Source organism: Dendrobates tinctorius, unplaced genomic scaffold (assembly GCF_039654945.1).
Source record: "Dendrobates tinctorius isolate UK_male_01 unplaced genomic scaffold, ASM3965494v1 ptg000334l, whole genome shotgun sequence".
In the NCBI taxonomy this organism is placed as follows: Eukaryota; Metazoa; Chordata; class Amphibia; order Anura; family Dendrobatidae; genus Dendrobates; species Dendrobates tinctorius.
Window position 1 is genome coordinate 3,906,647 of NW_027362000.1, and position 72,089 is coordinate 3,978,735.

Sequence of the window (72,089 nt, forward strand, 5' to 3'; positions counted from 1 at the left end):
TTGGACCCTGAGGTGCCCCGGCCACAAAATTGGACCCTGAGGGGCCCCACCCACAAAATCGGACCCTGAGGGGATCCGGCCACAACATTGGACCCTGAGTGTCACCACTCACAAAATCGGACCCTGAGGGGCCCTACCCACAAAATCGGACCCTGAGGGGCCCCAACCACAAAATGGGACCCCGACGGGCCCCGGCCACAAAATTGGACCCCGACGGGCCCCGGCCACAAAATTGGACCCTGACGGGCCCCGGCCACAAAATCGGACCCTGACGGGCCCCGGCCACAAAATCGGACCCTGAGGGACCCCACCTACAAAATTGAACCCTGAGGGGCCCCAACCACAAAATCGGATCCTGAGGGGCCCCACCCACAAAATCGGACCCTGAGGGGCCCCACCCACAAAATTGGACCCTCATGGGGCCCCGGCCACAAAATCGAACCCTGAGGGACCCCGGCCACAAAATCAGATCCTGAGGGGCCCCAACCACAAAATCGGACCCTGAGAGGCTCCGGCCGCAAAATCGGACCCTGAGGGGCCCCAACCACAAAATCGGAGCCTGAGAGGCACCGGCCACAAAATCGGACCCTGAGGGGCCTCACCCACAAATCCAGACCCTGAGGGGACCCGGCCACAAAATCGGACCCTGACGGGCCCCACCCTCCAAATCTGACCCTGAGGGGCCCCGCCCACCAAATCGGACCCTGAGGGGCCCCGCTCGCCAAATCGGACCCTGAGGGGCCCCACTCACCAAATCGGATTCTGAAAGGCCCCAACCACAAAGAGGGACCCTGATGGGCCCCGGACACAAAATCAGACCCTGAGGGGCCCCACTCATAAAATCGGACCCTGAGGGGCCCCAACCACAAAATCGAACCCACAGTGGCCCCACCCACAAAATCGGACCCTGATTGGCCCCGGCCACAAAATCAGACCATGAGGGGCCCCGCCCACCAAATCAGACCCTGAGGGGCCCTGCCCTCTAAATCGGACCCTGAGTGGCCCCGCCCACCAAATCGGACCCTGAGGGGCCACGCTCACCAAATCGGGCCCTGAGGGGCCCCGCTCACCAAATCGGACCCTGAGGGACCCCGCCCACCAAATCGGATTCTGAAAGGCCCCAACCACGAAATCGGACCCTGAGGGGTCCCGCCCACCAAATCTGACCCTGAGGGGCCCCGCCCACCAAATAGGACCCTGAGGTGCCCCACCCAGCAAATCAGACCATGAGGGGCCCCACCCACAAAATCGGACCCTGAGGGGCCCCACCCACAAAATCAGACCCTGAGGGGACCCACCCACAAAATCGGACCCTGAGGGGCCACACCCACAAAATCGGACCCTGAGGGGCCACACCCACAAAATCAGACCCTGAGTGGCCACACCAACAAAATTGGACCCTGAGGGATCCCGGCCACCAATTCAAACCCTGAGGAGCCCAGGCCACCGAATCTGATCCTATGGGGCCCCACCCACCAAATCAGACCCTGAGGCCAAAGTGGCCCCTGAGAGGCACCCACACTTAAAACGGATCCTGAGTTGAAAGTCTTGCTGGGGCCGCAGGCAAGTCTCTCTTAAAGGGGCAGCCCGGGCACCATTTCAAACCACTATCTGTACTTCCTTCAGGAAATACACATCTAGTTCTTCTTCTTCTTATTATTATTATTATTATTAAGTTGATTTCCGCAATTAATACAGCCCGAACCGCTACACGCACAGACTCCGTTGAGGTGTCGTTTCGAAGCCAGCGTCCATGAGAGGTGTGCTAACTATTTTTCGTGTCGATCGGATTTGTAGTTTTTGCGCAATTTGCGTTTGAAAATTTTTTTTCCCGTCATTGGAATGCACTGTCTCAATGCATTTGAATGGGGAAATGTTGCTATAGACAAAACATGCCCTGAGGCGATTGAAATGGCAGTTGAGCTCATTGATATGCGCAGGCAGACCCAGTTACTATGCCAACGCCTACGAACGTCACATGACCTCTCCAAGACAGAGCTTCTGCCACATAATATCAGCTCTTAAAGCAAAACCCACAGAACAAATGCAAATCTAGCTTCAGCACATGACGTATGCCCCTGAGAGAGAATGTGCGCCAAAGTGTATTTAGAAGCCCAGTGAGTCACCCTGGCTCTTAAAAGGCCGACGCGCCAAAGTGATTCTTAAAGAGCCGGCGCACTAAAATGAGTCTTAAAGGGCCGGCGCACCAAATCGAAAGCTGAGTGACCCAAGGCTCCAAATCGGAGGCTGATAGACCCTGGCCTACAAAAAGGAGGCTGTGCCACCCTGGCATCCAAATTGGACCCAGGGTGGCCCCGCCCACCAAATCGGACCCAGAGTGGCCCAGCCCACCAAATCAGACCCAGAGTGGCCCCACCCACCAAATTGGACCCTGAGGGGCCGCACCCACAAAATCGGACCCTGAGGGGCCCCACCCACAAAATCGGACCCTGAGGGGATCCGGCCACAAAATCAGACCCTGAGGGGCCCCGGCCACAACATCGGACCCTGAGGGGCCCCACTCACAAAATCGGACCCTGAGGGGCCCCACCCACAAAATCGGACCCTGAGGGGCCCCGCCCACCAAATTAGACCCTGAGGGGCCCCACCCTCAAAATCAGACCCTGAGGGGCCACAGCCACAAAATCAGACCCTGAGGGTCCCCAGCCACAAAATCGGACCCTGAGGGGCCCCACCCACAAAATCGGACCCTAAGGGGCCCCACCCACAAATCCAGACCCTGAGGGGCCCCAGCCACAAAATCGGACACTGAGAGACCCCGGCCACAAAATCGGACCCTGAGGGGCCCCAACCACAAAATCGAACCCTGAGGGGCCCCACCCACAAAATCAGACCCTGAGGGACCCCAGCCACAAAATCAGACCCTGAGGGGCCCCAGCCACAAAATCGGACCCTGAGGGGCCCCACCCACAAAATCGGACCCTGAGGGGCCCCGCCCACCAAATTAGACCCTGAGGGGCCCCACCCTCAAAATCGGTCCCTGAGGGGCCCCGGCCACAAAATCGGACCCTGAGGGTCCCCGGCCAAAAAATCGGACCCTGAGGGGCCCCAACCACAAAATCGGACCCTGAGGGGCCCCAACCACAAAATCGGACCCTGAGAGACCCCGGCCACAAAATCGAACCCAGAAGGGCCCCACCCACAAAATTGGACCCTGAGGGGCCCCGCCCACAAAATCAGACCCTGAGGGGCCCCGCCCACAAAATCGGACCCTGAGGGGCCCCGCCCTCAAAATCGGACCCTGAGAGGCCCCGCCCACCAAATCGGACCCTGAGGGGCCCCGCCAACCAAATCGGACTTGGAGGGGCCCCACCCACAAAATCGGACCCTGAGGGCCCCCAACCACAAAATCGGACCCTAAGAGGCCCCGGCCACAAAATCGGACCCTGAGAGACCCCGGCCACAAAATCGAACCCAGAGGGGCCCCGCCCACAAAATCGGACCCTCAGGGGCCCCGCCCTCAAAATCGGACCCTGAGGGGCCCCGCCCTCAAAATCGGACCCTGAGGGGCCCTGCCTACCAAATCGGACCCTGAGGGGCCCCGCCAACCAAATCGGACTCTGAGGGGCCCCACCCACAAAATCGGACCCTGAGGGGCCCCACCCTCAAAATCGGACCCTGAGGTGCCCCGCCCTCAAAATCGGACCCTGAGGGGCCCCGCCTACCAAATCGGACCCTGAGGGGCCCCGCCAACCAAATCGGACTCTGAGGGGCCCCACCCTCAAAATCGGAACCTGAGGGGCCCAACCAACAAAATCGGACCCTGAGCGGCCCCAGCCACAAAATCGGGCCCTGAGGGGCCCCGGCCACAAAATCGGACCCTGAGGGGCCCCGGCCACAAAATCGGACCCTGAGGGGCCCAGACCACAAAATCGGACCCTGAGGGGTCCCGGCCACAAAGTCGGACCCTGAGGGGTGCCACTCACAAAATCAGACCCTGAGGGGCCCCGGCCATAAAATCAGACCCTGAGGGGCCCCGGCCATAAAATCGGACCCTGAGGGGCCCCACCCACAAAATCGTACCCTGAGGGGCCCCACCCACAAAATCAGCCATGAGGGGCCCCACCCACAAAATCGGACCCTGAGGAGCCCCACCCACAAAATCGGACCCTGAGGGGACCCACCCACAAAATCGGACCCTGAGGGGCCCCACCCACAAAATTGGACCCTGAGGAATCCCGGCCACTAATTCAAATCCTTATTAGCCCAGGCCACCGAATCGGATCCTGAGGGGCCCCACCCACCAAATCAGACCCTGAGGCCAAAGTGGCCCCTGAGAGGCACCCACATTTAAAACAGATCCTGAGTTGAAAGTCTTGCAGGGGCAGCAGGCAAGTCTCTCTTAAAGGGGCAGCCCAGGCACCATTTCAAACCACTATCTGTACTTCCTTCAGGAAATACACATCTAGTATTAATGTTGTAATCCGACCGCTGCTAACTCATTCTTATTATTCAGTTGATTTCCGCAATTAATACAGCCCGAACCGCTACACGCACAGACTCCGTTGAGGTGTCGTTTCGAAGGCAGCGTCCACGAGAGGTGTGCTAAGTAATTTTCGTGTCGATTGGATTTGTAGTTTTTGTGCAATTTGCATTAGAAAATTTTTTTCCCCGTCATTTGAATGTATTGTCTCAATGCTTTTCCATGGGGAAATTTTGCCTTAGAGAAAATATGCCCTGAGGCGATTCAAATGGCAGTTTAGCTCATTGATATGCGCAGGCAGACCCAGTTACTATGCCAACGCCAAAGAACTTCACATGACGCCCTCAGGACACAGTTTCTGGCGATAATATCAGCTCTTAAATCGAAACCCACAGCACAAATGCAAATCTAGCTTCATCACATGATGCGTGCCCCTGAGAGAGAATGTACGCCAAAGTGAATTTAGAAGCCCAGTGTGCCAAACTAGCTCTTAAACAGCCAACGCGCCTAAGTGAATCTTAAAGGGCCGGCGCACCAAAATGAGCCTTAAAGGGCCGGCGCGCCAAATCGAATGCTGAGTGACCCCAGGCTCCAAATCGGAGGCTGATCAACCCTGGCCTACAAATCGGAGGCTGAGCTACCCAGGCCAACAAATCGGCCCCGGAGTGGCCCCGCCCACCAAATTGGACCCAGAGAGGCCCCGCCCACCAAATTGGACCTGAGGGGCCCCGCTCACCAAATCAGACCCGTAGTGGCCCCGCCCTCCAAATCGGACCCAGAGTGGCCTGCCCACCAAATCGAACCCTGAGGGGCCCCTCCCACCAAATCAGACTCAGAGTGGTCCTGCCTACCAAATTGTACCCTGAAGGGCACCGCCCATCAAATTGGACCCAGAGTGGCCCCGCCCACCAAATCAGACCCTGAGGGGTCCCACCCACCAAATCTGACCCTAAGGGGCCCCACCCACCTAATCAGACCCAGAGTGGCCCCGCCCACCAAATCAGGCCATGAGGGGCGCCGCCCACCAAATCAGACCCTCATGGACCCCGCCTGTCAAATCATACCCTGAAGAGCCCTGCCCACCAAATCAGACCCTGAGAGGCCCCATCTACCAAATCGGAACCAGAGGAGCCCCGCCCACGAAATTGGATATGTGGGGTCCCACTCACCAAATCGGACCCTGTGGGCCCCGCCCACCAAATTGGACCCAGAGTGGCCCCTCCCACCAAATCAGACCCTGTGAGGCCCCGCCCATCAATCGGACCCTGTGGTGCCCCACCCACCAAATCAAACTCTTAGGGGCCCCTCCCACCAAATCGGACCCAGAGGGGTTCCACCCACCAAATCAGACCCTGAGGGGCTGTGCCCACCAAACTGAACCCTGAGAGGCCTCGCCCACCAAATCGGCCCACCAATTAAAGCCCTGAGGAGCCCAGTCCACTGAATCAGATCCTGAGGACCACACCCACCAAATCAGACCCTGAGGGGCCCCACAGGCCAAAGTGGCCCCTGAGAGGCACCCACAGGTAAAACGGATACTGAGTTGAAAGTCGTGCAGGGGCAGCAGGCAAGTCTCTCTTAAAGTGGCAGCCCGGGCACCATTTCAAACCACTATCTGTACTTCCTTCAGGAAATACACATCTAGTATTATTATTATTATTCAGTTGATTTTCCGCAATTAATGTGACCCGAACCGCTACACGCATAGACTCCGTTGACGTGTTGTTTCGAAGCCAGCGTCCACGAGTGGTGTGCTAAGTATTTTTCGTGTCGATGAGATTTGTAGTTTTTGCGCAATTTGCGTTTTAAAAAACATTTTCCTGTCATTGGAATGCACTGTCTCCAATGCATTTTAACGGGAAAATGTTGCCATAGTGAAAACACGGTGCAGTCGTGAGGTGGCAGTTATGCTCATTGATATGCGTAGGCCAGGGCCGGCGTCAGCACCCGGGCAAATGCCAGGGCCCTGGCGAAATGGGAGGGCCCACTCACGCTGTCTGGGATACCCGCCGGCCGCCGCCATGCCCCCATGTACTGACCCCAACCTGCGCCCTCCGCGAGGGACCCACGCAGTGACGCAGCCCCTTAGGCTGAGTGCAGACGACTTTTTGGCCCTGCGGATTTTTCCGCTCAGAATGGAATAAATCCACTGGTCAAATGACCTGCATTTTTCCTGCGGATTTCTTCCATTTTTCCTGCGGTTTTATTGCGGTTTTTGTACGGTTTTCCCCCTGCGGTTTTGGAGACAGGGGAGATGGAAAACAGCACAAAAGAAGTAACATGCTGCGGATTTTGAACCGCAGGAAAACCGCGCGGAAAAATCCGCAGCGTCTGCACAGCGTTTTTTTTTCATTGATTTTAAGGCTACTGTACATCACAATGCGGATATGCAACGTTTCTGCGCAGTAAAATCCGCTGCGGATCCACTGGATATCTGCATCGTGTGCACACAGCCTTACTGCCAGCAATGGTCATCGCTTCCTTCGGCTGTAATCTTGTGTGCGGTGTTGACACAGGACCTGTGATGAGGTCACAGGAGGGGAGGAGTCAGGGGTCACATGATCAGGGCGGCTGCAGCACTCTGTTGTGCTGGTCGCTTGTCATTATGGTGCTGGTCTGGATGGATGAGGTAACGTTTATGTGTGGGACAGTGGGCTCAGGGAGGGGTTTAACAAGGTGGATGTAGTAGAGCCATGTGTGTACTTTGTGTGGGGTCAGGAGGTGTTTTACAAGGTGGATGTAGCAGAGCCGTGTGTGTACTTTGTGTGGGGTCAGGAGGTGTTTTACAAGGTGGATGTAGCAGAGCCGTGTGTGTACTTGTGTGGGGTCAGGGAGGGGTTTAACAAGGTGGATGTAGTAGAGCCATGTGTGTACTTTGTGTGGGGTCAGGAGGTGTTTTACAAGGTGGATGTAGCAGAGCCGTGTGTGTACTTTGTGTGGGGTCAGGAGGTGTTTTACAAGGTGGATGTAGCAGAGCCGTGTGTGTACTTGTGTGGGGTCAGAAGGGGTTTACAAGGTGGATGTAGCAGTGCCGTGTGTGTACTTGTGTGGGGTCAGGGAGGGGTTTTACAAGGTGGATGTAGCAGAGCCGTGTGTGTACTTGTGTGGGGTCAGGGAGGGGTTTAACAAGGTGGATGTAGCAGAGCCGTGTGTGTACTTGTGTGGGGTCAGGAGGGGTTTTACATGGTGGATGTAGCAGAGCCGTGTGTGTACTTGTGTGGGGTCAGGAGGTGTTTTACATGGTGGATGTAGCAGAGCCGTGTGTGTACTTGTGTGGGGTCAGGAGGGGTTTACAAGGTGGATGTAGCAGAGCCGTGTGTGTACTTGTGTGGGGTCAGGAGGTGTTTTACAAGGTGATGTAGCAGAGCCGTGTGTGTACTTGTGTGGGGTCAGGGAGGGGTTTTACAAGGTGGATGTAGCAGTGCCGTGTGTGTACTTGTGTGGGGTCAGGAGGGGTTTTACATGGTTGATGTAGCAGAGCCATGTGTGTACTTGTGTGGGGTCAGGAGGGGTTTACAAGGTGATGTAGCAGAGCCATGTGTGTACTTGTGTGGGGTCAGGAGGGGTTTACAAGGTGGATGTAGCAGAGCCGTGTGTGTACTTGTGTGGGGTCAGGAGGGGTTTACAAGGTGGATGTAGCAGAGCCGTGTGTGTACTTGTGTGGGGTCAGGAGGTGTTTTACAAGGTGATATAGCAGAGCCGTGTGTGTACTTGTGTGGGGTCAGGGAGGGGTTTTACAAGGTGGATGTAGCAGTGCCGTGTGTGTACTTGTGTGGGGTCAGGAGGGGTTTTACATGGTGGATGTAGCAGAGCCATGTGTGTACTTGTGTGGGGTCAGGAGGGGTTTACAAGGTGGATGTAGCAGAGCCGTGTGTGTACTTGTGTGGGGTCAGGAGGGGTTTACAAGGTGATGTAGCAGAGCCATGTGTGTACTTGTGTGGGGTCAGGAGGGGTTTACAAGGTGGATGTAGCAGAGCCGTGTGTGTACTTGTGTGGGGTCAGGAGGGGTTTACAAGGTGGATGTAGCAGAGCCGTGTGTGTACTTGTGTGGGGTCAGGAGGTGTTTTACAAGGTGATGTAGCAGAGCCGTGTGTGTACTTGTGTGGGGTCAGGGAGGGGTTTTACAAGGTGGATGTAGCAGTGCCGTGTGTGTACTTGTGTGGGGTCAGGAGGGGTTTTACATGGTGGATGTAGCAGAGCCATGTGTGTACTTGTGTGGGGTCAGGAGGGGTTTACAAGGTGGATGTAGCAGAGCCGTGTGTGTACTTGTGTGGGGTCAGAAGGGGTTTACAAGGTGATGTAGCAGAGCCATGTGTGTACTTTGTGTGGGGTCAAGAGGTGTTTTACAAGGTGGATGTAGCAGTGCCATGTGTGTACTTGTGTGGGGTTAGGAGGGGTTTACAAGGTGATGTAGCAGAGCTGTTTGTGTACTTTGTGTGGGGTCAGGAGGTGTTTTACAAGGTGGATGTAGCAGAGCCGTGTATGTACTTTGTGTGGGGTCAGGAGGTGTTTTACAAGGTGGATGTAGCAGAGCCGTGTGTGTACTTGTGTGGGGTCAGGAGGGGTTTTACATGGTGGATGTAGCAGTGCCGTGTGTGTACTTTGTGTGGGGTCAAGAGGTGTTTTACAAGGTGGATGTAGCAGTGCCATGTGTGTACTTGTGTGGGGTTAGGAGGGGTTTACAAGGTGATGTAGCAGAGCTGTTTGTGTACTTTGTGTGGGGTCAGGAGGTGTTTTACAAGGTGGATGTAGCAGAGCCGTGTATGTACTTTGTGTGGGGTCAGGAGGTGTTTTACAAGGTGGATGTAGCAGAGCCGTGTGTGTACTTGTGTGGGGTCAGGAGGGGTTTTACATGGTGGATGTAGCAGTGCCGTGTGTGTACTTGTGTGGGGTCAGGAGGGGTTTACAAGGTGATGTAGCAGAGCTGTTTGTGTACTTTGTGTGGGGTCAGGAGGTGTTTTACAAGGTGGATGTAGCAGAGCCGTGTGTGTAATTTGTGTGGGGTCAGGAGGTGTTTTACAAGGTGGATGTAGCAGAGCCATGTGTGTACTTGTGTGGGGTCAGGAGGGGTTTACAAGGTGATGTAGCAGAGCCGTGTGTGTACTTGTGTGGGGTCAGGAGGGGTTTACAAGGTGGATGTAGCAGTGCCGTTTGTGTACTTGTGTGGGGTCAGGAGCGGTTTACAAGGTGATGTAGCAGAGCTGTTTGTGTACTTTGTGTGGGGTCAGGAGGTGTTTTACAAGGTGGATATAGCAGTGCCGTGTGTGTACTTGTGTGGGGTCAGGAGGTGTTTTTCAAGGTGGATGTAGCAGAGCCGTGTGTGTACTTGTGTGGGGTCAGGAGGTGTTTTTCAAGGTGGATGTAGCAGAGCCGTGTGTGTACTTGTGTGAGGTCAGGAGGAGGGGGTTTTACAAGGTGGATGTAGCAGAGCTGTGTTTGTACTTGTGTGGGGTCAGGAGGGGTTTAACAAGGTGTATGTAGCAGAGCCGTGTGTGTACTTCTGTGGGGTCAGGAGGGGTTTACAAGGTGGATGTAGCAGAGCCGTGTGTGTACTTGTGTGGGGTCAGGAGGGGTTTACAAGGTGGATGTAGCAGAGCCGTGTGTGTACTTGTGTGGGGTCAGGAGAGGTTTTACAAGGTGGATGTAGCAGAGCCGTGTGTGTACTTGTGTGGGGTCAGGAGGGGTTTACAAGGTGGATGTAGCAGAGCCGTGTGTGTACTTGTGTGGGGTCAGGAGGGGTTTACAAGGTGGATGTAGCAGAGCCGTGTGTGTACTTGTGTGGGGTCAGGAGGGGTTTACAAGGTGGATGTAGCAGAGCCGTGTGTGTACTTGTGTGGGGTCAGAAGGGGTTTACAAGGTGATGTAGCAGAGCCATGTGTGTACTTTGTGTGGGGTCAAGAGGTGTTTTACAAGGTGGATGTAGCAGTGCCATGTGTGTACTTGTGTGGGGTTAGAAGGGGTTTACAAGGTGATGTAGCAGAGCTGTTTGTGTACTTTGTGTGGGGTCAGGAGGTGTTTTACAAGGTGGATGTAGCAGAGCCGTGTATGTACTTTGTGTGGGGTCAGGAGGTGTTTTACAAGGTGGATGTAGCAGAGCCGTGTGTGTACTTGTGTGGGGTCAGGAGGGGTTTTACATGGTGGATGTAGCAGTGCCGTGTGTGTACTTGTGTGGGGTCAGGAGGGGTTTACAAGGTGATGTAGCAGAGCTGTTTGTGTACTTTGTGTGGGGTCAGGAGGTGTTTTACAAGGTGGATGTAGCAGAGCCGTGTGTGTAATTTGTGTGGGGTCAGGAGGTGTTTTACAAGGTGGATGTAGCAGAGCCATGTGTGTACTTGTGTGGGGTCAGGAGGGGTTTACATGGTGATGTAGCAGAGCCGTGTGTGTACTAGTGTGGGGTCAGGAGGGGTTTTACATGGTGGATGGTGCAGTGCCGTGTGTGTACTTGTGTGGGGTCAGGAGGGGTTTACAAGGTGGATGTAGCAGTGCCGTTTGTGTACTTGTGTGGGGTCAGGAGCGGTTTACAAAGTGATGTAGCAGAGCTGTTTGTGTACTTTGTGTGGGGTCAGGAGGTGTTTTACAAGGTGGATATAGCAGTGCCATGTGTGTACTTGTGTAGGGTCACTCAGGAGGTGTTTTTCAAGGTGGATGTAGCAGAGCCGTGTGTGTGTACTTGTGTGGGGTCAGGAGGTGTTTTTCAAGGTGGATGTAGCAGAGCCGTGTGTGTACTTGTGTGAGGTCAGGAGGAGGGGGTTTTACAAGGTGGATGTAGCAGAGCTGTGTTTGTACTTGTGTGGGGTCAGGAGGGGTTTAACAAGGTGTATGTAGCAGATCCGTGTGTGTACTTGTGTGGGGTCAGGAGGGGTTTTACATGGTGGATGTAGCAGAGCCGTGTGTGTACTTCTGTGGGGTCAGGAGGGGTTTACAAGGTGGACGTAGCAGAGCCGTGTGTGTACTTGTGTGGGGTCAGGAGGGGGTTTTACAAGGTGGATGTAGCAGAGCCGTGTGTGTACTTGTGTGGGGTCAGGAGGGGTTTTGCAAGGTGGATGTAGCAGAGCCGTGTGTGTACTTGTGTGGGGTCAGGAGGGGTTTACAAGGTGGATGTAGCAGAGCCGTGTGTGTACTTGTGTGGGGTCAGGAGAGGTTTTACAAGGTGGATGTAGCAGAGCCGTGTGTGTACTTGTGTGGGGTCAGGAGGGGTTTACAAGGTGGATGTAGCAGAGCCGTGTGTGTACTTGTGTGGGGTCAGGAGGGGTTTACAAGGTGGATGTAGCAGAGCCGTGTGTGTACTTGTGTGGGGTCAGGAGGTGTTTTGCAAGGTAGATGTAGCAGAGCCGTGTGTGTACTTGTGTGGGGTCAGGAGAGGTTTTACAAGGTGGATGTAGCAGAGCCGTGTGTGTTGTTTGGTGGGGTCAGGAGGGGTTTACAAGGTGTACGGAGCAGAGCCGTGTGTGTGCGATGTTTTCGGAGCAGAGCCGTGTGTGTACGATGTGTACGGAGCGAAGCCGTGTGTGTACGAGATGTACGGAACGGAGCCCTGTGTGTACGGAGCTGAGCCGTGTGTTTATGGAGCGGAGCAGAGCCGGGGGTGTACGGAGCGGAGCCGTGTGTGTACGAGGTGTATGGTGGGGAGCATTTATACCTCCCGAGTCCCAACCGTCCCGGATCCAGCGAGACAGTTCTGATTTTGAGAGAGAGACTGCCCCAGCCGGGAGCATACTTTCCCCGCGGGACACAGGAGTACACAGTGGAGCCCCAAGGAGCAATTTAAAACTTGCACGTAACGTTCTGCCGGAAGTGACGTGCTGGAAGCTGACCAGAAATTAGGTCATTTCAGTAGGAGATTGTGACGGAACCATGGAGGCACTTCAGGGAATGCTTCAGATCCATCACCGTGTCCTCCTCTGACAGAGCGGACAGCGGGATCGCCTTGGAATCGGGCATGTCGGGCATGTGAGCGGATCATGATATGTCCTGCACCAGGAGGCTCAGGTGGGCACTACAATGGGAGCTGGGCTGCTATAGTATCTTTATAGAATTTTTCTTTCTCTGTTTCTTTCTCTCTCTGTTCTTTCTCTCTAATCTTTTTTTCTCTCTCTCTGTTCTCTTTCTTTCTTTCCTTCTTTCTTTCTCTGTTCTTTCTCTCTCTCTCTCTCTCTCTCTCTGTTCTCTCTTTCCTCTTTTTCTTTCTCTCTCTCTGATCTTTCTTTCCCCTCTTTCTTTCTATCTGTTCTTTCCCCTCTTTCATTTTCTCTCTACCTCTCTGTTCTTTCTTTCTTTCCCCTCCTTCTTTCTCTCTCTCCGTTCTTTTTTTCTGTTGACGCTTTTTCTCTGTGTTCTTTCTCTCTCCGTTCTTTCTTCCCCTCTTTTTTACTCTCTCCCTCTCTGTTCTTTTTTCCCCTCTTACTTTCTTTCTTTCTTTCTTTCTTTCTTTCTCTCTCTGTTCTTTTTTTCCGTCCACTCTTTCTTTCTCTTTGTTCTTTTTCTTTCTTTTTTCCTTCTCTCTGTTCTTTCTTTCTTTACCCTCTTTCTTTCTCTTTCTCTCTGTTCTTTTCTTTCTCTTTCTCTCTCTGTTCTTCCTTTCTTTCTCTTTGTTCTTTATTTTCTTTCTTTCTCTTTCTTTCTCTGTTCATTCTTTCTATGTTCTTTCTTTCTTTCTCTCGCTCTCTGTATCTTTCTCTCTCTGTTCTTCCTTCCATTCTTTCTCTCTTTCTTTCTCTGTTCTTTATTTCCCCTCTTTCTTTCTTTCTGTTCTCTCTCTGTTCTTTCTCTCGCTCTCTTCTTTCTTTCATGCGTACACTACTAATCAGTAGCCTCCTTCAGATGAACGTGTTTTGCCACAGAGCGAGTGTCTGTGTGGATCACATGCGTGTCCGTGTGATCCACGCGGAGACAAGTCCGTTTTTGGCGGTCACCACGGATGTCACACGGCATGAGTCGTGGTATGTGTTAAGGGGGGGCCCACTGAGACTTTTTCGCCCGGGGACCTCAAAAACCTGGAGTCGGCCCTGGCGCAGGCACACCCAGTTACTATGCCAACGAATACGAACTTTACATGACCCCAGCAGGACACAGTTTCTGCCAGATAATATCAGCTCTTAAAGCGAAACCCAAAGCACAAATGCAAATCTAGCTTCATCACATGATGCATGCCCCTGAGAGAGAATGTCCGCCAAAGTGGATTTAGAAGCCCAGTGCGCCAAACTAGCTTTTAAAGGGCCGACGCGCCTAAGGGATTCTTAAAGGGCTGACGCACCGAAATGAGTCTTAAAGGGCCGGCGCGCCAAATCGAAAGCTGAGTGACCCCACGCTCCAAATCGGAGGCTGATCGACCCTGGCCTACAAATCGGAGGCTGAGCCACCCTGGCCTCCAAATCGGACCCAGAGTGGCCCTGCCCACCAAATCGGATCCTGAGGGGCCCCACCCACCAAATCAGACCCTGAGGGGCCCCACAGGCCAAAGTGGCCCCTGAGAGGCACCCACAGTTAAAACGGATCCTGAGTTGAAAGTCTTGCAGGGGCAGCAGGCAAGTCTCTCTTAAAGGGGCAGCCCGGGCACCATTTCAAACCACTATCTGTACTTCCTTCAGGAAATACACATCTAGTATTATTATTACTATTCAGTTGATTTCCGCAATTAATGCGGCCTGAACCGCTACACGCACAGACTCCGTTGAGGTTTTGTTCCGAAGCCAGCGTTCACGAGAGGTGTGCTAAGTATTTTTCATGTCGATCGGATTTATAGTTTTTGCGCAATTTGAGTTTGAAAAAACATTTTCCTGTCATTGGAATGCACTGTCTCAATGCATTTCAATTGGAAAATTTTGCCATAGGGAAAACATGGGGCAGTCGTGAGGCGATTCAAATAGCAGTTAAGCTCATTGATATGCGCAGGCACACCCAGTTACTATGCCAACGCCTACAAACTTTTCATGACCCCTCCAGGACAGTGTTTCTGGCAGATAATATCAACTCTTAAAGCAAAACCCAGAGCACAAATGCAAATCTAGCTTCATCACATGACGCATACCCCTGAGAGAGAATATGCACCAAAGTGGATTTAGAAGCCCAGTGCGCCAAACTGGCTCTTAAACGGCCGATGCGCCTAAGTGATTCTTAAAGGGCTGGCGCACCAAAATGAGTCTTAAAGGGCCGGTGCGCCAAATCGAAAGCTGAGTGACCCCAGGCTCCAAATCGGAGGCTGATTGACCCTGGCCTACAAATCGGAGGCTGATCGACCCTGGCCTACAAAATGGAGACTGAGCCACCCTCGCCTCCAAATCGGATCCAGAGTGGCACAGCCCACCAAATCGGACCCTGAGGGGCCCCGCCCACCAAATCCGACCTTGAGGTGCCCGACCCACCAAGTCAGACCCAGAGTGGCCCTGCCCACTAAATCGGACCCTGAGGGGCTCCGCCCACAAAATCAGACTCAGAGTGGCCCGGACTCTGAGGAGCCCCGCCCACCAAATCAGACCCCGAGGGGCCCCGCCCACCAAATCAGACCCCGAGGGGCCCCGCACACCAAATCAGACCCTGAGGGGCCCCGCCCACCAAATCGGACCCAGAGTGGCCCCGCCCACCAAAATGGACCCAGGGGGCTCCACCAACAAAATCAGACCCTAAGGGGCCCCACCCACAAAATCGGACCCTGAGTAGACCTGGCCACAAAATCAGACCCTGAGGGGCCCCAACCACAAAATCGGACCCTGAGGGGCCCCGGCCACAAAATCGGACCCTGAGGGGCCCCACCCACAAAATCGGACCCTGAGGGGCCCCGGCCACAAAATCGGAACCTGAAGGGCCCCGGCCACAAAATCGGACCCTGAGTGGCCCATCCACAAAATCGGACCCTAAGGGGCCCCACCCACAAAATCGGACCCTGAGTAGACCCGGCCACAAAATCAGACCCTGAGGGGCCCCAACCACAAAATCGGACCCTGAGGGGCCCCGGCCACAAAATCGGACCCTGAGGGGCCCCACCCACAAAATCGGACCCTGAGGGGCCCCGGCCACAAAATCGGAACCTGAAGGGCCCCGGCCAAAAAATTGGACCCTGAGCGGCCCATCCACAAAATCAGACCCTGAGGGGCCCCGGCCACGAAATCGGACACTGAGGGGCGCTGGACACAAAATCGGACCATGAGGGCCCCCAACCACAAAACCGGACCCTGAGGGGCCCCAACCACCAAATCGGACCCTGAGGGGCCCCGCCAAACAAATCGGACTCTGAGGGAGCCCACCCACAAAATCGGACCTTGAGGGCCCCCAACCACAAAATCGAACCCTGAGGGGCCCCGGCCACAAAATCAGACCCTGAGAGACCCCGGCCACAAAATTGGACCCTGAGGGGCCCCACCCACAAAATTGGACCCTGAGGGGCCCCGCCCACCAAATCGGACCCTGAGGGTCCCCACCCACAAAATCGGACCCTGAGGGACCCCGCCCTTAAAATCGGACCCTGAGGGGCCCCGCCCACCAAATCGGACCCTGAGGGGCCCCGCCAACCAAATCGGACTCTGAGGGGCCCCACCCACAAAATCAGACCCTGAGGGGTCCCACCCTCAAAATCGGACCCTGAGGGACCCCACCCTCAAAATCGGACCCTGAGGGGCCCCAGCCACAAAATCGGGCCCTGAGGGGCCCCGGCCAGAAAATCGGACCCTGAGGGGACCCGGCTACAAAATCGGACCATGAGGGGCCCCGGCCACAAAATCGGACCCTGAGGGGTCCTGGCGACAAAATCAGACCCTGAGGGGCCCCACCCACAAAATCAGACCCTCAGGGGCCCCGGCCATAAAATCGGACCCTGAGGGGCCCTGGCCATAAAATCGGACCCTGAGGGGCCCCGGCCACAAAATCGTACCGAGGGGCCCCACCCACAAAATCAGACCATGAGGGGCCCCACCCACAAAATCGGACCCTGAGGGGCCCCACCCATAAAATCGGACCCTGAGGGGACCCACCCACAAAATCGGACCCTGAGGGGCCACACCCACAAAATCGGACCCTGAGAGGCCACACCCACAAAATCAGACCCTGGGGGGCCCCACCCACAAAATCGGAGCCTGAGAGGCCACACCCACAAAATCAGACCCTGGGGGGCCCCACCCACAAAATTGGACCCTGAGGAATCCCAGCCACTAATTCAAATCCTGAGGAGCCCAGGCCACCGAATCGGATCCTGAGGTGCCCCACACACCTAATCAGACCCTGAGGCCAAAGTGGCCCCTGAGAGGCACCCACATTTAAAATGGATCCTGAGTTGAAAGTCTTGCAGGGGCAGCAGCCAAGTCTCTCTTAAAGGGGCAGCCCAGGCACCATTTCAAACCACTATCTGTACTTCCTTCAGGAAATACACATCTAGTATTATTATTACTATTCAGTTGATTTATGCAATTAATGCGGCCTGAACCGCTACATGCACAGACTCCGTTGAGGTGTTGTTTCGAAGCCAGCGTCCATGAGTGGTGTGCTAAGTATTTTTCGTGTCGATCGGATTTGTAGTTTTTGCGCAATTTGCGTTTGAAAAAACATTTTCCTGTCATTGGAATGCACTGTCTCAATGCATTTCAATGGAAAAATGTTGCCATAGGGAAAACATGGGGCAGTCATGTAGTGGCAGTTAAGCTCATTGATATGCACAGGCACACCCAGTTACTATGCCAATGCCTACGAACTTCAAATGACCCCAGCAGGACACAGTTTCTGCCAGATAATATCAGCTCTTAAAGCGAAACCCAAAGCACAAATGCAAATCTAGCTTCATCACATGATGCATGCCCCTGAGGGGCCCCACCCACAAAATCAGACCCTGAGGGCCCCGGTCACAAAATTGGATCCAGAGGGGCCCCAACCACAAAATCGATCCCTGAGGGGCCCCAACCACAAAATCGGACCCTGAGGGGCCCCACCGACAAAATTGGACCCTGAGGGGCCCCACCCACAAAATTGGACCCTGAGGGGCCCCACCCACAAAATTGGACCCTGAGGGGCCCCGGCCAAAAAATTGGACCCTGAGGGGCCCCACCCACAAAATTGGACCCTGAGGGGCCCCAGCCACAAAATCGGACCCTGAGGGACCCCGGCCATAAAATCGGACCCTGAGGGGCCCCACCCACAAAATCGGACCCTGAGGGGATCCGGCCACAAAATCAGACCCTGAGGGGCGCCGGCCACAACATCGGACCCTGAGGGGCCCCGCCTACAAAATTGAACCCTGAGGGGCCCCAACCACAAAATCGGATCCTGAGGGGCCCCACCCACAAAATCGGATCCTGAGGGGCCCCACCCACAATATCGGACCCTGAGGGGCCCCACCCACAAAATCAGACCCTGAGGGCCCCGGTCACAAAATTGGATCCTGAGGGGCCCCAACCACAAAATTGGACCCTGAGGGGCCCCACCGACAAAATTGGACCCTGAGGGGCCCCACCCACAAAATTGGACCCTGAGAGGCCCCGGCCAAAAAATTGGACCCTGAGGGGCCCCACCCACAAAATTGGACCCTGAGGGGCCCCGGCCACAAAATCAGACCCTGAGGGGCCCCCACCCACAAAATCGGACCCTGAGGGGATCCGGCCACAAAATCAGACCCTGAGGGTCCCCGGCCACAACATCGGACCCTGAGGGGCCCCACTCACAAAATCGGACCCTGAGGGGCCCAGCCCACCAAATCGAACCCTGAGTGGCCCCGTCCACCAAATCGGACCCTAAGGGGCCCCACCCACAAAATCAGACCCTGAGGTGCCCCGGCCACAAAATCGGACCCAGAGGGGCCCCACCCACAAAATTGGGCCCTGAGGGGTCCCACCCACAAAATCGGACCCTGAGGCCAAAGTGGCCCCTGAGAGGCACCCACAGTTAAAACGGATCCTGAGTTGAAAGTCTTGCAGGGGCAGCAGCCAAGTCTCTCTTAAAGGGGCAGCCCGGGCACCATTTCAAACCACTATCTGTACTTCCTTCAGGAAATACACATCTAGTTTTATTTTTTATTTTGGGTTTTTTTAAGACACGTTCAGGTAAAGGGTGGAGTTTCTTTTGTTCACACATGTGGTATAAATTAGTGTTTCCTTGAGCCTGAGCATGGGACCTGTTGAAGTGCATTGTGCACGAAACGGCTGTCGTCCGTCTTTTTGCATTTCTCCCGTGCCAGTGCCTATGCTTTATTAACATGAAATAAAGTGAATCGTTTCAAGAGAACGGTGAGTGCCATCCTGCTGTCTTTTTCTACTATGAATGTAGTATATATGAAGCATGTATGTAGTATGTTGTATGTCTGTAGAATATTGTATGTATGTATGTTGTATGAATGTAGTATATATGTAGTATGTATGTTGTATGAATGTAGTATGTATGTATGTTGTATGAATGTAGTATGTATGTTGTATGAATGTAGTGTGTGTGTAGTATGTATGTTGTATGAATGTAGTATGTGTGTAGTATGTATGTAGCATGTACTATGTATGTATGCTGTATGAATGTAGTATATATGAAGTATGTATGTATGTAGTATGTATGTTGTATGTATGTAGTATATATGTAGTATACATGTATGTTGTATGAATGTAGTATGTATGTAGTATGAATGTAGTATGAATGTAGTATGTATGTAGTATGTATGTAGTATGTACTGTATGTATGTTGTATGAATGTAGTATGTGTGTAGTATGTATGTTGTATGAATGTAGTATGTGTGTAGTATGTATGTAGCATGTATGTATGCTGTATGAATGTAGTATATATGAAGTATGTATGTATGTAGTATGTATGTAGTATATATGTAGTATGTATGTAGTATGTTGTTTTTTTTTTACATTCAACACATTAGCCGGATGATGGGACTACTACTGTCCCATCATTGGCTAGTGTGTCAATCACTGTCATTGTAGCAGGCATCGCCCGATGGGACTTGTAGTCCCTTCGGACGATGCCTGCACACACACAAGACCCCCGGCAGGCCCGCACAGACCACCGACAGCCGGCACAGGCCCCCGAGAGGCCCATACAGACCTCCGGCAGCCGGCACCGGCCCCCGGCAGCCGGCACAGACCACCGACAACCGGCACAGGCCCCCGAGACGCCCGTACAGACAGCCGGCACAGGCCCCCGACAGGCCTGTACAGACCCCCGAGAGGCCCGCACAGAGCCCGCCCGCACACACAGACACGCACAGTGTCCGCCCATGCACCGCCCTCACTCTTCCCCCCTCCCGAACAGGATGTACAAGGCAAAAAAGAGTTTTTTTTAATTCCGATATTTCTGTCCCATTGACTTGAATGGGACTTCCGGGATCAGAATCGGCGATACCCGTTACTTTTATCATATCGGCAGATCCAATCCAATCCGATATTTTTCAATATCGGGTGGTATCGCTCAACACTAATCACCACATATTGAGAGCTATAATTTTTCCGTATTTTGACCCACCGAGTCATGTGAGGTCTTATTTTTTGCGGGTCGAGCTGACGTTTTTATTGGTACCATTTTCGGGCACGTGACATCTTTTGATCGCTTTTTATTCAGATTTTTGGGACACAGAATGAACAAAAACCAGCGTTTCATGAATTTCTTTTGGGGGGTGCGTTTACACCGTTCCGTGTGCGGTAAAATTGATAAAGCGGCTTTATTCTTCAGATCAGTACGGTTACAGCGATACCTCATTTAGGTCTATTTTTATGTTTTGTCGGTTTTATGCAATGAAAACTCTTTTATATAAAAAATAATTATTTTTATATCGCTTTATTCTGCGAGCTATAACTTTTTTATTTTTTCGTTGATGATGCTGTATAGTGGCTCTTTTTTTGCGGGACAAGATGACGTTTTCAGTGGTACCGTGGATATTTATATGCGTCTTTTGATCGCGTGTTATTGCACTTTTTGTTCAGCGGTATGATAATAAATCATTATTTTTTGCTTCGTTTTGTATTTTTATTTTTTAAGGGGTTCACTAAAGGGGTTAACTAATGGGACAGTTTTATAGGGCGGGTCGTTACGGAAGCGGCGATACCAAATATGTGTACTTTTATTGTTTTTTTTGTTTTTTTTTCCAAAAAATGAATTTATTGGGGGAATATTTTTTTTTCTAATTTATTTGGCGATTTTTTTTTTAAATTATTTTAACACTTTTTTTTAACTTTATTACATTGTCCCAGGGGGGACATCACTGTCCTGTGACAGATCGCTGATCTGTCACATCACAGATCACTGTGACAGATCAGCGATCTGTCACAGGCACTGCTGCAGACTTCCTCATGCCTGCGCTTTGCAGGCACTGAGGAAGCTGGCTCCCTGCAGGCCCCCGAAGGTCCCCGTCGCCATCTTGGATTCGGGGGCTGCAGGAAAGGAGCCCCCCGCAGCAGCGCTGCACATTGCGCTGCCTTTGGGGGCTCAGGGAAGCACGGAGGGAGCACCCTCCCTGCCGATGCTTCCCTTTAACCCCTGGTATACCGCGATCATGTTTGATCGTGGTGTACAAGGGGTTAACGAGTCGGGGGTGGTCCATGACCACCCCGGACACATTGTGATAATCAGCTGACACCCGGCCGCGATCAGCGGCGCTCACCTCGTGGGTGCCGCTGATCGCTATGACGTACTATCCCGTCCCTGGGAATTAAATCCCAGGGCACATGGACGGGATAGTACGTCTCATGGCAGAAAGGGGTTAAGGATTGAGCCAGTGGCAACGAATTTGCGGTAAATGGTTTGTCTCTTTGGGGCTTGAGTACCAAATGTTTCAACCCAATGTGCTCTAACTGTTTCAGCATTTTGAGATTTCTAATACTGTTTTAACATCCATTTTCTTTGATCTGTATTTAACCCCTTCACCCCCAAGGGTGGTTTGCACGTTCATGACCGGGCCAATTTTTACAATTCTGACCACTGTACCTTTATGAGGTCATAACTCTGGAACGCTTCCATGGATCCCGGTGATTCTGACAGTTTTCTCGTGACATATTGTACTTCATGTTAGTGGTAACATTTCATTCAAATAAATTGCGTTTATTTGTGGGAAAAACGGAAATTTGGCGAAAATTTTGAAAATTTCGCAATTTTCCAAATTTGAATTTTTATGCCCTTAAATCACAGAGACACGGCAAAAAGCTTGATAAGTAACATTTCCCACATGTTTACTTTACATCAGCACAATTTTGGAACCAATATTTTTTTTGTTAGGAAGTTATAAGGGTTAAAAGTTGACCAGCGATTTCTCATTTTTACAACACCATTTTATTTTTAGGACCACATCACATTTGAGATCACTTTGAGGGGTCTATATGATAGAAAATACCCAAAAGTGACACCATTCTAAAAATTGCACCCCTTAAGGTGCTCAAAACCACATTCAAGAAGTTTATTAACCCTTTAGGTGCATCACAGGAATTTTTTTGAATATTTAAAAAAAAATGAACATCTAACTTTTTTTCACAAAAAAAATAATTCAGGTTCAATTTTTTTTATTTTACCAAGGGTAACAGGAGAAATTGGACTGCAAAAGTTATTGTGCAATTTGTCCTGAGTACGCTGATACCTGATATGTGGGGGGGAACGACTGTTTCGGCGCATGGCACAGCTCAGAATGGAAGGAGCGCCGTTTGACTTTTTCAATGCAAAATTGGCTGGAATTGAGATCGGGCGCCATGTCACGTTTGCAGAGTCCCTGATGTACCTAAACAGTGGAAACCCCCTACAAGTGACCCCATTTTGGAAACTAGACCCCCCCAAGGAACTTATCTAGATATGTGGCGAGAACTTTGAACCCACAAGGGCTTTACAGAAGTTTACAACGTACAGCGGTACAATGAAAAAATCATATTTTTTCCACAAAAATGATCTTTTCACCCCAATTTTTATTTTCCCAAGGGTAACAGGACCCTAAAAGTTATTGTGCAATTTGTCCTTAGTACGCTGATACCCCACATGTGGGGGTAAACCACTATTTGGGCGCATGGCAGAGCTCGGAAGGGAAGCAGCGCCATTTGACGTTTTTGGCTGGAATTGAGATCGGACATCATGTCGCGATTGGAAAACCCCTGATGTACCAAAACAGTGGAAACCCCCCACAAATGACACCATTTTGGAAACTAGACCCCCTAAGGAACTTATCTAGATGTGTGGTGAGAACTTTGAACCCCCAAGGGCATCACAGAAGTTTATAACATAAAGCCGTACAATTAAAAAATTATATTTTTTCCACAAAAATGATCTTTTCACCCTCAATTCTTATTTTTCCAAGGGTAACAGGACCCTAAAAGTTATTGAGCAACTTGTCCTGAGTATGCTGATTCCCCACATGTGGGGGTAAACCACTATTTGGGCGCATGGCAGAGCTCGGAAGGGAAGCAGCGCCATTTGACGTTTTTGGCTGGAATTGAGATCGGACACCATGTCGCGATTGAAAAACCCCTGATGTACCTAAACAGTGGAATCCCCCCACAAATGACACCATTTTGTAAACTAGACCCCCCAAGGAACTTATCTAGATGTGTGGTGAGCACTTTGAACCCCCAAAGGCTTCACAGAAGTTTATAATGCCAGGGCATGAAAATAAAAAAATCGTATTTTTTCCACAAGCATGATCAATTAGTCCCCAATTTTTTTTATTTTCCCAAGGGTAACAGGAGAAATTGAACCCCAAAAGTTGTTGTCCAATTTGTCCTGAGTACGCTGACACCCCATATGTGGGAGAAAACTACTGTATGGACAAACGTCAGGGCTTGGAAGGGAAGTAGTGACGTTTTGGAATGCAGACTTTGATGGAATGGTCTGCGGGTGTCATGTTGCCTTTGGAGAGCCCCTAATGTACCTAAACAGTGGAAACCCCCACAAATGACCCCATTTTGGAAACAAGACCCCCTAAGGAACTTATCTAGATGTGTTGTGAGCACTTTGAACCCCCAAGGGCTTCACAGAAGTTTATAATGCCCGGGCATGAAAATAAAAAAATCGTATTTTTTCCACAAACATGATCAATTAGTCGCCAATTTTTTTATTTTCCCAAGGGTATCAGGAGAAATTGAACCCCAAAAGTTGTTGTCCAATTTGTCCTGAGTACGCTGACGCCCCATATGTGGGAGAAAACTACTGTATGGACACACGTCGGGGCTCGGAAGGGAAGTAGTGACGTTTTGGAATGCAGACTTTGAGGGAATGTTCTGCTGGTGTCATGTTGCCTTTGGAGAGCCCCTAATGTACCTAAACAGTGGAAACCCCCCACAAATGACCCCATTTTGGAAACGAGACCCCCTAAGGAACTTATCTAGATGTGTGGTGAGCACTTTGAACCCCCAAGGGCTTCACAGAAGTTTATAATGCCCGGGCATGAAAATAAAAAAATTGTATTTTTTCCACAAACATGATCAATTAGTCCCCAATTTTTTTCATTTTCCCAAGGGTAACAGGAGAAATTGGACCCCAAAAGTTGTTGTCCAATTTGTCATGAGTACGCTGACACCCCATATGTGGGAGAAAACTACAGTATGGACACACGTCAGGGCTCGGAAGGGAAGTAGTGACGTTTTGGAATGCAGACTTTGATGGAATGGTCTGCGGGTGTCATGTGCGTTTGGAGAGCCCCTGATGCACCTAAACTATTGAAACTCCCCACAAGTGACCCCATTTTGGACACTAGGCCCCCCACGGAACTTATCTAGATGTGTGGTGAGCACTTTGAACCCCCAAGTGCTTCACAGAAGTTTATAACGCTCGGACGTGAAAATAAAAAAATCATTCTTTTCCACAAAAATGATATTTTTGCCCCCAATTTTTTATTTTCCTAAGGGTAACAGGAGAAATTGGACCCCAAAAATTGTTTCGCAATTTGACCTGAGTAGGCTGATACCCTACATGTGGGGGTAAAACACTGTTTGGGCGCATGGCAGAGCTTGGAAGGGAAGGAGCACCATTTGACTTTTTCAACTCAGAATTGGCTGGAATTGAGATCAGACGCCATGCTGCATTTGGAGAGCCCCTGATATGCCCAAACAGTGGAAACCCCCCATTCTAACTCCAACCCTAACCCCAACACACCCCTAACCCTAATCTCCGCCCTAACCCTCGCCCCCTCCCTGCCGATGCTTCCCTTTAACCCCCGGTACACCACAATCAAGTTTGATCGCGGTGTGCAAGGAGTTAACGTGTTGGGGGCGGTCCGTGACCGCCCCTGACACATTGTGCCGGGTGTCAGCTGTGATAATCAGTTGACACCCGGCCGCGATCAGCGGCGCTCACCACGTGGGCGCCGCTGATCGCGGTAGACGTACTATCCCGTCCATGGGCATAGGGGCCCGGGTCCCATGGACGGGATAGTACGTCTCATGTCAGGAAGGGGTTAAATTATTTGCCATTATGGGTTATCTGAATTATCTGAAAAGAAAACAGATTTGTGGAAGATTTATCTGTGAAAACTGCATCTGTGAAACTGACTCAGTTGCCCTTACCAACCAATCAGATACCACCTTTCAAAGAGTCTGTGAAGAATGAAAAGTGGAATCTGATTGGTTGCTAAGGGCAACTGAGTCAGTTTCACTTTACACCATGTTTAATAAATCTCCCCCTTCATAACCCTATTACACATACTGTCCATCTACTTTTGGACCACCCTGTATATACTTGCACTATTGTTGTATTCATTGCATGAGAAAGGATTTCATATCCGAAACGTCACCTCGCCATAGGGCATTAAAGTTCAACATTTTTTAATTTATGTGCTGTTTCCCCATTTTTTGCTTTATATATATATACACATATATAAATATATATATATATATATATACTAGCTGAAGAGTCGGGCATTGCCTGGGCATAATAACCAACTGTGGTTAGTTATAACAAATTATAATGATTATATTGCACATAAAAACCATGTATCTAATCCTATCCTGTGTGATACTGACTGCTGAGCCGTGTATCTAATCCTATCCTGTGTGACACTGACTGCTGAGCTGTGTATCTAATCTTATCCTGTGTGATACTGTCTGCTGAGCTATGTATCTAATCCTATTCTGTGTGATACTGACTGCTGAGCCGTGTGTCTAATCCTCTCCTGTGTGATACTGACTGCTGAGCTGTGTATCTAATCCTATCCTGTGTGATACTGACTGCTGAGCTATGTATCTAATCCTATCCTGTGTGATACTGGGCTCCCCCTGCAGTCTGTGTCAGAGGGTGGTCTGTGTTGGCACGGTAATAAATTGTGTTATTTCCAGCTTTACAGGAGGACGATAGCATCATAGAAATGATAAGAATAATAGGCCTCAGTTACCACAACTGTCTACAAAGAAAACTATTGCTGATAGCAACCAATCACAGCTCATTTTTCATCTTCTAAACAGCTCTCGGACAGTGTGGCGAGTTTTGAGTGGCGACTTTTGTGCTTCGACTGTTATGTGGCGAGGTTGGTGTATGTGTGGTGAAATGTGCGCTGAGGGTGGTATATGTGGTGAAGAACGTGGTAGCGTGTGGCGCATTTTGTGTGTGTGTTCATATCCCCATGCGTGGTGAGTATCCCATGTCAGGGCCCCACCTTAGCAACTGTACGGTATATAGTCTTTGGTGCCATCGCTCTCATTCTTTAAGTCCCCCTTGTTCACATCTGGCAGCTGTCAATTTTTCTCCAACACTTTTCCTTTCACTTTTTCCCCATTATGTAGATAGGGGCAAAATTGTTTGGTGAATTGGAATGTGTGGGGTTAAAATTTAGCCTCACAACATGGCCTATGACGCTCTCAGGGTCCAGACATGTGACTGTGCAAAATTTTGTGGCTGTAGCTACGACGGTGCAGATGCCAATACATACAAACACTTTTTCCCCATTATGTAGATGGGGCAAAATTGTTAGGTGAATTGGAATGCGCAGGGTTAAAATTTCACATCGCAACATAGCCTATGACGCTCTCGGGGTCCAGATGTGTGACTGTGCAAAATTTTATGGCTGTAGCTACGACGGTGCAGATGCCAATACATACATATACTTTTTCCCCATTATGTAGATAGGGGCAAAATTGTTTGGTGAATTGGGACGCGCGGGGTTAAAATTTCACCTCACAACATAGCCTATGATGCTCTCGGGGTCCAGGCGTGTGACTGTGACAAATTTTGTGGCTGTAGCTGCGACGGTGCGTATGCCAATCCCGGACATACATACATACATACACGCGCACATTGAGCTTTATATATTTATAAATATATATATATATATATATATATATAGCTAGATAGATAGATAGATAGATAGTTTGATAGATAGATAGATAATACTAAGCCCGATGTTTAGTAATGAACATAATAAAATGGTAGATAAAGAGTTAAATAAAGACACACAAAATCTGCGTGAAACGCAATATCTGTTTAATTTAAAAAGAGAAAAAAAATTGCGCAGGCACCTGCATAATTTTCTTAACCAGCAGAGGGAAAACCAGTAACTGGGGGCAGATGTTTATAACCTAGGAAGGGGGTAATACCCATGGATCTTCCCAGGTTATTAATATCAGCTCACAGCTGTATACTTTGCCTTTATTGGCTATTAATATAGGGAACCCCCCCAAAAAAAATAAAGTGGGGTCCCCTATGATTAATAACCAGCAAAGGCTATGCAGACAGCTGCGGGCAAATATTAATAGCCTTGGAAAGGGCCATGGATATTGGCCCCCCCGGCTAAAAACATCAGCTCTCAGCCACCCCAGAAAAGGTGCATCTCTAAGATTTGACAATTCCGGCACTTAGCCTTGCTCATCCCGCTGCCCTGTAGTGGTGGCAGGTGGGGTAATAGTTGGGGGGTTGATGTCACCTTTGTATTGTTTGGAGACATCACCCCCTGGCTTTACTAATCCTATATTTGTTACATTGTAAATAAACACACAGCCAGAATAAAGTATTTTAATGAAATTTTCACACAACACAGTTTGCCATTTTTATTATTACTTCTAATCCATACAAAGCCCTCGATCTACTACAAACAAAAAAATAAAATAAACCAACACAAATGCTCCCTGTTCTGACATAATCCATTTAATAATGAGAGTCCCACGACGATCTCCCGTGTAGAGCAGTCACATCTGGAGATGTATCTGCTCTACACGGCCTCCGGTGATACACTGACAGGAGATAATCGCTCCTTCAGTGTATTAGAGTTCATTGGAGTTCGTGCTTTCTCTTTACGGCACCACTGCCTGAGAATTTTCTCACGCAGCGGTGCCGCAAGTGACAGTATGAACTCTGGTGAACGCATGGCGGCGGAGTGATACACTGAGGGAGGATTATCTCCTGTCACTGTATCACTGGAGCCATGCAGAGCAGTCACATCTCCCGATGTGACTGTTCTAGACGGGAGATCGTCATGGGACACTCATTACTAAATGGATTGCATTGGAACAGGGAGTATTTGTGTTGGTTTATTTTATTTTTTTTTGCAGGAGATCGTGGGTGCCAGGGATTAGCTGTTTGGTGAGTATGAATGGTTATTTTTTTTTTTTTTTACTATTGAACACAGTTGCCAGATGATGGGAGTACTATCCCATCATTGGCTAATGCTGTCACTGTTATATGTGACAGCATACATAGCTGGATGGAGCTAGTAGTCCCATCAGATGATGCCTGTCTACACACAGACTCGCACACACCCGTAGACCCCGCAGGCACACAGATACACACAGACACCCACAGGCAGACACACACATCTTCTCCTCTCATACACAGTCTCCGCCCACACACACAGTCTCCGCCCACACACTCTTCCTCCTGACTTTCTGCAGTGTTTTTCGCACACACATCCGCAGCAAATCCACAAATCTTTGTACAACTGCAGTTTTGCTGCAGATTTGACTGACTCAGTGGAAGTCAATGGGTACAGAAACGCTGCAGATCCGCAAAAAGAATTGACATGCTGCGGAAAATAAAATGCTGCAAATCTACACTGATTGCACACCAATTCTGGTTTCCCTTTAATTAACATTGGTTGTGCACTATGCTGCGGATTTGTTTCAATTACGCGCGTTCAAAAATGCTGCAGATGTGCAACAAAATCCACAACGTGTGCACATAGCCTAAGAGTACGTGCACACGCTGCGGAGTTCGCTGCGGATTAATCCGCATGGATTTTGCAAAAACCGCAGATAAACCGCAGGTCAAAAGACCTGCGGATTATCTGCGGTTTTGCCTGCGGTTTGGTCCTGCAGATTCACCATCTCCACAATGGTGGAGATAGGAACCCGCTGCGGATTCCGCAGAAAGAATTGACAAATCCGCACCGATTTTTCCGCTACGTCTACACAGCGTTTTTTTTTTACCATTCATTTGAATGGTACTGTACACCGCAGCTAAAACTGCTGCGGGTCCGCAGCGGCCAAAACTGCTGCGGAAACGCAGCGGAATCCGCAGCGTGTGCACGTACCCTAAGAGGTCATGCTGCTTTTTCTTTTGGTTTTGTTGCAGCAGAAATGTCATTCGTCTTCTACAATGGAGACCAGACATTGTGCACTCTGTGTTCTTTTACTATGCCATACTGTCACCAGTTGGAGATCGACAGCTGGGTGGTGGACTGACCTTCTGGGCCACTTTTTACCACCCTGTCCCCTCTGGATGTTCTTATGCGTTGATGCACAGTATATCACCATCTCATACCATGGTGTTACAAGGTAAGTAGTCGTAGCTTTTAGCACATACTTTGCATTCTTTTTGAATATGTTCATAATAACACCTTTATTACCTTTACTTTGGGTTTTGATGGTTTTCAACAATGCTAATAATCATCCGGCTGATCGAGTCTTTTTTCCTAGACAGCTGTCACAATCAATGGGGCCAGGACTCTTCTGTCTCCACTTCCTACATACGGTAATTGTCTCCATCAAAACAAATCAATACAGTTTATTTATTCTCAAGTGGTTGAACGCAAAACAGTTTGCTTAAAAGGGATGTTCCAGTTCCCGTGAAAATAAAATTGATATCTCATGCAATGTGCTGCGTAGCGCTGCTACCTAATTATAATGATAATCATTGCTCCACGCGAAGGTGAAATTCGGGCACTTTTATTACCTGTAGTAGCACGGTCCTGCCACTGCTGTCAGAAATAGAGTTCTCTAAATGTTCGCTGAATATAATACTGACAAACACTGTGTCCCCTGAATATAATACTGACACACACTGTGTCCCCTGAATACAATAATGACATAAACTGTGTCTCCTGCATATAATACTGACACACTGTGTCCCCTAAAAATAATACTGACACACACTGTGTCTCCTGAATATAATACTGACACACACTGTGCTCCCTGAATATAATACTGACACACACTGTGCTCCCTGAATATAATACTGACACACACTGTGACCCCTGAATATAATACTGACAAACACTGTGTCCCCTGAATATAATACTGACACACACTGTGTCCCCTGAATACAATAATGACATAAACTGTGTCTCCTGCATATAATACTGACACACTGTGTCCCCTAAAAATAATACTGACACACACTGTGTCTCCTGAATATAATACTGACACACACTGTGCTCCCTGAATATAATACTGACACACACTGTGCTCCCTGAATATAATACTGACACACACTGTGACCCCTGAATATAATACTGACAAACACTGTGTCCCCTGAATAAAATACTGACACACACTGTGTCCCCTGAATATAATACTGACACACACTGTGTCCCCTGAATACAATAATGACATAAACTGTGTCTCCTGCATATAATACTGACACACTGTGTCCCCTAAAAATAATACTGACACACACTGTCTCCTGAATATAATACTGACACACACTGTGCTCCCTGAATATAATACTGACACACACTGTGCTCCCTGAATATAATACTGACACACACTGTGCTCCCTGAATATAATACTGACACAACACTGTGTCCCCTGAATATAATCCTGACACACACTGTGATCCCTGAATATAATACTGACACACACTACGTCCAGTGAATATAATACTGACACACACTGTGTCCCCTGAATACAATACTGACACACACTGTGTCTCCTGCATATAATACTGACACACTGTGTCCCCTGAAAATAATACTGACACACACTCTGTCTCCTGAATATAATACTGACACACACTGTGTCTCCTGAATATAATACTGACACACACTACGTCCAGTGAATATAATACTGACACACACTGTGTCCCCTGAATATACTAACACACCGTGTCCCCTGAATATAATGCACACACTCTGCACCTGAATATAATACTGACACACACTGTGTACCCTGAATATAATACTGACACGCTGTCACGCCTACTGCCACTGTCTCTGCCCCCGCTGTCTCCGCTGCTGCTGTTGCTGCAGCTGCTGCTCCTGCCGCCGTTGCCTCTGCCTCCACTGTCGTGCCTGCGCCATCCACAGTGCTCCGGCGTGCTCACCTCTCCCGGCGCGCTTCCGCAGTAGGCACGTGACACCCAGCCCCTGTACTTCCAGTCCTGTTGCCGGCCTCCGTCCCCGTCGGATGCGCATGCGCACCTCGCATCATAGACTGCGGCACACTTCCTCCAGACCGAACCGCTCTGTCCCTTTTCCTCCGTGATCCTGGAGGACCCTGACCCAGAAGTCCTGCAGCGCGCTCTATATCAGGTAGCCTCGGACCCTGCTCGATGCCTGATTATCATTTGTGTTTCATGATTGATTTCGGGTCTACACTCTCTTGCGTTCCCCCTGTCTAGCGTTCGGTTCTATACCTTTTGTGTTTTCGTACCTCTCCTTGTGACCTCCTTGTGTTCCGTTCCAGAATCCATCTGTGGCGCCCCTGAGGGTTCGGTTGCCACAGAGGTATTGCACCTCCTCCTGAGGTGTAGTACTCCATCATCCAGGTAAGTTGGAGGCTCCTGACCACGCTCCAACACCTGCACCCATCATCACAATGCAGTGTAGCAAAGCCACATTGCAGCTCCCTGCATGGAGTGTAGCAGAGCACCTTTGGTGGCTCCCTGCTTGGAACACGAAACGTGCTGGGAGGCGGGTGGAGTTAGAATACATAAAAGAGCGGGAAGGTTTAGGATTTCAGTTCAGTCAGTTCAGTTGAGAGAGTTGAGTTCAGAGTTCGGTGGAGGAGAGAAGATCCCCGGGAGAGGGATGGAGGAAGGAGGTGCTGCAGCAGATCACAGTGATCTGGGTCTGCTGGCACGGGAAAGGAAAGAAAGAGAAAGACATTGAAGAGAAACCTGATTTTCCATAAGTAGGAGAGACTAGTACGGAACGTGAGGAGTAGAGTTGAGCGAAACGGGTCGAAAAAATTCAAAAGTCGCTGACTTTCGCCAAAGTCGGGTTTCATGAAGCGAAACCTGACCTTAGCGTGAGGTCGGCCATGAGGTCGGCGACTTTAGTGCCAAAGTCGTGTTTCAAAAGATGCTTTCGCGCCCTTTTTCAGCCAATCAGGAAGAAAGGACACTGTGGGCAACGTGATGACATAGGCAGCGGTCACCACCATCTTGGATAAAAAACAAATCTGAACTGAGAAAAGTAAGTTAATGTGTATGCACAATGTAAGTGCATATCAACACATGACCATTAACCAGAGAAAACAAAAAGCAAAAAACACAAATATCCTGAACTAAAAAGTAAAAAATGTGTACTGCAAATAATGCATAAAGGTAATAATAATAAGGGTATTTAGTAAACATAATTTTGATCAAAATAATGTACAAGCCATCCCGCCACGTCACGGCAACCCTTGTGGGACAGTCCCTACTCTAGTATTTAAAACCTTTTCACTTGCCAAGTGGCGTGAATGTGAACAAGGGTCGAGCGGCTGAACCACTAGTAACAGTGTAGGCCAGACTGGATGGCTTTCCCAGCTCAGAAAGAGGGCGGTCACACCCATATATGCACTGAATGCACAATGAAATGAATAAAAAACAAATCTGAACTGAGAAAAGTAAGTTAATGTGTATGCACAATGTAAGTGCATATCAACACATGACCATTAACCAGAGAAAACAAAAAGCAAAAAACACAAATATCCTGAACTAAAAAGTAAAAAATGTGATGTGTGATGTGTTTGCTATATGAACCTGCCACTTCCTTCTTTCGTTAGACCCGTTGAAGCACTTGAACAGCGCAAAACGGCCGTTGTCAGCCTTCCCTGCACTCTGTTTGTCACTCCCCCAGCTTGACATGTATTTGATGTGTCAATAAACCTGCCACATATTTCCTCAACCCGAAAAGTGCGACTTTTTCTTCTGTGTGGACTTTCAAGAGCGTTAGGAAGGCAAAAAGAAAAAAAAAACTGCTTCTGCTGATAGCGCTTTTCACTGTAGTTACTGTGCAGTGAAAGGTGAAGATTTTTGCTTTTGTGCAGCAGCGCTGGTGGTGATTAGGTTGCCTTTTAAGGCTAGCTGCATTGCTGTGTGCACACTGATGTTCAAACTGCTTTTTTAAAAGCAATCCAAATGTTATTGTTTTATCCTGGTGAGGTACTGAGCGTTCATTTTTTCACACACCGTACAGCAGTTTACGCTCCTCACACAGTACCGTGTAACGGCTGTTATCACGGCCAAATTGAAGCTATCTAAGTGTGTGACTCTGTAAGGAAAAGCCGAGGAGTTTGTCCGTTCTTACAGACCTACACCTTAGAGTTTTGTCCATTTTTCAAACAGTTTTGTATATCTGCTGTTTGATTACATTCAAAACTAGAGAGATACAGCGTGTCAGTCTGTATACAAAAATACGGAGCTTGACAATTTTACATACACCGTACAGCGGTGTACGCATACGCTCCTCTCACAGTACCGTGTAACGGCTGTTATCACGGCCAAATTGAAGCTATCTAAGTGTGTGACTCTGTAAGGAAAAGCCGAGGAGTTTGTCCGTTCTTACACACGTACACTCTAGGGAGATTCCAATTCTGCCCAATTCTATATACACCTTGTAGTTTGTCATACACTAGGCAATTTCTGCCTGTCACATAGTGGTGTAATATACACAGGGCCTGACAGAATCCAACTGTGTCCTGAAGTCTAGAGAGATTCCAATACTCCCCAGTCCTCTATACACCTTTCTTACACCATCCAGAATCTGCCTGTCACATTGTGGTGTAATATAAACAGAGCCTGACAGAATCCAACTGTGTCCTGAAGTCTAGAGAGATTCCAATTCTCCCCAGTCCTCTATACACCTTTCTTACACCATCCAGAATCTGCCTGTCACATTGCGGTGTTATATAAACAGGGCCTGACAGAATCCAACTGTGTCCTGAAGTCTAGAGAGATTCCAATTCTCCCCAGTCCTCTATACACCTTTCTTACACCATCCAGAATCTGCCTGTCACATTGTGGTGTAATATAAACAGGGCCTGACAGAATCCAACTGTGTCCTGAAGTCTAGAGAGATTCCAATTCTCCCCAATCCTCTATACATCTTTCTTACACCATCCAGAATCTGCATGTCACATTGCGATGTAATATAAACAGGGACTGACAGAATCCAACTGTGTCCTGAAGTCAAGAGAGATTCCAATTCTCCCCAGTCCACTATACACCTTTCTTACACCATCCAGAATCTGCCAGTCACATTGCGGTGTAATATAAACAGGGCCTGACAGAATCCAACTGTGTCCTGAAGTCTAGAGAGATTCAAATTCTCCCCAATCCTCTATACACCTTTCTAACACCATCCAGAATCTGCCTGTCACATTGCGGTGTAATATAAACAGGGCCTGACAGAATCCAACTGTGTCCTGAAGTCTAGAGAGATTCAAATTCTCCCCAATCCTCTATACACCTTTCTAACACCATCCAGAATCTGCCTGTCACATTGCGGTGTAATATAAACAGGGCCTGACAGAATCCAACTGTGTCCTGAAGTCTAGAGAGATTCCAATTCTCCCCTGTCCTCTATACACCTTTCTTACACCATCCAGAATCTGCCTGTTACATTGCGGTGTAATATAAGCTAGGCCTGACAGAATCCAACTGTGTCCTGAAGTCTAGAGAGATTCAAATTCTCCCCAATCCTCTATATAAATTTCTTACACCATCCAGAATCTGCCTGTCACATTGCGGTGTAATATAAACAAGGCCTGACAGAATCCAACTGTGTCCTGAAGTCTAGAGAGATTTCAATTCTCCCCTGTCCTCTATACACCTTTCTTACACCATCCAGAATCTGCCTGTCACATTTCGGTGTAATATAAGCAGGGCCTGACAGAATCCAACTGTGTCCGGAAGTCTAGAGAGATTCCAATTCTCCGCACTACTATATACACCTTGTACCTTGTTTTACAGTACCATATAGTTGGTGGTTTTTTAGGCACATTTTCCCCAAAAATGAGGAAGTGTGGTGGAAGAGTCCGTGGAAGTGGGCGGGGGTTGGCAGCTGGTAATGATGGCGTTGGTGTTGGTGGTGGATCTGCTGGTAGTGGCAAAAGCAAAATAGCACCTAATGCTGGAGGTGTTGAGCCTGCATCATTGTCTGGCTCCACAAGGCCTCGAAGGCTCCCTTTTCTGGGAGTAGGTAAACCGCTTTTAAAGCCGGAACTTCAAGAACAAGTTTTGGCTTACATTGCTGACTCAGCATCCAGCTCTATCGCCTCCTCTTCTGAAGTTTTAAAAAATAAAAGCACTGAGTTGGCATTGGAGGCTCATGGTCATGAACCACACCTTTCCTTGTGTCCTTCACCCCAACCAAAATTGAAGGATGCGGCAGGCCACACTACAGATTACTCCATGGAGCTGTTTTCACATACCATGCCTGGGTTATCAAGTCAAATCGTGAATTCCCCAGTCTAAGATGAATCTGACATGGAGTGTGGGTGGCCAGCCAGGGCAGTGGGGTTAATCGGTACCGGGCCGGTGTCTCACAGGGATGTGTCACGGTGATGGTGACCCGTTCCGTGGCCCTGGGCATCCATGCAAAGGGGTGAATTACGTTTATAGGTGAATGATACGTGACGCCAACTGTGGTTTCTGATTAGATTGACCCGTGCTGCAGTGTCGCTTCTCTGGGACAGATGGTGTGCTGCAGCTAAGATGTAGAAGCCCTGCACAGGTAGGGCCGTAGTCGCAGGGCAGATGAAAGAGTTGGTAGATGGTGTGCAGTGCAGGATGTAGCAGAGCAATGTGCCAGGCGCAGGAGAAAGATGACAGACACAGTCGTGCAGTTCCTTTACCTGTACTTGGTAAGTGCCGTCCAGGACCCAGAGTACAGATGGAGAAGGAGTTGGTCAGCCTGGAAGCCAATTTGGAATTCTCTCTCTGCAGATAGGTAGTGTTGCCTCCATTCTAGCGCTTATCTGAGGTACTCGCAGTGCTGAGTTCAATGACGTTCCCCCTGTTGACTCTTTTTTGGAACTTTCTCGTATGGCAGGCAGCCGTAGCCTTTTCCTTCTGGCTCCCACACGCCGCTGCTGGGGCCTCTGAGCCTTAGTTGGGTACAGAGCATTTACAACTGCTACTTCCTCCGGTTTCGGCTGCAGGAACGTCAGTGTCCCTACAAACTCGGAGACCGGAATCCGGACCATGCACTCCAGCTAGGAGTGAGCCTTAACTCTGCTCATCCTCCAGCTCCCCTTCTCATGTCCACACACTTTCCCTTCCCTTCACAGACTGCCCTAACTTACCTCCTCCCGACCACAGAAAGCAGCTCCTCAGCAGTCAGGTTCAGAGGTCTCCCTGCTGGCCTGGAGTGGGAAATGTGTTGTGTGTTGGTTTAACTGCTAGAGAGATCCTTCGTTGCTCTCAAGCCTGACATCACACTCCCTAGCAGGAAGGTAATGCCACTGTGGCGACCGTACTCCTGGGGGCGCCACATGTGCACTGATGCCCAGCCACTGCTAGATGATTCTGCTGGTACATTGACCCAGACCACTACATTCCCCTCGCACTCTACACAGCCAGAATCTGACCCTGATGAAACTCAGGCTACCCTTCCCATATACTTTACCACCTTATACGGTGACAAAGAGGAAGGTGCAGATGAAAGTGCAGGTTTGGCCCACCCGCCGTCAGACTCACCGCCGTACTATGAGGGGCCCTGTGCCAGTGCCGTCACCAATGAGTGGGCCCCCCCTGCTTGCTCAGGATCACAGCACTGGCAAAGTTGAAATACTTACCTCTCCCTGCTCCACCGCGATGATGTCTTCCGCGTTTCCTGACAGTGATATTCTGATCAGAGAGCGCAATGACATCACGTCTGTACACCCAGACTAGTACAGGGATTCCCTAGCGAGGAGACTTATTTGAGGAGACTTATTTAATTGTTTTCAATGTTGGGAGAGCAATTTTTGGGGAGCACTATACTCTGGAGAATGATATATGGGGCCCACCATACACTGGAGCATTCCAAAGGTGGACATCAGACACTGGAGCAGCATTTACAGGGCCCATTATACACTAGAGCATTAGAAATGGGGCCATTATATATGGAGCATTATTTGGGCCCATAAGACAGTGCAGCTTCATCCATGGGGACCAACATATACTGTAGCATTATGTGGAGCTCATCATACACTATTTCAAACATTATATGGGACCAATGATTCTGTATGGAGAAATATATGGCCCACATTACTCTGTATAGCGCACTATGCGGTGGCCATATACTGTATGGAGTAATATACTGTCCGTTTTTGGAGCTATTGGAGAATTTAAAATGGATATCAGTCATGAGATGTAAAAAGTGAAGTATTTTTCATTGTACTATACCGCTCTTTCTCTGCCGTATCGGAGCATCATGAGTTGTGCTATGTGTTAAAGGGTCGCTCTTTGGCCCAGGGCACATGAAAACCTAGAGCCAGCCCTACCCCCCCACAAATTTAGCCAAATAACCCCCATTTTTCAGTGAGTAACTAGTATTATGAAGTAAATTAAGGATGAAATGCTTCAGTAATAAGAATTGATGTTTTTGGCATTCAAAAGGGCACTGTAGGTGTGTATTTCCTGTCCTCCACTCCCTGCCGACTTTGCTTCCCCATTGACTTGCATTGGGTTTCGTGTTTCAGTCGGCCTTCGACTTTTCACAAAAATCGGCCGATTTCTTTCGACCCGACTTTTACGAAGGTCGGGTTTCATGAAACCCGACTCGACCCGGCAAGGCAAAGTCGCTCATCTCTAGTGAGGAGTAAAAGGGAACAGAGGATGTGGGTTAGAGAAGAACCCTGCATAGAAGTTCTAAGCGCAAGGCCGAGGCCCAGTCTCCGAGGTTGTATGGATACTAATGATCCTACAGCAGACACCGGAGGAGTAGTGGGCTGTAAATGCACTACTCCCATCTAAGACTTGGGGGCACAACAGCAACATTGATAGTGAGCTGGGACTTAGGAGCAAGGAGTTCCCGAAGCAGGCTACAGCTGTCTGCCGTACAAGTAGAGTTCTTGGGAACATCTTACAGGAGGAACTCCAGTGTAACTCAGTACTGGGAGTACTTCATTCAAAGGCGCTATAGAGGAGACGCTCAGAGAGGCACATGTTGGCGGAGTGTTGGAAGGGAGCATTCCATCTTGCCTGGAGGTTGACCGAGTCCCTGACCCGGAGGACACAGCACGGAGGCAGGCACCTGTATGTACTACAGACTGTGAGTAAAGCTTTGGAACTACAAGCCCCGGTGTCCTCCACTCATTCCGGCGTCAACACCCTCAGCACCGCTACATCTCTGCACCATCCACGTCTCCCCGCTATCATCCCCTTTACACTGCCCTGGGACTACAGCTCCACCTGTGGGGAGCTTCAACATCTTTGCTGCACCACACCACCAGTCCCAGAGGATCTGCATGCAGCGTTGGCTTAACATCTTAATTGCCGAACACTACAGGTGGCGTCACGAACTATTCATCTAAATCTATTGCATTTCCACCATTCAATCTCCCCTATTAATTGGGCGCCCAGGGCCACGGACCGGGTCCCTGCCGCTGTGACACATCCCGCTGACACCGGCCCGGTACCGAGTACCCCACAGCCCTGGGAGGGCTGTCCCACATTTATCCCAGCCTGTGCCTGCCTTCACCTTTGTCTTCCCCAGTGTCCGTCCATCCCAGCCTCTGCCTGCCTTCACCTGTGTCATCAGCCTTCTTCTCCTTCCGAACTTGCAGCAGTCTCCCTTGTGGTCGCCGGCTTCTCCTTCCCGTCTTCCCATCCGTCACCCGTCTGTGTCCCTCTCCAGCTGTCCCCATGTATCAGCTTCCGTGGAGATAGTCTCCCCTGGGGGAGGGAGGTTCATCGTCGCGGCCCTGAGGGTTGACCTCTGGAGTCTACTTAGCCTCACAGTATAATCAGGCCATGGACCTCACTGGTACCTCGACCCCTACCCAAAAAGAACTTTTGTTCTTACGGGAGAATCAGACGAGGATAATGTCTTTCCTCAAATCTATAGAGTCCTGTCTGTCGTCCCTGCAGGCGTCTGATCCTGGGAGTGCTCCCCAGATGGCCGGTCTCCAACAGGAGCTCACCCAGCAGCGTGACACTCAAGCCCACATTCTAAATTATATGGCCTCGGTGGATAATCACCTCCTGGCCCTTCAGACCGTTGCTTCTGCCCCAGTCCAGGCTGTGGCCCTGCACCCGCTACCCCGTTTGGCGAAATCCCCACGGTATAGTGGCGACCCCAAATTGTGTAGGGGGTTCTTAAATCAATGCCAGCTACACTTCGAGCTGTTGCCGCAGCAGTACCCCACTGACCGAGCCAAGGTGGCCTTTGTCGTGTCCCATTTAGAGGGGGAGGCTTTAGCCTGGGTAAATGCTCTCTGGGAAGGAGATGACCCCTTAGTCTCCCAACTCCCTATTTTTCAGGACACCTTTCGTAAGGTGTTTGATGAGCCGGGTGTTTAATCTTCAACAGGGCATGCTCTCGGTAGGTCAGTATACCATTCGGTTCCGTGCCCTGTCCTCATAGTTGGGTTGGAACAATAATGGAGGCCTTGGTAGGAGCCTTTTGGCGAGGACTCTCAGGCCGAATCAAGGACGAGCTGGCGGGCCGGGATACTCCAACCTCCTTGGACTATCTGATCTCCCTGGCTACCCGATGCGACTTGCGCTTTTAGGAGCACTCCCGAGAGGCCGCTATAGAGAGAAGATTTCCTCGCCCCCTCCCGGCTACCCGTAGTCTCCCCCGTTCGCGCCCTGTGACAGCTTCTGAAGCCCCCGCACCAGAACCCATGCAAGTGGATTGACTCAAGCCTGTGGAGCATCGCCGGAGAGAGAGAGTGGGCTGGACAGGGTCTCTGCTTCTATTGTGGGAATGCATCCCACTTCCTGCGTTCCTGTCCTGTGCGGCTGGGAAATGTGTGGTGCCCCCAGGGGTATGGCTGCCACAGTGGCATTGCCTTCCTCCAGGGAGGGTGATGCCAGGCTTGGAAGCAATGAAGGGTCTCTCTAACAGTTAACCATGTCATGCAACACGGTTCCCAATCCAGGCCAGCAGAGGGAGCTCTGAACCAGGATTGGGGGAGGAGCGCGCTCTGAGGGCCAGGAGGGGAAAATAGTTAGTGTGAGGAGGGCAACGTGTGTAGACGTGTGGAGAGAAGCTGGAGGTTGAGCTGAGGACGGAGAGCTCCCTCCTTGTGATAGCGCATGATCTGGAGCCTGGTCTCCACGGTTGTATGGATACTGAAGGTCCTGCAACAGAAACCAGAGGAATAGGAAGCTGTAAATGCTCTATTCCCACCTAAGACTCGGAGGCACAACAGCGACTGGTGAGCCAAGAGAGATAGAGGGCTACAGCTGTCTGCCATACGAGGTAGTTCTAAGAGAAGATAAGAAGGAGGAACTTCAGTGTAACACTGTACTGCATGTACCTCAAGCCAGCGCTAGGAAGGAGACTACACAACCCATCTGATAGAGAGATTCCTGAGTTGCCTCCAGGCTAGCCTTCTCCTGTGCCATCTGTAATCAGGACCCTGGACTGCGTTTGCGAAGTAAAGGTAAAGAAACTGCACCCTATTGTGTCCTTGCCTCCTTCCTGCAACATCCTCAGCACTGCTACATCTCTGTGCCAAACACTGCACCTTCTTCCTAACCCTTTATCTACACTGCCCTGGGACTACAGCCCTTCCTGTGGATGGCTACAACATCATAGCTGCACTACACCATCAGTCCCAGAGGATCTGCTTGCAGCGTCGGCTTACCATCTCCCTTGCCGAACACCACAGGTGGCGTTACGAATCCTTTACAAACTTTATTCCTAACTCTACCCCTTTTACATGGGCACCCAGGGCCACGGATCGGGTCACCGCTGCTGTGATGTTCCCATCTGAGAGACCGGCCCGGTACCGAGTACCCCACAGCCCTGGGAGGGCGACCCAAATGCCTTCGCCTAGGACAGGTAAGAGAGGTCTCCCTAGGTACCTGTGATTCCTCTCTACCTTTGACCCTTTCTGTCCTTTTGCATCTGGACTCCAAACGTTCTTCTGAGTGGGCTTACGTAGATTCTGGTGCAGCTGGAAACTTTATTCAGCTAAAGGCGGTTAGGAGACTTTGGATTCCTGTCATATCCCTGGAGACCCCTCGGCAGATTGCTTCGGTCGACGGCATAAAGCTCCATTCAGATGTCTCATGTAGTGGCATCTGAATGAGGCTTTCCTGCTGCGTCTGAACGCTCATCATCAGACTTCTGATGCACTTTGCGGATGCAGCAGTACAACCTCATTCAGACATCCCTGTTTTACAGACATATGAATGAGGCCTTACGCTGACTGAGTCGAGTCAATGTTCAGAGCACTGCAGCACGATGATTACACTGTTGTGCTCTAACACTGCAATGAACAGCAAGAACAGGAAGGTATCATGGCATTGTACTACTAATCCCAGGCTATCCACCTGTTTACACAAGAAGTCACATCCACAGCTCTGCGATGGTGACTTGGTCTAGCAGTGAGGATAGCTTGGTAGCCTGGGATTAGTAATATAAAGTCTGACTGCCGACCTGTGCTCACGGCTCACCGCCCTGATGCTCCGTTCACCATTGCTGGCTGGCACCTCTGTCTCTGCTCGCTGCAGAACATTGTGTGAGCTGTGACAGGAGGAAGTTGTAGCTCAGAGAGCAACTCTGGACTTCATCAAAATGGCGCCTGGCTCCTCCACAGCTGTGCACTAAATAGCTCAGGGGTACTGCCCAGTTCATGGGTGAGGCAGCCGCAGTATAGAAGATGGAGCTGTACACCGACTACAGTCCCTATGACCTTGGGCTGCCATATTTGAGATGTGTAAGTGTTGTGCTCAGACATTTGCACACCACAAAATAAAAATGGCAGCTCCCAGCAGCTGCAGAAAACGTGAATAAATCAATACACGTTAAAATGCTAGAGTTGATTTAGTTTTAAAAGTGATCATATATTTAATTATTAATGCAAAAATAAAGACCACAACACATACTCTTTAAATATAAATGTAAAAGAAGAGTTTAAGAGTGTACCAGTAGGCCGTTAAGAAGTAAACCATCCCAATAGCAAACCCACTTTTATTGTTAGATGGCTATATAGATGCAGCGCTGTGCAGATGTTTTATGCAGGCGTCGAAAAATGCTGCAAAATAAGTAGCTTTTAAAAAAAATGGAAGCATTAATAGCTTATTTTTAATAATTAGCAAAATGAATGAGCTAAAGGGAAATCTAAATCAAATACATTTTTAGTGTGGGCGCCCCGTGCCTTCAAAACAGTATCAATTCTTCTAGGTACTGTTGCTTGTGCAAATCCTTGTGCAGCCCTGACTGTGACCAACAATAGTGTAAATCATTACTGCTGGTCAGAGAGCCACGGTTTCCACGCTGTCATGTGACAGCGTGAGCCCACAGCTGTGATCAGAGGTAAAAATTTTACCTCTGGTCTACTACTCCCATCAGCCGATGCCTGCTGCTGCTAATGACAGCGAGAGCAGGCGGCGGCTGATGGGAGTATTCATCAGTCGCGGCCTGCGCTCTAACTAAATAATTTTTAAAAAAAAAACAGCGTGGGTTCCCTTTTATTTTTGATAAACAGCCAGGCAAAACTGACAGCTGCAACTGCAACCCTCAGTTGTCATCTATAGCAAGTCTATTTATCAAGAATAGAGGGGTTCCCACTGTTTTTTTTAAATTATTTAAATAAATAATTTAAAAAAACGATGTTTGTTTCCCCTCCATTTTTGACAACCAGCCTTGCTAAAGTAGACAGCTGGGGGCTGGTATTCTCATGTTGGAAAGAAGCCATGGATATTCCCCCCCCAGCCTAAAAATAGCAACCCGCAGCTGCCCAGAAAAGGTACATCAATTAAATGTTCCAATTCTGGCACTTTGCCCAACTGAGATCCACTGAGGAATGAGCTGCTGTGAGCTGTGACTTCATCGAGGTTACCTCCGGTCACTGAGGCTGTATTTCCAGCTGGGCCCCTGAACTGTGGGAACCTCAGTGAGATCACCGCTAGCACAGTGAGAAAAAGTCTCACGGTGTAGCAGTGAGTTCACCACAATTCACCGTGAGAAATACTCCTATCAGCCGCCGTCTGCTCTCGCTGTTATTTGCTGCAGCAGGCGTCGGCTTATGGGAGCATTAGTCCCATCAGCTGAGCATTAGTCCCATCAGCTAAATTATTTACCTCCAATTACAGTTGTGGGCTCACGCTGTCATTTGTCAGCGTTGGAACAGCGGCTCTCTGAGCGGCGGTAATTATCTTACTTCCGAACAGAGGCAGTGTTTGCCAAGCTCTCATGCACATAACAGCATGGCAAACACTGGATGTTATAGTGGTAAGGTGACATACCACTATAACAACTTTTATGAAGTGTCACCTCACCTTCCACCTTACAAAGGAAACAACCATTTTACATGCATTTTATGCAGATTTATGCAAAGGAGCTAAAGAATCCACAGTAGGGAGTCTACCGTAATCAGATATTTTCTTGCCAATTCAGCTCAACAAGGAAAATGCCTTTCTGTAAGTAATGTATGCAGATGTATGACTTTTTATCACATTGTCAAGATTGAGGTTTGACCAATAAAACCTCTCTCTTTTAGAGCAGAACACTTTCGAAAGATGTCTCTATACCCTTCTCCTCACATCAAACTTTGTAGAGGGAAATCTATAGTTAATACGAATAGCGAAAATATTGACTTACTGAGAACCTGAAGATTTGCCAGTCCTGATCCTCAGTAAGTGTAGGAAGGCGGCAGCGATACAGATGGTGGACGCTTATGTTCCTAGATCATTGTATAAGTAAAACAAAGTACAGTATCTGACTTTTTAACTTAGGAAGAATTCTTGCTCTATTTTCACAGTACAAGGAATAATATTCTATTAGGTTAAAGCAGGGGTCGGACGACTGGGGGCATCCTCTTGAGTCATCCAAAAATATTTTAATCTGGTTCTTAAAAGGATCTATAAGAAGAGATGTATATATTCCCTGAACGTTCCGCTCAAGTTTTGCTGAGAAAATCAAATTGCATCAAATGAATTCAATGGAAATAATATTGGTGCTTTGAAGTCTCTCCAGCTCACAGAGAATAATAACTAAAGGGGTTACAAAAAAAATTATCATACGCACCTTGTCCCTCAACTGTCCTGGCACGAAAACCGGCTCTCTAATGCCACACTTCTTTCCTCCACCTTCAGTCTTCTATTCTTTCTTCAGTCTTGTTCACCCTTTGGCTCCTTTGGCACTTACTGGTGCTCACTGGATGTCATGACGTGCGTTGACTTGCAACATCATGGCATCACCCTAGGCTTAGTCATCACCAGAGGCGCTGATGTGTGAAGACGGAGGACAGAGAAGAAACCAGAGCAGAAGGAAAGAAATGAGACAGTGGAGAAGCAGACTGGAAGCTATCCTGTCAGGAGAGGTGAGAAGGCAAGGTGCTTACAGTAATAATTTTTTATTATTATTATTTAACCCCTTCCAAGTTCTAAATATATTCAAGGAAAATTTATCTTGTTTGATTTGAGTGAAATGAGTTGCCAAAAATTCGGATTAGGAGAATCCATATTTTTTGTAGAATCCAAAGCGAGTTTGGTTTGCCTCGAATTCGCTCAACTTTAGAAAAAAAGCCTATAACATTGTTCATCATGATCTTCCTAATTCACAAAATGATTGCCATAATGTCAGTGAAGAGGGACACAGAGTCAGAAAAATGGACACAGGGGGACCAAATGTAGAGGTTGGCAGCTCAACAGGAAATTCGGCGCACAGACTCGATAGTGGCATCGTGTTCAGCAAGAAACAGATAAATATTTGGCGCTCACTTGCAGAATTAAAGTAGAAAGCTCTTTACTTGGCAAAAAAAAATCCAGTAAAATCCAATACTTGGAAAACAGGGAAAAAAAATTTCGGACACGTTTCAAACAGGATGTGTGTTCTTAGTCGTATCCATGTGTAAAACTGGGAGATGAACCACTATTGGCACTGTAATTGTATATTAGTCTCGAATGTAACATTGACATTTGAGACAAACATTTTGGGCGATTGAAATGGCAGCTAAGCAGTGTGCTACAACATTGGGGGGAGATTAAATGAGCGCTCACCACCGAATACAGATGAGGGATAATATGAGCAGGGTCCTTAGCTTCTGAATAATCAGTAGAGTCGAAAATCTGCAACAGAGAAGTCGGAATCCTCAGCAACGTCACGGTTCAGATAGATAAATCCAAGTGACAAGGAACCTATGCCAATAAGAACGGAATAAAAGGATCGGAAAAAATTGTATTTACTATATTTACAAAAGTAAAAACCAGTTATAAAAACAAATGCATGGAGCAATCTACGTCGCGGCAGACGCCAAGCGTGCAGCCCTACATTTTTGAATTTAGAGTGAAATTTCCTTACATTGCAAGGTGGGATCAGATTTCATGGCAATCGTCTTATTGATGGTAAGTAATGCTCGGCCTGTCACATCTAATTACCGTTATCGGATTAATTGTAAATATTCATTAGTTCAGTAGTAATTACGTTCAGTCATATCTGTCATTGTATGATAATTAATTTTGATAAATTCTCTCCAGAAATGCAAGAAGTTGCTGTTGATAAGTCTAATTGAGAACATGGATTAGTCTTCACTTTTCGCCCTAAGGGATTATTTTAAGTCTTTGGTTAAAACTCATTTAATTTGCATCAGTTTGATTCATTTTATATTTTACCTGCTTGGTCGGTTTTAAAGGAACAGTGTGGCTAAATTGATATATTGTGCATTGTCAAATCCAGGTCCTCAGGGGAGGTGCTTGACACAGGGATTCAATGAACACCAATGAGAGAATTCCTGTGTTTTGATTCGCTGACTTTAACTATTAGTGTAAGAATTACCACAATTCATCTTTAGTCCTTGGTATGCCATGATGAAGAATAGGTTGACAGCTCGAAAAAAAATGCATAGGGTCCGGACCGCAATTTAGGATGTTACTCTGCGAGACCATTCTCAACCATATACATCAGTATTTTAACACCCCAAGGACTTATAAGAATATTTTGCAGAAAAATACACACCATCACACACTTCCCAAACACCCTGAGTATTAAGATGGCATCCATTAATCCACCTAGAAAATGGTCAAAATATCTTCAGATGATCGATAATAACTGTAGAATAAATATGTGAAATTTCTCACCAATGACTGTAATCTGAGCTGATGACAAAAGGCAGTGACATTTTGCCTATAAAAATATAATTTCCTAAGTATAACTTTTCTAATGAACTATTTATGGCTTTTGTAAATTAAGTTTTCTAAATGAACTGTGAACTATGAATGCATTGCTGCTGTCTCTTAGAAGTTTCACCAGCAGGCTTGAGAGTCCTTGTAGGCATTATATGCTATCTACTAATAGGATCATTCTCAATCTGGACACTGAAGGCATCAAAGAATCTCTAAATTGATTACATGGGTTTATTGATCCACCTATATTAGCTGCAGTGTCAGGCACATACTCTTGCTTGTGTTGATCAGCTGAGACCCCAAAAGACAGATCCAATCTGTAAAGCTAGCTAGCATGGTTCCTCCATGCAGGGACACCGGCATACTCACCACACAACGTGGTTCTTGGGGTGCTCCCTGTCTCTAGCTATAGTGCGCGTGCTCTCCTGCTCTTAAAGGGGCAGCGTGCCCACATAGATAGATGTCCTCATCCAATGGCTGAAAGGCATTTGGTATTGGTGTGCACATGCAGGATGGCTCCCAGCCAATAGCTGAGATGCATCTTGTTTAAAAGGCACCCTCCTTGATAGGGAGGTGCCAAGCAACACATTGAATCATTCATGAGTGAGGTGGTCTCCTAGAGAAGTTGTGATGTCCCCTGGTGCTTGTGCGGCCAGTCCGGAACCCGTAGCCCCAGGTCCTTGTTTGGCCTGTCCTGAATCCAAAGTCCCTGATCCTTGTGTGGCCAATCCTGAACACTGAAGCCACTATGGTGGTACCTGAATCTGTATCCGAGACCCGTGTATCTGAACGTGTGCCTATCCGAGTATTCTGTATATCCGAACTGCTGCACCCAGTCTCCGAATCAGACCTGTCTGAGACTCCATTTCAGTAACCATTCTGCAGAGGATCCTGAGCCCAGTAGTCTGAATGGAGCTCTATTCATATTCGTGTCTGCATACCTGACCTCGGGGTCAGCAGCTACAGTACCGGGGACTGCCTAGAAGTGGTAATTGGCGGCTACCTGTAGGAGCAGCTACCCCCCTTGTAGGTAAGTCTGGCCCTGTGGCCCAGTGGGTCCATGAACCACATCCATGCATGTGTAATACAACACATGTTCCCTGTGAAACCTTGATGATCTACACCAAAAATGATCCTGAAGAAGCCATTATAGTATGAAAATGAAATGCAAAATGAGGAATGAAAAGGCAGAGTAGGAGTAGGACTCATTATTGGAAATGTAACTATTTACAGCACTCATTCACATTCACTGCCATTAGATTATACTTATGGAACCACCTCTCTGATGGGAATTAAGGGCAAACCCAGAAGTAATGGAGCCCTCGTCCTTGTGTCAAGTTAAGTCACCATTCCCTACATTTTGGAACAACAGTGCTTTGCTCCTCAACACTGTAAAGAGTTTGTAAGAGAGAAGATTAGCTCCATATTGTAGCCAATTTCTGGTTATAGAGAGCAGGTGCAGAGTGAAGACCACCTCTTCCATGAAGAAGGACCTCCTCCAAGGATCCATACCGAATCAAGTGAGCTAAGTAAAGACTATAAAACTTATTTAAAGGGGAAAAAAGGACAAAAATAAGATATTTCTGTGCCAGTGGCAGGATTTGCATGACATCTGATTGCGGTGTCAGGAGCAGCATTTTCCTTTAATTGCTCATCAGATTGTGTATTGATTTCTTCTGTATTCTCCTTGAAAATCACACAATTCACAAGACGTTTGATTTCACCTAAGCAATGATTAGTCTCCTTGTTGGCTGATGGAATTCCAGGATCATTGCTTATACTTTATTTTCCTCTTCACTTAACATAAATTTATGTAATTGCCACTTAGTAAGTGATTGTCATCTCATCATGAAACCTATAAATATAGATTTCTGGAGGATTATGGAGTCACTATTTTGGGGAAAAGGAAATTAAACAAGAGGTTGAAGGCAATGGCAGTGTGCAGTCTGACACTGAGGTTCTTGAGCATTAGAAGGGCCCATTTCATGCCATTCAGAGCCATATACAAGTTCTTCTCGCAAAATTAGAATATCATCAAAAAATTTATTTATTTCAGTTTTTCAGTACAAAAAGTGAAACTCATATATTATATAGAGTTATTACAAACAGAGTGATGTATTTCAAGTGTTTATTTCTGATAATGTTGAAGATTATGGCTTACAGCCAATGAGAACCCAAAAGTCATTATCTTAGTAAATTAAAAAAGTTAACAAAAAAACACCTGCAAAGGCTTCCTAAGTGTTTAAAAAGGTCCCTTAGTCTGTTTCAGTAGCTCCACAATCATGGCGAAGACTGCTGACTTCACAGATGTCCAGAAGGCAGTCATTGACACACTCCACAAGGAGGGAATATTTTGCATTTCATTTGGAAATCAAGGTCTCAGAGTCTGGAGGAAGAGTGGAGAGGCCACAACCCAAGTTGCCTGAGGTCTAGTGTGAAGTTTCCACAATCAGTGATGGTTTGGGGAGCAATGTCATCTGCTGGTGTAGGTCCACTGTGTTTTTTCAAGACCAAAGTCAGCACAGCCGTCTACCGGGAAATTTTAGAGCACTTCATGCTTCCCTCTGCCAACAAGCTTTTTGGAGATGGAAATGTCATTCTCCAGCAGGACTTGGAACCTGTCCACACTGCCAAAACTCACCTCACCTTAACATCACAGAGAAACTATGGGGTATTGTCAAGAAGAAGATGATAGACACCAGACCCAACAATGCAGACCAGCTGAAGGCTGTTATCAAAGCAACCTGGGCTTCCATAACCCCTCAGCAATGCCACAGGCTGATCGCCTCCATGCCACGCCGCATTGATGCAGCAACTGATGCAAAAGGAGCTCCGACCAAGTACTGAGTGCATTTACTGAACATACATTTCAGTAGGCCAACATTTCAGATTTGAAAATCATTTTTCAAGCTGGTGTTATAAAGTAGTGAAATAAATTAACTTTTTGATGATATTCTAATTTTGTGAGATGCACCTGTAGCTGTATACAGTGTGCTCCCCTTAGTGGTGACTGCAGGTAGTCAGAATATTATTATATAACTCTAGGATTATAACATCTTTACCACTGGGCGATGACACATAAATATCGTTCTCCTCCCAACTGCTGTCTACTCGACCCACCAGATTATGGAGGACCTAGTTGACTAGCAGGAAGTTTTGTACTACAGTATAAACGATAATGAGAACAAGATCCATAATGAAAGAGACTCCAGGCATTTTTCACAGTCACCCAGCAGAGCGGTGGCTTCTGCCATAGGTACTTGGAAGGAGCTACATCTCCAGCTTAGAGATCTTTTAAGGCATTGTTAAAGTGGTTGTCCTCCTTTAGAGACATTACATTTTTAACTTTACTGAATATAAAGTATTAGGAGGCTATAAAAAAAAATTAAATTTGGTTTCTTTTAAAAATTTTCACCTTTTGATTTTTAGAGGCTTTTTGTTTCCTGACATATTCAACTTTGATGTGGTCTGTGGTCATAAATCTGTCAAGAAGAGCTTGTAAAAGTACACATAAAAGAATTACAAGCTTGACGAGTTATCCTCCTCTGGGGACATTTTTTTTTACTTTGGTGAATATATTTGGGGCTAAAAAAAAAATCGATATTGCAACTGGATTTTGTACAAAAAAAAATTGGCATAATTTGACTTTACATGTTTTTGTTTCCATGAATGGTCAATACTAATATGGTCTGTGGTCATAAATCAGAGTTATGAACTCTCCCATCAGATGAGCTCACTGACAGATTCTCAGTTAACGCATTCTGCAGTCAGCAATAAACAATGAGATACAGCGGCACACAGTACAAAATTATAAATGAAACCCAATTCTAAAAATTATTTTTAACTCCCAAATAAATGCATTCAAGAAAACAAATGTCCCCAAAGGTGGACAACTCCTTTAAACTCTTAAAGGTCCTAAGAACTTAAAGGACGTTAGAAAAACATATCTGCTTTATAAAAAAAAAATCCACATATGCCATTGATGGCTTCTTGCCCGTCCTCTGTGGGACTGAGTGGAATAATATACTGCATGCTGTGTAAAAAACAGGTTTCACTGTTCAGTCTGATACCAGAGAACAATAGCTCCTGTAACCCGGCCCCTGTCCTCAGTGACAGGCACCTGTTATGTGGGGATGGGGCCGAGTGTTTCGTGAATCTATTTCTTAGTGACATATATTTAATATATATTTTGGTGCAGATACGATCTTTTGATTGCCCGTTATTGCATTTTAATTCTAAATTTTTGACTTTTTTTTGCTACGACATTTACTGATTGGATTCATTTTTATATATTGATAGATGTGTATTTTTTATTTTTTAAATTATTTAATTTTGAATGGAGCGAATGGTGGGTGATTTGAACTTTTATATCTTTTTATTTTTTTAATATTTAAATTTTTTTTAACTTTTTTTTTACTTTTTTGCATGCTTCAAGAGTTTCCATTGAAGATGTGTGTGTAGCAGAAATGCTCACTTGCTTTGGCAATGACAACCACAGGGGTCTGCTGCAGAACCCAGGTTGTCATACTAACCCATCGGTGAACTTCAGTCATGTGACAGGGGCGCTCATGGGTGGGATTAGTGACGGGCTTCCGGAGTGACCACATTAAATGCCACTGTCAGAGATTGACAGCGGCATTTAATGGGTTAACAGCCACGGATGGATCACGATTCCACCCGTGGCTGTTAGGGGCACATGTCAGCTGTTCAAATCAGCTGACATGTGTCAGGAAAGATGTGGGCTCATCACTACAGCAAACATCAAAGGGAAAGACACAAAATGCGCCGTACATGTACGGTGCATGTCGTGAAGGGGCTAACAGTGAAAGAGTCTTCTGAAAATAATAATAATGGACCCTTCTCCTAGAAAGACATGTGAATGTCTGTCCTGTTATCACAACAGCTATCACTGTGCCATCGTCTGCATACAGGGGGCTCCGGCCGTGGTCTACAGGGAGGGGAAGGTTTCTAACTTTGTATCAGAGGGCTGCCCCAAATCCAGTGATCAAACCTTTCAGTCAGCGGACAAGCGCCATAACCAGCGGAGGATGGGAGAGGCGGCATTTATAGTTCTGTATGTGTCAGTGTGTGATGGAATCTCCCCACCCAAATTCTGTTCATGTCACTGGAGGCAGAGCTTGTACCAGGATCTGGTGTCATCAGGGAGGCGCCTGTCACTTGTACCACACAGGTAACTGGAGAATGGAGCCATCACAGTGGTACAGTGAAACTTTCCTTCCTTTCCTCCTTTTTTTCGTTTTTCTTTCTTTTTTTCTTTCTCCCTTTTTCTTTCTCTTTTTCCTTGTTTTCTTTCTCTTATTCTTTCTTATTCTTCCTATTTTTTTCTTCTTTCTTTCTTTTTCACTTTTCTCTTTTGGTTTTTTCTTTCTCTCTTTCTTTCTCTTTTTTTTCTTTCTTTCTCTTTTCTTTATTTTTCTTTTATTCTTTCATCCAGTCATTATTTCTATCTTTCTTTTATTCCTTCTTTTTTATCGCTTTCATTCTCTTTCTATTTCTTTCATTATTTTTATTTTTCTCCTGTTTTTTCCTCATTTTTTTCTTCTTAACCTGTTTTATCTTTTTATTTCTTCATTTTTTTATTTTTCTTTTATTCTTTCATCTTTCTCTCTCCTTCATTTCTTCCTTTCTTTATTTCCTTTCCTTTCTTATTTCTTTTTCACGTTTCTTTCTTTCCCTCTATATATGTATTTTGAATGCAGCAATGCAATATTTTCTGTCTCTTGGTCGCTTCCCGGGTTTATTGAAGGTTCACGTTCTTAGTATGTCCATTTTTTGTGCTTTGCTCATCTATTGCCATTGTATATAAAGACTATAGCCAGAATCCATGACTTGTCCGGTGTTCCCTGGTGTTAGCCAGCGTGCAGGTGGCGAATGAAGAACGGCCCCTGCATCAGGCATCGTTGCTGCCTCCTGTCCCGCTGTCAGACACAGTAGTCAGCGCTAATCTCGCTTTATGCAGGAACAGCACCGACGCCGATTTCCAGGCCTGGTAAACAAAAGTGACCTTTGCGTCAGGTCCATCGGGTGCTGGGGAACTGGTGAAATGTCAGTGTACAAATACAGGTGTGACCGTCACCTGGATGTCAGTAATAAGAGGCATCGGGCACCGTCGCTGCACCGCCGCTCCTTGTTTATTACATTTACTCTTGTACTTAGCAGAAATGTCATTCTACTCTCCGATAGGTAAAAACATGCGAATGGATAGAAATTGTCAGAGACGTCCCAGCGGCAGCTTATCAGACAGAACAAGCTAAAAAAAAAACGTTAATAAAACGCTCCAGTGACGTGTCCAGTTAGGAGTTATATTTAATTACATTGTATGGCGCCACCTGGTGTTCAGATTGTAAATTAATGCGCAGGTCCAACCAATGAGCTGAGAGCTGGGGGACGCACATGCTCAGTCTTTCTGGTAATTGCAGAACAACCAATAGAAACAGCTTTCTGCGCTGCCGGTCAGGAGAGCAACAGAGTCTGTGCAGTTGTATCATGGCAGCATAGCTGGAAAGACGAATACTTCTGCAGGCTAAATAAGGATAGTCTTGTCAGCTGCCAGAGGGGGAAGGAGATTCATTTTAAAGGACTTTAACATTAATGGCTATCCTTAACACACCAAGTAATTAGACCGAAGGAGCGGTGGTGCTGCGGAGAATATTGCTGCCTGGTTATTGATTACTATACACAGCAACACATAATAATGGCTGAACCGAGTACTGCAACTCATTGTTTTCTTATTTTTTCCCTTCTAATCTTTCTTTCTTTCCTTCCTCCTTTCTTTTTTTCCTTCTTTCTTTAGGGGGTTGTAGAGCTGCGGTGAATATTTTGCTTCTCGTTTATTAATTATCAACACCACATACTTAGTGATGGCTGTACCTAGCATTGCAGCAAGTTTATTTTCCATTTTTTTCTTCGGTTCTTTCTTCATTTTTTCCCCTTCTGTTCTTTCTTGATTTCCTTCATTTTGTACCTTTCTGTTCTTTCTTTATTTTCTTCTTTTTTACCTTCTGTTTTTTCTGTCATTCATTTTTTGCCTTCTATTCCTTCCTTTTTTACCTTCTATTCCTTCCTTTCTTCCTTTTTTATGTTCTGTTTCTTTCTTTCTTTCTCATTGCTTGTTGTATGGTTTATTGAACATTTACCTTCTTAAAATGAACGTTTTATGTGATGCAATCATCCTTTGCCTTTGGTTATTGCTTGCTGTTTAATGATTACCAGACATAGCAGCACATACTTAGTAATGGCTGCCCACAATTTGAGAAAATAGATATCCGGCACCGTTGTGTGGAAAAATACCCTGGATGTCTGCACATATATTTTTCACATTAATAAAAAACACCTTAATCCCACTTGGAACGGGTGCTCAATCCCATATTGAAAAAATAAAACATTTCGTTGTGGAGAAAGAGAAAAAGCAGGATGGCACACACCATTCATGTGAATCAAATCACTTTATTTCACATGCACAAGGCATCGGCATAGGCACGGGAGCAAAGTGCTGGAAGACGGACAACAGCCGTTTCGCGCTCAATACGCTTCAACAGGTCCTCAGGAAGCGTATTGAGCGCGAAACGGCTGTTGTCCGTCTTCCAGCACATTGCTCCCGTGCCTATGCCGATGCCTTGTGCATGTGAAATAAAGTGATTTGATTCACATGAGCGGTGAGTGCCATCCTGCCTTTTCTCTTTCTCCACTTAGTAATGGCTGCACCGAGTATTGTCACTCAGTGTCATTCACTTGTGTATGACGATAGATCGTCTCTTTTAGAAGTTACTGCAATTTTTCCAGGTAAAGTAGCGAGTGATTCACCCTGTACTGAAATCTAAAAAGTAAAAATTAACATATTTCGTATCACCACAGGCCTACTTGTCCTAGATAATAAAAAAAAATCAAAATGTCGCTTTTTTTTTGGTCATCATCACTTATCTCCAAAAAAAAGAAATGGAATGAAAGAGATAATTTTACTTCCTTAAGGAAATAAGAAAAACACTATCACATACCGGAAAAAAAATCCCTGATTTAACTCTATGGACAAAAAACAACAAAATAGTTATGTCTCTGGGAAGAAGGGGAGGAAAAAATGAAAATGAAAAAAATTTAAAAAATGGCTGCAATGTAAAGAGGAAGGTGGGTGATCACTATAGGAATCCATCCTGCAAAAAATAAAAAAACCCTTGTACAGCTACATCGAGTAGGACTGTGTATAGGGCTGAATACAACTAACTCGATTTTATGTTTTCCTCTGACCCCGCAGCAGTGTAGAAATTCCCATCAGATTTTTTTTTTCTTGATTGGTCAACAGGAACGTAGGAGGATTTTTTTAAAGTGCACTTGCATCCTTCACAAATGTTAGTCTATTCATTTCCTCCACATCAGATAAGTGCTTGGATGGAATCACTTATAAGGGAAACATTTCATTCATCTCCATCATTAAATCTGTATTTTCCCACAACTCAGAGGAGCCGTTCACCAGGCTATTTTTATCATGTCCATCAATATCTCCCTGCGGGGCCCTTAATGGAATCAATTCAGTGAAAGAAGACGGTGAATCGGAATCTTATTACTTGTCTTTGCAGCTGAATCTCCCAAATGTTATATTTTCTGGCTAATTTAGTAACGAAACATTTATTGTTTTTTTTGCAAAAAATGAAGGAAGGAAGGAAGGAAGGAAGGAAGGAAAGAGGATAAAAAATGAAGGACGGAACAGAAAGTAAAAAAATGAAGGAAGGAACAAAAGGTAAAAAATGAAGGAAGGAAGGAACAGATGTTAAAAAATGAAGGTAGGAAGAGAAGGTAAAAGATGAATGAAGGAAGGAAGGAAGGAACAGAAGGTTAAAAATGAAGGACGGAACAGAAAGTAAAAAGATGAAGGAAGGAACAGAAGATAAAAAAATGAAGGAAGGAAGGAACAGAAGGTAAAAAATGAAGGAAGGAACTTTGCATGCCCGAGAACTGTTGGCAGAGCGCAGGCGCCCACCAGCATCTAACACCAACAACTACACAGGTGAAGGCAGTGTAGGAACGCAACAGGGGGTTGATGGACAGCTGGGAGGCGGCTTAAACAGAGTGACACACCATACCTCTGTGACTGAATCCAGGTATGAGGACCTATTTATAAAAGTCAATATTTCTGCGTTACTGGGGATCAGAAACAGAAGAGCCACCTTCACAGAATGCAGCCTTAGTGCTGCTGAAGGTGGCTCTTTTAGTTAAGGTCTGGAGACTGGCTAGGCTACTCGATGACCATAATGTGCTTCTTTTTGAGCCAGTCCTTTGTTGCCTTGGCTGTATGTTTTGGGTCATTGTCCTGCTGAAAGTCCCAACCCTGACCCATTTTTAACTTCCTGGCAGTGGGAAGGAGGTTGTCACTCAGGGTGTTATGGTACATGGCTCCATCCATTCTCCCACTGATGTGGTGAAGTAGTCCTGTGCCCTTAGCAAAGAAACATCCCTAAAACATAATGCTTCCACCTCCATGCTTGACAGTGGGGATGGTGTTCTTTGGGTCATAGGCATTTCTCTTCCTCCAAACAGCGAATTGAGTTAATGCCAAATACCTCAATTTTTGTCTCATCTGACCACAGCACCTTCTCCCAATCACTCACAGAATCATCCAGGTGTTCATTGGCAAACTTCAGACGGGCCTACACATGTGCCTTCTTGAACAGGGGGACCTTGAGGGCACTGCAGAATTTTAAACCTTTACGGCATAATATGTTACCAATGGTTTTCTTGGTGACTATGGTCTCAGCTGCCTTGAGATCACTAACAAGTTTCCCCCAGGTAGTTTTAGGCTGATCTCTCACCTTCCTCATGACCTAGGATACCCCACGAGGTGAGATTTTGCATGGTGCCCCAGATCGATGTCAATTGACAGTCATTTTGTATTTCTTCAGTCTCCTCACCCAGCGTCTTAAATACAGTGGGGAAAAAAAGTATTTAGTCAGCCACCAATTATGCAAGTTCTCCCACTTAAAAAGATGAGAGAGGCCTGTAATTGACATCATAGATAGAACACAACTATGAGAGTCAAAATTGTGAAATCAAATCCAGAAAATCACTTTGTCTGATTTGGCAAGATTTATTTTTCAAATTATGGTGGAAATAAGTATTTGGTCACCTAAAAACATGCAAGATTTCTGGCTCTCACAGACCTGTAACTTCTTCTTTAAGAGGCTCCTCTGTCCTCCACTCATTACCTGTAGTAATGGCACCTGTTTGAACTTGCTATCAGTATAAAAGACACCTGTCCACAACCTCAAACAGTCACACCCCAAACTCCACTATGGTGAAGACCAAAGAGCTGTCAAAGGACACTAGAAACAAAATTGTAGCCCTGCACCAGGCTGGGAAGACTGAATCCGCAATAGGCAAACAGCTTGGTGTGATGAAATCAACTGTGGGAGCAATAATAAGAAAATGGAAGACATACAAGACCAATGATAATCTCCCACGATCTGGGGCTCCACGCAAGATCTCACCTCGTGGGGTCAAAATGATCACAAGAACAGTGAGCAAAAATACCAGAACCACACGGGGGATCTAGAGAATGACCTGCATAGAGCTGGGACCACCACAACAAAGGCTGCCATCAGTAACACACTACGCCGCCAGGGACTCAGATCCTGCAGTGCCAGACGTGTCCACCTGCTTAAGTCTGTACATGTCCGGGTCCATCTGAAGTTTGTTAGAGAGCATTTGGATTATCCAGAAGAGTATTGGGAGAATGTCCTATGGTCTGATGAAACCAAAGTAGAACTGTTTGGTAGAAACAAAACTCATTGTGTTTGGAGGAGACAGAATGCTGAGTTGCTGTAACAATTATGAAGATGCCATAGAATCTGATTGCATAGGATAAGAACAAATATGAGACCGAAGTTGAGACAAAATAAACTATATTAACAAGCAAGGTGTAAAACATAAACTAACAGAGATTATCCTGAATTTACAACGAAGTGCAAACAGCACAAAACGAAAATGTCCAGCAACTACGTTAAATGAAGCTGAGTGCGACCGGCACGTATACATAACAAAAGTGTCCAGCAACTATGTTATATGAAGCAGAGTGTGACCGGCACTTATACAGCACGTAATGAAAATGTCCAGCAACTTTTATGGCAGTCCAGAAATATGCAGGTGATGTTCAGCAATGAGAAGGATTTCCAGTGTACTACTTTAGGGCTGAAAAGGTCTTGCAAAATTCAGCACTGCAGCCCGCACAGACAAAGTTCAAGAATTAGTACATTGATTATAATGTCAAAGGTTTTAACAGACACAGCAGTTCCAGAAAATTATAACTCCTCACTTAGACGTCCGAACAAAGGTAACCACAGCCAGAATCAGGTAGCAGCACAGATGACTGAAGGCAGCTGGGAGTGATGAGATATAACAGAAGTAGGACAGAAGCTAGACAGGAGCAAGCTCAGGAGCCAGCAGCACACAAATACTCAGGCAAGGAGTGTTTCCCAACCTGGACTTAAACAGCAGGACAGACAGGAAGTTCAAGGGCAGAATGAAGTACCAGACTTCATCTTGGACAAGGGCAAAACAGGCTCCATGGAACATCCAGAATCCTTACAGTTGCATCCAGAGAACACCATACTTACTGTGAAGCATGGGGGTGGGAACATCTTGCTTTGGGGCTGTTTATCTGCAAAGGGATCAGGACGACTGATCTGTGTACATGAAAGAATGAATGGGGCCATGTATCATGAGATTTTGAGTCCAAACCTCGTTCCATCAGCAAGGGTATTGAAGATGAAACATGGATGGGTCTTTCAGCATGATAAATATCTCACTTTGAATACAGTTAAATGTTATGTGCAAATGCACTTTATGTTATGCGTTCTGACCTTGGCAACGCTGGCTTCTCTTTTCTTTTTTTGTACATTGGTATGTGGCTGACCACCACTGTTGCTGTGCGCGCTGGGTTGTGTCCGCCATTTTTTCTGTGTTCACTGTGATGGATCTAGGCTGCTGTGCACACATACACAGCAGCCCCACCCTGCCCCAAGCTTTATTTAATTGTGCACCTGTATCTGAACCTGCATTGCCCTTCATCTATGCTTGCTGGTCAGGCAATGTGTGGAGGCTAAACCTGACACGTCTGCATTCAGACCTGGTTGGCCTTCATCCGCACTTGCCTTTTCTGGCATCATGGGAGCGATCCAGAAATGCTCAGGTACAGATTGCATTTAAAGTGGTCTTGCTTTTAATGTATCTAGGAGGCCGTAATGGCACAGTGTTTATTAAAAACGTAGAGTAGGACCCCCCACATAAGATTGCCTTGGCGCGGCGGGGTGGCTCAATTGAATTGATCAATTTTTTTGCTAAATATCTCATTTTGAATACAGTTAGATGTTATGTGCAAATGCACTTTATGTTATGCGTTCTGACCTTGGCAACGCTGGCTTCTCTTTTCTTTTTTTGAAAGAATGAATGGGGCCATGTATCGTGAGATTTTGAGTCCAAACCTCGTTCCATCAGCAAGGGCATTGAAGATGAAACATGGATGGGTCTTTCAGCATGATAATATTCCCAAGCACACCGCCAGGGCAACGAAGGAGTGGCTTCGTAAGAAGCATATGAAGGTCCTGGAGTGGCCTAGCCAGTCTCCAGATCTCAGCCACATAGAAAACCTTTGGAGGGATTTGAAACTTCGTATTGCCCAGCGACAGGCCCAAAACATCACTGCTCGAGAGGCGATCTGCATGGAGGAATGGGCCAACATACCACCAACAGTGTGTGCCAACCTTGTGAAGACTTACAGAAAACATTTGACCTCTGTCATTGCCAACAAAGGATATATAACAAAATATTGCGATGAACTTTTATTAATAACTAAATATTTATTCTCCACCATAATTTGCAAAACAAATCTTGCCAAATCAGACAAGGTGATTTTCTGGATTTGTTTTCTCAATTTTGACTCTCATAGTTGTGGTCTACCTGTGATGTCAATTACAGGCCTCTCATCTTTTCAAGTGGGAGAACTTGCACAATTGGTGGCTGACTAAATACTTTGTTTCCCCGCTGTATGGTTTTGTAGCCCATTCCAGCTTTGTGCAGGTCTATGATATTGTCCCTGACATCCTTAGATAGCTCTTTGGTCTTGCCCATGTTGTAGAGGTTAGAGTCTGACTGATTAATGGAGTCTGTGGACAGAAGTCTTTTCTAAATGTGACTATGTAAGACAGCTGTCTTTAATGCAGGTAACGAGTTGATTTGGAGCGTCTAACTGGTCTGTAGGAGCCAGAACTCTTAATGGTTGGTAGAGGATAAAATACTTATTTCTCACAGCAAAATGCAAATAAATGTATATAATTTATACAATGTGATTTTCTGGATTTTATTTTTGATATTCTATCTCTCAATGTTAAAATTAACATACCCTTAAAATTGTAGACTGTTCACGTCTTTGTCAGTGGGCAAACACACAGAATCAGAAAGGGATCAAATACTTATTCGCCCCACTGTATGTCACATTCACTTCAATGGGAGCTTAGCTGTAGTACCGGAGAATGGCCATTGCACGGTGTACTGTTCCATTCCGACAGTGTGCATTTTAGAGGGCCAGGTGTCGGCTACTCACCAATCTTATATTGCTTCTATTCTATGTTCTCAACAATCCTTCAATTTCCATCCTCCGTTACCCATTCAATATTGGTGGATTTTGTAATTTATATGCATTATAGCAGACATATATTATACTTGTCCCTTGTGATGTAAATTACCGGTCAGGACAATAATATTCCCAAGCAAAAGGTAAAAATGATGAAATAAAAGCACCTAAATATACATTGTGCAAGGATCGGCAGCTGGTAGGATTTTCCTATTAGTATTCATTGCCAGTTCCTACAATACAATAGAAATAGCATGGGGCAGAATAATGCGAGGGAGATTTCCAGTTCACGCTGGCTTCCTGCTGCCCGTTCACTGTGTGATAAAAATGTCTAAAATTCCCACACCGCAGAGTAGAACATCATCACAGGATACATGTGGTTGTCAACGAGCTTCCTCTTAAAAGTCACCATCAGAGTTCCCACTGTGTTGCGTCCTATGTCTTAGCGCCTTGAATGACAAATTTACTTAATCAAGTCATCAGATACACATTATTTAAATCCGACTGCTTTAGGTAGAAAGTTTTTTTTTCAAATTCGGCTTGTATCTATTAAAAAAAAAATCATGAAATATTCCAGCTTCTCATTGGCACATTCCTGACTTCAGTTTTCAACTTTGCTGTATAGTTGGGGATAGAAGGAGCAGAGTCGTTTTTTTTTTTTTTTGTTTAAGAGAATGGAATAAAAACTATTTTTACAATTTATCAAAAGGATAGATGATAAATGTATGAATTGCTGGGCTGGGGCTTAGCCTGCTCGGACCCCCACTGATAACAAAAATGAGGGTCTCAAAGTCCCCAGTGTGAATACAGCAGTAGTGCATAATCGTGACCGCTGCTCCATTACCTTTCTATGAGACGGAGAATTGGGTATTTATTGGTTAATCCTACCAACATCAAAATGACCCTAAAAAAATTTTTATGGGGGCAGCCCAAATATTTTCTAATGTCTGCCTTTGGAGAAAACAAAAATTGCTTCTTAACCTCCTATTAAACATGAAACCTCCACCTGTGGATTTCTTCTAATTGATACTGCAGACATTTGTGGCATCAGAGAATAGGACATCGCTAGTGCTTTCTGCCTGGTAGTGTTTGGAGAGGCAAATAGGAACTGAGATCAGGGCCGCTTTTAGACAAAGTGGGGGAATAGGTAAAAGTGGGGTCCTAAATGCTGACGCTGAATCACACAAAAACACTTAGGGCGCTTTTACAGGAGCTTATATCAGACCGTTAAATGAGCGCGATCGACTATATGCAAGGCATTTAGCGCTTGTTTACACAGGCTGCAAAGAATAATGGGGGCAGAACGATCACTAACATCATTCTACCCCAATACAGTGTCATATCATCAGCAGCACACATGTATATATACAGAGCACATAAACACATGTGTATACACACAGCACAGCTATATAGTAACATAGTAACATAGTAACCTAGTTATTAAGGTTGAAGGAAGACTTTAAGTCCATCTAGTTCAACCCATATCCTATCCTAACTTGCCCTAACATGTTGATCCAGAGGAAGGCACAAAAAAACCATGTGGCAAGTAAGCTTCACATTGGGGAAAAAAATTCCTTCCCGACTCCACATACGGCAATCAGACTAGCTCCCTGGATCAACGCAATATTAAGGAAACTAGTGTATATACCCTGTAATATTATACTTTTCAAGAAAGGCATCCAGTCCCTTCTTACATTTTAGTAGGGAATCACTCATTACAACATCATATGGCAGAGAGTTCCATAGTCTCACTGCTCTTACAGTAAAGAATCCGCGTCTGTGAGTATGCTTAAACCTTCTTTCCTCCAGACGTAGAGGATGCCCCCTTGTCCCCGTCACAGGTCTAAGAGTAAAAAGATCATTAGAAAGGTCTTTGTATTGTCCCCGCATATATTTATACATTGTAATAAGATCACCCCTAAGCCTTCGATTCTCCAAACTAAATAGCCCCAAGTGTAGTAACCTGTCTTGGTATTGCAGACCCCCCAGTTCCCTAATAACCTTGGTCGCTCTTCTCTGCATCCGCTCCAGTTCAGCTGTCTTTCTTATACACCGGAGACCAGAACTGTACGCAGTATTCTAAGTGTGGTCGCACTAGTGACTTATATAGAGGTAAAATTATGTTCTCCTCATGAGCATCTATGCCTCTTTTAATGCATCCCATTATTTTATTTGCCTTTGCAGCAGCTGCCTGACACTGGCCTCTAAATGTGAGTTTGTCGTCCACCCATACACCCAGGTCTTTTTCAGTTACAGTTTTGCCCAGTGTTTTACGATTAAGCACATAATTATACATCTTGTTCGTTCTACCCGAATGCATGACCTTACATTTATCCCCATTAAAGCTCATTTGCCATTTATCAGACCAAGCTTCTAGTTTACATAAATCCTCCTGTAATATAAAATTGTCCTCCTGTGTATTGATTACCCTGCAGAGTTTAGTGTCATCTGCAAATATTGAAGTTCTACTCTCTATGCCCCCTACAAGGTCATTAATAAATATATTAAAAAGAAGCAGGCCCAAAACTGACCCCTGTGGTACCCCACTGCTAACCATGACCCAGTCCGAGTGTGCTCCATTAATAACCACCCTTTGTTTCCTATCCCTGAGCCAGCTCTTAACCCACCTACACATATCTTCCCCTATCCCCATTGTTCTCATTTTATGAATCAACCTTTTGTGTGGCACCATATCAAAAGCTTTTGAAAAGTCCATGTACACCACGTCCACTGCATTCCCTTGGTCCAGTCTGGAACTTACCTCTTCATAAAAGCTTATCAGATTAGTCTGACAGGAACGGTCCTTTGTAAACCCATGTTGATATTGGGTCATGAGGTAATTCTTCTCCAGATACTCCAGTATAGTATCTCTTAGAAAACCCTCCAGGATTTTACCCACAGTTGAGGTTAAACTTACTGGCCTATAATTTCCAAGTTGAGTTTTTGTCCCCTTTTTGAATATTGGCACCACATTTGCTATATGCCAGTCCTGTGGCACAGACCCTGTTATTATGGAATCTTTAAAGATTAAAAATAATGGTCTATCTATGACTGTGCTTAATTCCTGCAGTACTCGGGGGTGTATCCCATCCAGGCCCGGGGATTTGTCAATTTTAGTGATTTTTAGATGCCGCCGTACTTCCTGCTGGGTTAAGCAGGTGACATTTAATGGAGAATTTTTTATCCCTGATCATGTTATCCGTCATGGGATTTTCTTGTGTAAATACTGTTGAAAAAAAGACATTTAGCATATTGGCTTTTTCCTCATCCTCATCCACCATTTCACCCAGACTATTTTTAAGGGGACCAACACTATCATTTTTTAGCTTCTTACTATTTATGTAGTGAAAGAATATTTTGGGATTATTTTTACTTTCTCTGGCAATGAGTCTTTCTGTCTCAATCTTTGCTGTCTTGATTTGCTTTTTACATAATTTATTTAATCTTCTGTATTTAGTTAATGCCTCATCACTACCTACTTTCTTTAATTCTCTAAATGCTTTATGTTTGTCCCTTATTGTACCCCTTACAGCTCTATTTAGCCATAGTGGTTTCCTCCTATTTCTCGCATGTTTATTCCCATACGGTATATATTGTGCACAGGTCCTATTCAGGATGCTAATAAACGTCTCCCAGTTTCTTTGTGTATTTTTATGTCTCAGGATTTCGTCCCAGTTAATTGCTCCAAGATCATTAGAGTTGAGCGATACCGTCCGATACTTCAAAGTATCGGATCGGAATGGATCGGCCGATCTTTAAAAAAAGTATCGGTATCGCCGATTCCGATACCGGAAGTCCCATTCAAGTCTATGGGACTTCCGGTATCGGAATAAGAAAAACCCTGTTTTTGCCTTGTACAGCCTCTCTGGGGTCTGTATGGGCCTTTCGGGGGGCTGTGCCGGCCTGCCAGGGGGTCTGTGCAGGCTCCGGTGGTCTGTGCCGGCCTGCCGGGGGGCTGTGCCGGCCTGCCGGTGGTCTGTGCAGGCTCCGGTGGGCTGTGCCGGCCTGCCGGGGGCTGTGCCGGCCTGCCGGTGGTCTGTGCAGGCTCCGGGGGGCTGTGCCGGCCTGCCGGGGGGCTGTGCCGGCCTGCCGGTGGTCTGTGCAGGCTTCGGGGGTCTGTGCAGGCATCGTCCGATGGGACTACAAGTCCCATCGGGCGATGCCTGCTACCATGACAGTGATTGACACATTAGCCAATGATGGGACAGTAGTAGTCCCATCATCCGGCTAATGTGTTAAATGTTAAAAAAAAAAAAAAATACTACATACATACTACATGCATGCTACATACATACTACATGCTACATACATACTACATGCTACATACATACTACATGCATGCTACATACATACTACATGCTACATACATACTACATATATACTACATGCATGCTACATACATACTACATGCTACATACATACTACATGCTACATACATACTACATACATACTACATACATACTACATACATGCTACATACATGCTACATACATACTGCATGCTACATACATACTACATACATACTACATACATACTACATGCATGCTACATGCATGCTACATACATACTACATACATACTACATACATACTACATGCATGCTACATACATACTACATGCATGCTACATGCATGCTACATACATACTACATGCTACATACATACCACATACATACTACATACATACTACATACATACTACATATATACTACATGCATGCTACATACATACCACATACATACTACATACATGCTACATGCTACATACATACTACATATATACTACATGCATGCTACATACATACTACATATATACTACATGCATGCTACATACATACTGCATGCTACATGCATGCTACATGCATGCTACATACATACATACTACATGCTACATACATACCACATATATACTACATACATACAATACATTCATACAATACATACATAGACATACAGTACATATAACATAGAGTAACATACTTACCAATACTTGTCACATTGTTCCCCGAAGCCATTGTCTCTTCCGGAATAAATATTAACATAACAAACCACAAAAATACTCACCCACGATCCGAAGCAGTCCACGAGTGTGTCCCACGACGATCTTGGGTAGAGAACTGCAGCATCAGCTGATGCTGCCGTTCTCTACGGGCTGCAGGAATCCAATGACGGAAGGTAGGTATCCTTCCGCACTGTATTCCTCCGCCACTTAAAAAAAAAAAAAGTCCCTAGTCTCACTTTATGCCATTGCTGTGTGGGAATTTCCCACGCAGCAATGGCATAAAGTGAGACTAGGGACTTTTTTTTTAAGTGGCGGAGGAATACAGTGCGGAAGGATACCTACCTTCCGTCATTGGATTCCTGCAGCCCGTAGAGAACGGCAGCATCATCTGATGCTGCAGTTCTCTACCCAAGATCGTCGTGGGACACACTCGTGGACTGCTTCGGATCGTGGGTGAGTATTTTTGTGGTTTGTTATGTTAATATTTATCCCGGAAAAGACAATGGCTTCGGGGAACAATGTGACAAGTATTGGTAAGTATGTTACTCCATGTTATATGTACTGTATGTCTATGTATGTATTGTATGAATGTATTGTATGTATGTAGTATATATGTGGTATGTATGTAGCATGTAGTATGTATGTAGTATGTATGTAGCATGCATGTAGCATGCAGTATGTATGTAGCATGCATGTAGTATATATGTAGTATGTATGTAGCATGCATGTAGTATATATGTAGTATGTATGTAGCATGTAGCATGTATGTAGTATGTATGTGGTATGTATGTAGCATGCATGTAGTATATATGTAGTATGTATGTAGTATGTATGTAGTATGTATGTGGTATGTATGTAGCATGTAGTATGTATGTAGCATGCATGTAGCATGCATGTAGTATGTATGTAGCATGCATGTAGTATGTATGTAGTATGTATGTAGCATGCATGTAGCATGCATGTAGTATGTATGTAGTATGTATGTAGCATGCATGTAGTATGTATGTAGTATGTATGTAGTATATATGTAGCATGCATGTAGTATATATGTAGTATGTAGCATGTAGTATGTATGTAGTATGTATGTGGTATGTATGTAGCATGTAGTATGTATGTAGCATGCATGTAGTATATATGTAGTATGTATGTAGCATGTAGTATGTATGTAGTATGTATGTGGTATGTATGTAGCATGTAGTATGTATGTAGCATGCATGTAGCATGCATGTAGTATGTATGTAGCATGCATGTAGTATGTATGTATGTAGTATGTATGTAGTATGTATGTAGCATGCAGTATGTATGTAGCATGTATGTAGCATGTATGTAGTATGTATGTAGTATATATGTAGTATGTATGTAGCATGTAGTATGTATGTAGCATGTAGTATGTATGTAGCATGCATGTAGTATATATGTAGTATGTATGTAGCATGTAGTATGTATGTAGCATGCATGTAGTATATATGTAGTATGTATGTAGCATGTAGTATGTATGTAGCATGTAGTATGTATGTAGCATGCATGTAGTATGTATGTAGCATGCATGTAGTATGTATGTAGTATGTATGTAGTATTTTTTTTTTTTTTTTTTTTTTTTTTAACATTTTACACATTAGCCGGATGATGGGACTACTACTGTCCCATCATTGGCTAATGTGTCAATCACTGTCATGGTAGCAGGCATCGCCTGATGGGACTTGTAGTCCCATCGGACGATGCTTGCACAGACCCCCGGACATCAGCACAGCCCCCCGGCAGGCCGGCACAGCCCCCCGGCAGGCCGGTACAGACCCCCACAGGGTGCACAGACCACCGGCAGGCCGGCACAGCCCCCCGGCAGGCCGGTACAGACCCCCACAGGGTGCACAGACCACCGGCAGGCCGGCACAGCCCCCCGGCAGGCCGGTACAGACCCCCACAGGGTGCACAGACCACCGGCAGGCCGGCACAGCCCCCCGGCAGGCCGGTACAGACCCCGGGCAGTCCACACAGCCCCCCGGCAGGCCGGCAGAGACCCCCGGAAGGCCCGAAATGACGGCGCATCATGATGCGCACACACCGCGCATCATGATGACGTCAGGCTGTCAATCAACTTTGAACTTCCGATTCCGATGCCGAATTCCGATATTGAAAAAATATCGGAAGTCGGTATCGGAATTCCGATACAGCAAGTATCGGCCGATACCCGATACTTGCGGTATCGGAATGCTCAACACTAAAGATCATCTCTCATCCATTGGAAATTTGCCTTCCAGAAGTTTAGTGTCCTTGTAACCCCTCTACTACACATCTTATTAAAGGATACATGAAAACTTATTAATTTGTGATCACTATTACCCAAGTGACCCTCAACCCTTACATTTGATATGCGGTCTGGCCTGTTGGTTAATATTAGGTCTAGCAGTGCCCCCCTTCTTGTTGGGTCCTGAACCAGTTGTGAAAGGTAATTGTCTCTCATAGTTGTCAGACACCCATCACCTTTGCTGGAACTGCAGGTTTCGGTTCCCCAATGTATTTCAGGGTAGTTGAAGTCCCCCATAATAATGACTTCTCCTTGAGTCGCAGCTTCATCTATTTGCTTTATGAGGATATTCTCCGTTGTTTCCATTATTTTTGGAGACTTATAACAAACCCCTATCAGTAATTTATTATTTTTCCCCCCTCCCCTTATCTCTACCCACAGGGACTCTACATTTTCATTAGACTCATATATATTATCACGCAGGATGGGTTTTAAGGATGATTTTACATATAAACACACGCCTCCCCCTCGCTTATTTGTACGGTCATTTCTGAAGACTATAGCCCTGTAAATTAACCGCCCAGTCGTGGCTCTCGTCCAGCCATGTCTCAGATATCCCCACCATGTCAATTATGCTCCAACAACATTAACTCCAATTCCTCCATCTTGTTGGCGAGGCTCCTGGCATTAGTATACATGCACTTTATGTATCTCTCTGTACCTCTATTCTTTCTTAAATTAACTGTTCTATCCCCACCCCCAATGTCATTATTTGTGCCCAGGTCTCTATCTGCACTGTCTTCCCCTCCTATAAAAGGAATACCCTCCCTCGTCCCTAGTTTAAACACTCCACCAACCTTCTAGCCATTTTCTCCCCCAGCACAACTGCACCCTCCCCATTGAGTTGCAGCCCGTCCCTAGAGTAGAACCTGTAGCCAACTGAGAAGTCGGCCCAGTTCTGCAGGAACTCAAACCCCTTCTTCCTAATGGCATGCAAATTTTTGCCTGTAGGACATTATTGCAAGAAAACTTGGCTGATTGAGTAGATTACATAAGAAGGAAAAAACACAGCAGATTACACAAGAAGGAAGACACACAGCAAGTCAGCAGGATCTAGGAGCAACATGGCAGATGTGACAACCTACATGGTGAGCTGCAACATGTGCTACATGTTCACAGATCAACCAGAAGAAGAATCCAACTTCACCTGCCAGAAGTGTAGACAACTGCCCCTTTTAGAAGAAAAAGTGCGGGATCTGGAAGAAAGAATTGCAACTTTGAAACTCATAAAAAAAATGAATACTTCCTAGACAGAGCAGAAGCATCGCTACTGGTCACAGAAGGTGAAGAAAGTGTCAGAGAACCTCCAAAAGCAGTCGAGTGGAAGCATGTGACCAAAAGAAGCAAGAAGACCATAGAGACATCACCAACCACACAACTGAGAAACTGATACCAAGCCCTTGAGGAGGACGAAGATGGCACACCTGAGGATGAGGCACTACCAGCAAGCAAAGAAGAAAAGGGTACACAGCAACACCTAGAAGTATTATAAGGGGACAATACGAATATCTCTCCCGAGGATCTATTTATACCAAGGAAGGTGATGGTCACAAGGGGGCATTCTCTCTGTCTGGAGGAGAGAAAGTTTTTTCACCAAAATAGAAGAGGATTCTTTACAGTTAGGGCAGTGAGAATCTGGAATTCCTTGCCTGAGGAGGTAGTGATGGCAAACTCAGCCGAAGGGTTCAAGAGAGGCCTGGATGTCTTCCTGGAGCATAACAATATTGTATCTTACAGTGATTAGGTTCTTTAGAAGGACGTAGATCTGGGGATTTATTCTGATGGAATATAGGCTGAACTGAATGGATAAATGTCTTTTTTCAGCCTTGCTATGTTACTATGTTATGTCACATATGTATATATACACAGCACATGCATGTATATGCACACAGCGCATGCATGTATACACAGCACATACAAGTTTATACACACAGCACACACAAGGTCGGACTGAGGCACCGGGACACCGGAGGATCCTCTGGTGGACCCCGCCCCCAGCCCCAGCTTCTGCCTCCTTCATTAGTCCCTGCCCTGCAGGTCAATATTGTCTACAACTGACCAGCCATGCTGGGTGCAGATGTCAGGCACACCGGCAGCTGGGCACAACTCCTAGACTAGGCGCAAACTCCCCTCATCCAGCAGAGAGCACTGTGCAAGCCATTTCCACATCATCCTATAAATCCCACCAATGACGTCGCTGGGCTGCTCTGTGTGCACAGGACCTGTGATGAGGTCACAGGAGGGGAGGAGTCAGGGGTCACATGATCAGGGGCCTCAGTGTCTGCAGGACTCTGTTGTGCTGGTTGTCATGGTGCTGGATGAAGGAGAGTTTATGTGTAGGGTCAGGAGGGGTTTACAGGGTGGATGTTTCAGAGCTGTGTGTACGAGGTGTATGGAGCGGAGCCGCGTGTGTACGAGATGTGCTTAGTGGAGCCATGTGTGTACGGGGTGTACAGAGCAGAGCCGTGTGTGTGTATGAGGTGTACGGAGCGGAGCCGCGTGTGTACGAGGTGTACCGAGTAGAGTCACGTGTGTACAGGGTTGTACAGAGCGGAGCCGCATGTGTACAGGGTGTACGAAACTGAGCTGAGTGCGTACAAGGTGTACGGAGCAGAGCAGTATGTGTACTTGGAGTATGGAGCTGAGCCGTGTGTGTACGAGGTGTACGAAGCGGAGCCGTGTGTGTACGGAGCAGAGCCGTATGTGTGCGATGTGTACGGAACAGAGCCCTGTGTGTACGAAGTGTACAGAGCTGAGCCGTGTGTGTACGAAAGAGAGCAGAGCCATTTGTGGACAAGGTTTACGGAGTGGAGCCATGTGTGTACTGAGTGGAGCCATGTTTGGGCGAGGTGTACGGAGCAGAGCCATGTGTGTATACGAAGCATACAAAGCGGAACCGTGTGTATGAGTTGTGTGGGGCCATGCATGTAAAAGGTGTATGGTGGGGAGCATTCATACCTCCCCACCATCCTGGATCCAGCGGGACAGTCCCGATTTTGAGAGTCTGCCCCGCTGTCCCGGCCGGGAGCTTACTTTTGCTGTGGATACAGGAATACACGGCGGAACCCCAAGGAGCACTTTAAAACTTGCACGTGACATTCTACTGGAAGGGACGTGCTGGAAGCTGACCAGAAATGAGGTAGTTTCGGGAGGAGATTGTCACGGAACCATGGAGGCACTTCAGGGAATGCTTCAGATCCATCACCGTGTCCTCCTCTGACAGCGTGGACAGCAGGATCGCCTTGGAATCGGGGATGCCGGCCATGTGAGCGGATCATGATATGTCCTGCATCGGGAGGCTTGGGTGGGCACTACAATGGGAGTAGGGCTGCTATAGTATCTTTATTGAATCTTTCTTTCTGTCTCTGTTTTTTTCTCTCTCTCTGTTCTTTATTTCCCTCTCTAATCTTTCTTTCTCTCTCTCTGTTTCTTTATTTCTCTGTTCTTTCTTTCTCTCTCTGTTTCTTTCTCTCTCTGTTCTTTCTTTCCTTCTCTAATCTTTCTTTCTCTTTCTGTTCTTTCTTTCTCTCTGTTTCTTTCTCTCTCTGTTCTTTCTTTACCGTGTTTCTTTCTCTCTCTGCTCTTTCTTTCCCCTCTTTCTTTCTGTCTCTCTGTTCTTTCTCTCTCTGTTCTTTCTTTCTCTCTCTAATCTTTATTTCTCTCTCTGAGTTCTTTCTTTCTCTCTGTTCTTTCTTTCTCTCTCTCTGTTCTTTCTTTCTTTCTCTCTCTGTTCTTTCTTTCTCTCTGTACTTTCTTTCCCCTCTTTCTCTCTCTGTTCTTTATTTCTCCTTTTTCTTTCTTTCTTTGTTTTCTTCTTTCTCTCTTCTGTCTTTCTTTCTTTCTCTCTCTATTCATTCTTTCTTTCTTTCTTTCTCTCTCTCTCTGTTGTTTCTTTCTCTTCTTTCTTTCTCTTTCTTTCTTTCTCTCTCTGTTCTTTCTTTCTCTCTCTGTTCTTTCCTTCCCCTCTTTATTTCTTTCTCTCTCTGTGTTCTTTCTTTCTCTCTCTGTTCTTTCTTTCACTCTCTGTTCTATCTTTCTTTCTCTCAGTTTCTGTCCTTTCTTTCTCTCTGTTCTTTCTTTCTCTCTCTGTTTCTTCCTCTCTGTTCTTTTCCTCTCTAATCTTTCTTTCTCTCTGTTCTTTCTTTCCCTCTCTAATCTTTCTTTCTTTCTCGCTCTGTTTCTTTCTTTCTCTGTTCTTTTTCTCTCTGATTCTTTCTTTCTCGTTCTGCTTCTTTCTCTCTCTCTGGTCTTTCTTTCCCTCTCTAATCTTTCTTTCTCTCTAATCTTTCTTTTTTTTCTTTCTTTCTCTCTCTGTTCTTTCTCTCCCCTTTTTCTTTCTTTTTCTCCTTCTTTCTCTCTGTTCTCTTTCCCCTCATTCTTTCTGTTCTTTCTTTCTTTCCCCTCTTTCTTTCTTTTTCTCTGTTCTCTTCCCCTCTTTCTTTCTTACTTTCTGTTCTTTCTCTCTCTGTTCTTTCTTTCCTCTCTTTCTTTCGCTCTCTTTTCTTTCTTTCTTTCACTCTCTATTCTTTCTTTATTTCTTTCCCCTCTTTTTTCTCTCTCTGTTCTTCCTTTCTCTCTCTGTTCTTTCTTTCCATTCTTTCTTTCTCTTTCTCTCTGTTCTTTCTTTGTTTATTTCTTTCTTCCTCTCTCTGTTCTTTCTTTCTCTGTTCTTTCTTTCTTTCTCTGTCTGTTTTTTCTTTCTTTCTCTCTCTCCTTTCCTTTTTTCTCTCTCTGTTTTCTTTTTTTTCTCTCTCTGTTCTTTCTTTCTCTCTTTTCCTCAGTACCAGTCAGTGTGCCCACAGTACCAGCCACTGTGCCCATAATGCCAGCCACTGTGCCCATAATGCCAGCTACTGTGCCCTCAGTACCAGTCAGTGTGACCAACAGTGCTAAATGGGTGTGGTTGGGGTGAGGACATGGGTGTGACTAGTTGTGAAATGGGTATAGTTGGGGGCATGGCCTAAAATTTGCCACAGCGCACCACAGCCTTTGTCCCTCTTTCCCTTCAAAAGTTGGGAGGTATGATGGTGGGCCCCAAGAATGATTTTTCTCTGGTGGACCCAAGGTACTCCAGTCCAACACTGAGCACACACATGAATATCCACACAGGACACAAATGTATATACACACAGCACACATA